Source organism: Phyllobates terribilis, unplaced genomic scaffold (assembly GCF_046119375.1).
Source record: "Phyllobates terribilis strain yellow unplaced genomic scaffold, ASM4611937v1 Scaffold_8__6_contigs__length_399053987, whole genome shotgun sequence".
In the NCBI taxonomy this organism is placed as follows: Eukaryota; Metazoa; Chordata; class Amphibia; order Anura; family Dendrobatidae; genus Phyllobates; species Phyllobates terribilis.
The window spans coordinates 189,144,571-189,216,659 of NW_027362768.1; the positions used below are offsets into that span (position 1 = coordinate 189,144,571).

Genomic DNA, 72,089 nt, shown 5'->3' on the forward strand with positions numbered 1-72,089 from the left:
TCTATATATCTATTATCTATCATCTATCTATTTTTTATCTATTATCTATCTATCTATCAGTACACAGTGGGGAAATTAAGTATTTGATACACTGCTAATTTTGCTAGTTTTCCCACCCACACAGAATGGAGAGGTCTGTAATTTTTATTTTTATCGTAGGTCACTTCACCAGTGAGAGACAGAATCTAGCAGAAAAACAGAAAATCACATTGTAGGATTTTTACATAATCAATTTGCATTTTATTGCAGGAAATAAGTATTTGCTACAATAGAAAAACAGAACTTAATATTTGGTCCAGAAACCTTTGTTACAATTACAGAGGTCAGACGTTTCCTGTAGTTCTTGATCACTGCAGCAGGGATTTTGGCCCCCTCCTCCATACAGATCTTCTCCAGATCTTTTATGTTTCGGGGTTGTCGCTGGGCAACATTGAGTTTCAGCTTCCTCCAAAGAGTTTCTATTGGGTTCAGGTCTGGAGACTGGCTAGGCCACTCCAGGACCTTGAAATGCTTCTTATGGAGCTGCTCCTTAGTTGCCCTGGCTGTGAGTTTCTGGTCATTGTCATGCTGGAAGACCCAGCCATGACCCATCATCAATGCTCTTACTGAGGGAAGGAGGTTGTGGGCCAAAATCTTAGAGGGGAGGCCACAGAGCAGGAGGTTGCAGTAGTTGAGGCGGGAGATGATGAGGGCATGCACTAGTGTTTTTGCAGAGTCTTGGCTTAGGAATGTGCGGATCCGGGAGATATTTTTGAATTTGAATTTTGAGACTATGTGCAAAGTATCAAAAATGGTGGAATTGCTGATTTTTTTTTCAATCATTCGTCCACCCAGCATACAATTTCTTTCCCTTTTCCAGTATAATTTATATGAAAGATGAAATGGTGGAATTCAAAGCTTACAACCCTTTCTGTAAAAAAACAAGTCCTCATATATATCGACGTGAACTGGAAAAACAAACGGAAAATTAACTAAAAATTTAAACTAAAAAATGCGTCATTGCAGGAAAAGTTGCAAAACTAAAATTGTAACAAGAAACATTTGTAATGGAATATGTCGCACACGGGAATCCTGCTGGAAATTCTTGTTATTTTACGAGTTGTGAACACTGGGGTCAGTAGCTGTCATCTAGGACCTAGATTTTAGATGGTCACAACCCCAACACCCACTAGGGTCAATTTCATAAGAAGTCAATAACATCTCAGAATATTTTTGGAGCATGAGAAGAAACTAAAGGACCTGGAAGCCAGAGAGATCTCATTATAGCTCCAATAGAATTTATATTGTAATTATTTGTTATTTCCCTCCACATTCACGCTGTGATGCCCCTCGGGGCTAAGTACATGTTTGCGAGAGTCAACGCTCATCTTCCTAATTGTAAAGCCGCACAGATCTCTGCTCATGCTCTGAATGTTTTCCTAACAACTTAATCCAATTCTACCTAATTTCTTGGAGTATTCTGGCTGCAGGAAGATGTATAACGAGGGATCGATTTGTATCTGGCGCCTTTTAAACAATTTTTTTGTAAATTCATTGTAAAAAAAAAAAATAGCAACAACCCTGACAAATTCAGCTGTAGATGGAATTTAGAAGCCGCATCTTAGCAGTCTGAATAAGGATGCAAGACCTGGATGAAAAGAAACCATCTTAGATCAACATTGGGGTCTATGGTCATCTAGATTCAGCTTCAATTTCTCTAGTTCAGGAAGCTAAAACGCAACATTGTGGCACACATCTGAACAGTCACAAAACACTAGTGAAAGTGTTGCAGTTTGGGCAAAATGATCACGAATTGTGTGGTTTCGATACGGCTTTTGTCAGGGAAAACATTGTGGGTTTTCAGAAATTGCAATAAAACCCGAGATAAAGCACAAAGTGTGCGGCTTCAGTCACCGATGGAAACTAAAAATTGGAGACGTGTCCTGCTCTGATCTGATTTGTGGACTGCAAAAAATAAATTCAGGAACTGGATTCTAGGAAAAGCTCCTGAAACAGTCACCAGTTGTTCTTTGCATACGAGATAGATGGATGACACTCAGTTGGTAATAACGGACACATGGCCCCGGGGCGGACATATCATTGGTGCAACTTGTGCAGCCACACAGGGGCCCAAGAGATCAGGGGTCACATACACCTGCAAGGCGGGTGTAATTCTGCACTATGATAAAACACTAATGGACTGTAAAGGGCCCATTTACTGTTCTTGCAGTAACATCTGTCGGTGTCCACCAGTGCATGGCCCAAAGATGGACAAAAATCTGATCCAAAAATGGATGAAAATTAGTTTAGAAAAAAAACAACCTGTCTTGTGAATTCAGTCTTATGGAAATATTCTGCCTCAGGCTATGCGCAGATGCAATTTTTTTTGGAGATGTTCAAAAAATGACAAGTTTGAGAGCAGAAGTTTTGGAAGTTTTTTTTTAATCTTAAATACACTGCTCAAAAAAATAAAGGGAACACTGAAATAACCCATCCTAGATCTGAATGAATGAAATCTTCTCATTGAATACTTTGTTCTGTATAAAGTTGAATCTGCCGACAACAAAATCACACAAAAATCATCAATGGAAATCACATTTATTACCCAATGGAGGCCTGGATGTGGAGTCACCCCCAAAATTAAAGTGGAAAAACAAACTACAGGCTGATCCAACTTTGATGTAATGTCCTTAAAACAAGTCACAATGAGGCTCAGTATTGTGTGTGGTCTCCACGTGCCTGTATGACCTCCCTACAACGCCTGGGCATGCTCCTGATGAGGCTGAGTATTGTGTGTGGTCTCCACGTGCCTATATGACCTCCCTACAACGCCTGGGCATGCTCCTGATGAGGCTGAGTATTGTGTGTGGCCTCCACGTGCCTGTATGACCTCCCTACAACGCCTGGGCATGCTCCTGATGAGGCTGAGTATTGTGTGTGGCCTCCACGTGCCTGTATGACCTCCCTACAACGCCTGGGCATGCTCCTGATGAGGCTGAGTATTGTGTGTGGCCTCCACGTGCCTGTATGACCTCCCTACAACGCCTGGGCATGCTCCTGATGAGGCTGAGTATTGTGTGTGGCCTCCACGTGCCTGTATGACCTCCCTACAACGCCTGGGCATGCTCCTGATGAGGCTCAGTAGTGTGTGTGGCCTCCACGTGCCTGTATGACCTCCCTACAACGCCTGGGCATGCTCCTGATGAGGCTGAGTATTGTGTGTGGCCTCCACGTGCCTGTATGACCTCCCTACAACGCCTGGGCATGCTCCTGATGAGGCTCAGTAGTGTGTGTGGCCTCCATGTGCCTGTATGACCTCCCTAAAACGCCTGGGCATGCTCTTGATGAGGCCGAGTATTGTGTGTGGCCTCCACGTGCCTGTATGACCTCCCTACAACGCCTGGGCATGCTCCTGATGAGGCTGAGAATTGTGTGTGGCCTCCACGTGCCTGTATGACCTCCCTACAACGCCTGGGCATGCTCCTGATGAGGCTCAGTAGTGTGTGTGGCCTCCATGTGCCTGTATGACCTCCCTACAACGCCTGGGCATGCTCCTGATGAGGCTGAGTATTGTGTGTGGCCTCCACGTGCCTGTATGACCTCCCTACAATGCCTGGGCATGCTCCTGATGAGGCTGAGTATTGTGTGTGGCCTCCACGTGCCTGTATGACCTCCCTACAATGCCTGGGCATGCTCCTGATGAGGTTGTGGATGGTCTCCTGTGGGATCTCCTCCCAGACCTGGACTAAAGCATCCGCCAACTCCTGGACAGTCTGTGGTGCAACGTGACGTTGGTGGATGGAGCGAGACATGATGTCCCAGATGTGCTCAATCATATTCAGGTCTGGGGAACGGGCGGGCCAGTCTATAGCTTCAATGCCTTCATCTTGCGGGAACTGCTGACACACTCCAGCCACATGAGGTCTGGCATTGTCCTGCATTAGGAGGAACCCAGGGCCAACCGCACCAGCATATGGTCTCACAAGGGGTCTGAGGATCTCATGTTGGTACCTAATGGCAGTAAGTCTACCTCTGGCGAGCACATGGAGGGCTGTGCGGCCCTCCAAAGAAATGCCCCCCCCCACACCATTACTAACCCACTGACAAACCGGTCATGCTGAAGGATGTTGCAGGCAGCAGATCGCTCTCCACGGCGTCTCCAGACTCTGTCACGTCTGTCACATGTGCTCAGTGTGAACCTGCTTTCATCTGTGAAGAGCACACGGCGCCAGTGGCGACTTTGCCAATCCTGGTGTTCTGTGGCAAATGCCAAGCGTCCTGCACGGTGTTGGGCTGTGAGCACAACCCCCATCTGTGGACGTCGGGCCCTCATACCACCCTCATGGAGTCGTTTTCTAACCGTTTGTGCAGACATGCACATTTGTGGCCTGCTGGAGGTCATTTTGCAGGGCTCTGGCAGTGCTCCTCCTGTTCCTCCTTGCACAAAGGCGGAGGTAGCGGTTCTGCTGCTGGGTTGCTGCCCTCCTACGGCTCTCTCTACATCTCCTGGTGTACTGGCCTGTCTTCTGGTAGCGCCTCCAGCCTCTGGACACTGCGCTGACAGACACAGCAAACCTTCTTGCCACAGCTCACATTGATGTGCCATCCTGGATGAGCTGCACTACCTGAGCAACTTCTGTGGGTTGTAGAGTCCACCTCATGCTACCATGAGTGTGAAAGCACAACCAACATTCAAAAGTGACCAAAACATCAGCCAGAAAGCATTGGTACTGAGATGTGGTCTGTGGTCCCCACCTGCAGAACCACTCCTTTATTGAGGGTGTCTTGATAATTGCCAATAATTTCCATCTATTGTCTACTCCATTTGCACAACAGCATGTGAAATTGATTGACAATCAGTGTTGCTTCCTAAGTGGACAGTTTGATTTCACAGAAGTTTGATTTACTTGGAGTTATATTCTGTTGTTTAAGTCTTCCCTTTATTTTTTTGAGCAGTGTATTTATTGCCTGAAGCGATTTTGAAGAGTTATTTAAGTGTTTTAAAGAGTTTTTTTTTCCTGAAGTGTTTTTTTGCAGCCATCTGATTGGACAGTGACTAGTTTGGATAGGATTCCTTCAGGATCTACTTCAAATAGGTGACATGCACTTTCTTTTTTACTGCAGACGTTTTATTCAAAATCTGAAGTGGAAAAAAAAAAACGCATGAAAAGCTCCTCATGTGAACAGCGAAGAATATTAACTTTCACATGAATAGGAAAAGTCTTTCAAGGGGTTCTTAGGTAATTTTTGTGGTGTTTTTTTAAACGGAAGTGCTAAAAAAAACTCCAAAATTCTGTCTGCACATAATAATAATAATAATATTTATTTTTATATAGCGCTAACATATTCTGTAGCGCTTTACATACGTTATTGTCGCTGTCCCCATCGGGGCTCACAATCTAGATTCCCTATCAGTATGTCTTTGGAGTGTGGGAGGAAACCGGAGAACCCGGAGGAAACCCACCCAAACACGGGGAGAACATACAAACTCCTTGCAGATGTTGTCCTTGGTGGGATTTGAACCCAGGACCCCAGTGCTAACCACTGCGCCACCGTGCCGCCCTGGATGAGCTGCACATACCCCTAGAAGCAAATTTTTCACCCCAGAACAATTCTGCCATGTGACACTTGATGAAATATGCCACGAGCGTTTGCTGAGGGCCCCAGAGGCCGCCATGATGGCCGCACTTCCCGCTTTGCGCAGCTGAGATATTGTACAGATAATGCGCGGGTGTGAACCCACAGACTAAATTTATGGGGTCTAATTATGAAAAAGAATTGGTAACATAAAAACTTCACACTAATGTAACAAATGTATCAGTTCTTGGAATCTTTGGCCAAACTGGAACGGATCCAGAAGGATCAATTGGCCATTCACAAGAGGAAGACATTCATTATTAATCAGCGCTTCCACTGTTGTTAGCAGCCATGTTTAACACGCTCTGTTCCCCTCTCTATGGTCTCCCATTCGTTACAGCAGATTTATGCACTCGGAAACAGTCGGGAGAATTGTAATTGTTTTTAACTTCTAGTCCTGAGAATTGAAATCAGCCTCTAGCCGGGGGTCCAGGCCGGCATCATTCCCCTCTGGGCCACCTCACACCACTGCAGACATCTACTCACATTGTATAAAACGTGTGTCCGTGTATCTTCCATTTATGTGATCGTCCTTCTATATTTCACAGGAACAGAATTATCCTCACTATACACAACTGATAACTTAACGAGGCGGGGAAAACTCTGTGTCCTGGCGCCGACGCTCCCTTCCCTCCATACTCACCACTGGTGCAATTTACCATAATTAATACAAAAAAAAAAATAGAAACAAAAAATGAGTAAAAGAGGTAAAAACGGGATCTAATTTGTATTACCGCCATAGCTGGTGATCCAATGTAATAGTAGGGAAGGGCATAGCCTTCCCTTGGCACTGAGATAGTTAAAGGAAGTGTTCCTGAAGTCAGACCTCTCTGAACTGTTGGTAGACCAAGCTAAGGGGTTAGCTTTAGTGGTCCAGTCAGTAGAGTAGAGGGGAAACTTAGTGCCCTGATCAAGCCTTGAGTGATATAGAGCTTGTTCCTGGCATAATTCCTTGTGGGCTGCAGTACCTGTAAACAACCACAAGATGCCACTGTCCTGGGTGCAGATGTCAGGTTGAGTCTGCTAGCAGTGTTACAGACAGTGATGAGTTAATGCTGTGTAATGACAGCTCACTGAGGGTGGGCACATTAGGAAAATCTCTGTTTAGTTTCCAGAATCAGGAAGTGATTCTTCAGTAAGAGATAGGACAGAGAACCATACAGGCCGCCTGAATATATATTGGCTGCTAGGGTAGACGGGAGCTCCATACCCTCAGACAGTGGGATCACCAGTGTGAAAGTCCCTACGCAAGAGCAAGAGTCCTGTTAGCCGGCCGGAGAAACTCATCAAAGGTAGTGAGGACCCGGGGCACTTCTAGTCTGCAGGAAGCAGAGGAAGATAAATAGGACTCCAGGCTAAGACGTGGGGGAGAGATATCGGATCCAGATCACGGTTGGTATTGCAGAAGAGTTTCTTGGGCCAGAGATTAGAGTCACAGAGATGCTTCACAGAAAGAGGGAACCAGGGCTGAAGAAGTTGCCAGCGCCTGTGAGAGAGATGATAACCTGTCGGCCCTTATCCATTATATCTGCCTGTAAATATTGTACATATTCCTCTTCCCCAAGTAAAGTTCAAGTTCTGGTTAAGAACCTCGTGTCCTCTGAATTTATTGCTGCCCTGGTACCAGAAGAGAAATGCCTGGAGACAGCCGCGATCGGATGGTTTGAAGTAAGTGGAGAGCGCCACGTACACGGCCACACATCAGAGGGAGGACACGAATTGTCTGTATGGTGCCAGAGTGAGAGGGGGCTACAGCTCGCCCACGACTACCTCGCTGGGGCACCTTACACCACAATGAGTTTACTCCTGACGCTGTGAGTAACAAGACAGAAAGTTTTACAATCAAAAAGTTGTGTTTTGTCAACACTGTGACTCATCGGTAGGCGATCACCAAAACGGAATTTACTAAGACACAGGAAAGAATCAAATCCACTGGTTTAACCTGCTTCAGTATTTAGGGTTCAAAGAGTTTTCTATTTGAAGGAGGAGAATGTTGGTTTCCAAATACATTTCCACATACAGGTGATTCTCACAAAATTAGAATGTCATCAAAAAGTAAATTTATTTCAGTTCTTCAATACAAAAAGTGAAACTCCTATACTATATAGAGTCATTACACACAGAGTGATCTATTATATAGAGTCATTACACGCAGAGGGATCTATTATATAGAGTCATTACACGCAGAGGGATCTATTATATAGAGTCATTACACACAGAGGGATCTATTATATAGAGTCATTACACACAGAGTGATCTATTATATAGAGTCATTACACACAGAGGGATCTATTATATAGTCATTACACACAGAGTGATCTATAATATAGAGTCATTACACACAGAGGGATCTATTATATAGAGTCATTACACACAGAGGGATCTATTATATAAAGTCATTACACACAGAGGGATCTATTATATAGAGTCATCACACACAGAGGGATCTATTATATAGAGTCATTACACACAGAGGGATCTATTATATAGAGTCATTACACACAGAGGGATCTATTATATAGAGTCATTACACACAGAGGGATCTATTATATAGAGTTATTACACACAGAGGGATCTATTATATAGAGTCATTACACACAGAGGGATCTATTATATAGAGTCATTACACACAGAGGGATCTATTATATAGAGTCATTACACACAGAGGGATCTATTATATAGAGTCATTACACGCAGAGGGATCTATTATATAGAGTCATTACATACAGAGGGATCTATTATATAGAGTCATTACACGCAGAGGGATCTATTATATAGAGTCATTACACACAGAGGGATCTATTATATAGAGTCATTACACACAGAGGGATCCATTATATAGAGTCATTACACACAGAGGGATCTATTATATAGAGTTATTACACACAGAGGAATCTATTATATTGAGTCATTACACACAGAGGGATCTATTATATAGAATCATTACACACAGAGGGATCTATTATATAGAGTCACTACACACAGAGCGATCTATTATATAGAGTCATTACACACAGAGGGATCTATTATATAGAGTCATTACACACAGAGGGATCTATTATATAGAGTCATTACACACAGAGGGATCTATTATATAGAGTCATTACACTCAGAGGGATCTATTATATAGAGTCATTACACACAGAGCGATCTATTATATAAAGTCATTACACACAGAGGGATCTATTATATAGAGTCATTACACACAGAGGGATCTATTATATTGAGTCACTACACACAGAGGGATCTATTATATAGAGTATAGGGGCTTCCATAACCCCTCAGCAGAGCCACAGGCTGATCCCTCCATGCCACAGGCTGATCCCTCCATGCCACAGGCTGATCCCTCCATGCCACATTGCCGCATTTATGCAGTAATTGATGCACAAGGAGCCCGACCAAGTATTGAGGCATTTACTGAACAGACATTTCAGTTGGACAACATTTTGGATTTTAAAAACATTTTTCAAGCTATTGTTATAAAGTATTCTAATTTACTGAGATAATGACTTTTGTGTTTTCATTGGCTGTAAGCCATAATCATCAACATTAACAGAAATAAACAATTGAAATAGATCCCTCTGTGTGTAATGACTCTATATAATAGATCCCTCTGTGTGTAATGACTCTATATAATAGATCGCTCTGTGTGTAATGACTCTATATAATAGATCCCTCTGAGTGTAATGACTCTATATAATAGATCCCTCTGTGTGTAATGACTCTATATAATAGATCCCTCTGTGTGTAATGACTCTATATAATAGATCCCTCTGTGTGTAATGACTCTATATAATAGATCGCTCTGTGTGTAATGACTCTATATAATAGATCCCTCTGAGTGTAATGACTCTATATAATAGATCCCTCTGTGTGTAATGACTCTATATAATATACATCACTTTTTGGATTGAAGAACTGAAATAAATGTACTTTTTGATGATATTCTAATTTTGTGAGAAGCATCTGTAAGTTCTGTCCTTGTAGATGTGTGCAGGTGCATAGCAGAGCTCAGATAACAGCTACTCATTCTGATATCCACTATATACAGTGGGTAAGGAAAGTATTGCAGCCATTTGGTAAATTCTAAAAAGTTCATTTCTTTTCTCATTAAAGTCCACTCTGCACCCCATCATGACTGAAAAAAACAGAAATGTAGAAATGTTTGCAAATTTATTAAAAAATAAAAACTGAAATATCACATAGTCATAAGTATTCAGACCCTTTGCTCAGACACTCATATTTAAGTCACATGCTGTCCATTTCCTTGTGATCCTCCTTGAGATGGTTCTACTCTTTCATTGGAGTCCAGCTGTGTTTAATTAAACTGATAGGACTTGATTTGGAAAGTGTTATGCACACGCCCGGGCTGACTGGCGTGTGCGTGATTTAGTGATTCCACTGTGCCATGAACCGGAGAGTGCCTGGAGGGGTGTAACTAAGTATCAACCAGATCCGACCAAGGTCGCACGACGGCTAACGACGCCTGTGCACCAGGGAGGAACCAAGCAGAGGGACCAGGTGCTACTCCAGGTCAGACCCCGGACACGGCTGTTGACCCACACCGGAGAATACAGGAACAGGCAGGTTAGGCTGGCACACTGACTGGAGGGTATAGGCAGGCACGGCTGGTATGCAGACAGGCGGGCACTGGTAAGCACGACTGACATGCAGGCAGGGGGTACTGGCAAGCACGGCTGGAGTGCCGACAGGGAGGCACTAGCAGGTCGGAGCACAAACTGGATAAGGTCCAGTACAGACTGGGACTCAGGAACAGAACCGCAGATGCGGTGAACAAGCAGAACAGAGCAAGACAGCCAGAGCGGTGAACAAGAGCAGAGCAGGCAGGAACCGCCGGAGCGGTGAGCAAGGCAGAGCAGGCAGGAACCGCCGGAGCGGTGAGCAAGGCAGAGCAGAGATAAACCGCCGGAGCGGTGAGCAAAGGCAGGGCAGAGCGAGACCGCCTGGAGCGGTGAGCAAAGGCAGGGCAGAGCGAGACCGCCTGGAGCGGTAAGCAAAGGCACAGCAGGCAGGAACCGCCGGAGCGGTGAGCAAGGCAGAGCAGGCAGGAACCGCCGGAGCGGTGAGCAAGGCAGAGCAGGCAGGAACCGCCGGAGCGGTGAGCAAGGCAGAGCAGGCAGGAACCGCCGGAGCGGTGAGCAAGGCAGAGCAGGCAGGAACCGCCGGAGCAGTGAGCAAGGCAGAGCAGAGATAAACCGCCGGAGCGGTGAGCAAAGGCAGGGCAGAGCGAGACCGCCTGGAGCGGTGAGCAAAGGCACAGCAGGCAGGAACCGCCGGAGCGGTGAGCAAGGCAGAGCAGGCAGGAACCGCCGGAGCGGTGAGCAAGGCAGAGCAGGCAGGAACCGCCGGAGCGGTGAGCAAGGCAGAGCAGGCAGGAACCGCCGGAGCGGTGAGCAAGGCAGAGCAGGCAGGAACCGCCGGAGCGGTGAGCAAGGCAGAGCAGGCAGGAACCGCCGGAGCGGTGAGCAAGGCAGAGCAGGCAGGAACCGCCGGAGCGGTGAGCAAGGCAGAGCAGAGATAAACCGCCGGAGCGGTGAGCAAAGGCAGGGCAGAGCGAGACCGCCTGGAGCGGTGAGCAAAGGCACAGCAGGCAGGAACCGCCGGAGCGGTGAGCAAGGCAGAGCAGGCAGGAACCGCCGGAGCGGTGAGCAAGGCAGAGCAGGCAGGAACCGCCGGAGCGGTGAGCAAGGCAGAGCAGAGATAAACCGCCGGAGCGGTGAGCAAAGGCAGGGCAGAGCGAGACCGCCTGGAGCGGTGAGCAAAGGCACAGCAGGCAGGAACCGCCGGAGCGGTGAGCAAGGCAGAGCAGGCAGGAACCGCCGGAGCGGTGAGCAAGGCAGAGCAGGCAGGAACCGCCGGAGCGGTGAGCAAGGCAGAGCAGAGATAAACTGCCGGAGCGGTGAGCAAAGGCAGGGCAGAGCGAGACCATCTGGAGCAGTGAGCAAAGGCAGGGCAGAGCGAGACCGCCTGGAGCGGTGAGCAAAGGCACAGCAGGCAGGAACCGCCGCAGCGGTGAGCAAGGCAGAGCAGGCAGGAACCGCCGGAGCGGTGAGCAAGGCAGAGCAGGCAGGAACCGCCGGAGCGGTGAGTAAGGCAGAGCAGGCAGGAACCGCCGGAGCGGTGAGTAAGGCAGAACAGGCAGGAACCGCCGCAGCGGTGAGCAAGGCAGAACAGGCAGGAACCGCCGGAGCGGTGAGCAAGGCAGAGCAGACAGGAACAGCCGGAGCGGAGAGTAAGGCAGAGCAGAGATAAACCGCCGGAGCGGTGAGCAAGGTAGAGCGGGCGGAAACTGCCGAAGCGGTGAGCAAGGCAGAGCAGAGGGGACAGGGCTCTGTTCACACGGAACAGACTGGAAGGGAAAGGCAGAACCAGGTACACACAAGATACTTGCAATGAAGTAGCGAGTGGACTCTAAACTCACAAACGAAAGTACAGCGACAACAAGTAGGAGTTAGGAGGCAGGAACCGCCAGAGAGGTGAGTAAGGCAGAGCAGAGATAAACCGCCAGAGCGGTGAGCAAGGCAGAGCGGGCGGAAACCACCGGAGCGGTGAGCAAGGCAGAGCAGAGGGGACAGGGCTCTGTTCACACGGAACAGACTGGAAGGGAAAGGCAGTACCAGATACACACAAGATACTTGCAATGAAGTAGCGAGAGGACTCTAAACTCACAAACGGAAGTACAGCGACAACAAGTAAGAGTTAGGTGCAGGTTCAGACTCTGCAGAAAAAGGAAAGGTACGGACATAGAGAAAAACAGGTAACAGGCTAGGAGAGTGTTCAGACAAGAACTGACACTGCAGCGAGATACAGGAGCGGGTCTAGGTATGCAGCCCCTAGAAGGCGGGACGAACAGGCTAGGAGCATGTTCAGACTGGCCTGGAAATACAGCCTCCAGGAAGGCGGACAGGCAGGCAAGAAAACAAAGATAACAGATCTAGGTATGCGGCCCCTAGAAGGCGGGACGAACAGGCTAGGAGCGTGTTCAGACCGGCCTGGAAATACAGCCTCCAGGAAGGCGGACAGACAACAGGCTAGGAGATAGTTCAGACAGGACCTGGCACATTCAGAGTAAAGGAGCACACTGAATGATAGAGTTGCTCAGGCACCAGCTAGTATGTGGAGCTGGTTTAAATATCCAATGACTGACAGCAATAGGCTGAGGACGCATTAGCGGTGTGCCCACAGCAGCTACAAGAAACAGGAAGTGACCAGGCCGCCGCCCTAAGCAGCCAGAACAGAGGCAAGCAGAAAGCATGGAAAGAAGCCAGGCTAGCAGACTTGCATAGTGGGAGATGGTGCCCTATGCAAGAACACCGCCAGGTATGTTACAGAATGGCACACACCTGTCTATATAAGACCTCACAGCTCACAGTGCATGTCAGACCAAATGAGAATCATGAGCTCAAAGGAACTGCACAAGGAGCTCAGAGACAGAATTGTGGCAAGGCACAGATCTGGCCAAGGTTACAAAAGAACTTCTGCATTACTCAAGGTTCTTAAGAGCACAGTGGCCTCTGTACTTTAATGAGAAAAAAAATGAACTTTTTAGAATTTACCAAATGGCTGCAATTAAACAAAGAGTGAAAAATTTGAAGGGGTCTGAATACTTTCCGTACCCACTGTATGATCAGTACTGGATTCACATATACAGTAAGTGCAGATTATCCAACTACATGTTTCTTTTATGGTTTAAAAAAATGTTTCTTCCTCTTTAGAATTATAAGGAATGATAAAATACTCTCTGCATGCAGCTGTCACCACTAGGGGGAGCTTAGAAGGAACTGAGAGACACTATGCCGGGAGCTCCCCCTGGTGGTGGCTGCAGACAGGATCTTATCATGTATCTCTGTATACAGAGAGCTTCCTCTAGTGGAGGCTGCAGACAGGATCTTATCATGTATATCTGTATACAGGGAGCTCCCCCTAGTGGTGGCTGCAGATAGTAACTTATCATGTATATCAGTATACAGGGAGCTTCCCCTAGTGGTGGCTGCAGACTGAATCTTATGTATCTCTGTACGCAGGGAGCTCCCCCTAGTGGTGGATGCAGACAGAATCTTATCATGTATCTCTGTATACAGGGAGCTCCCCCTATTGGTGGCTGCAGACAAAATCATATCATGTGTCTCTGTATACAGGGAGTTCCCCCTAGTGGTGGCTGCAGAAAGAATCTTATCATATATCTCTGTATACAGGGAGCTCCCCCTAGTGATGGCTTCAGACAGAATCGTATCATGTATCTCTGTATACAGGAAGCTCCGCCTAGTGGCGACTGCAGACAGAATCTTATCCTGTATCTCTGTATACAAGGAGCTCCCCCTAGTGGTGACTGCAGACAGAATGTTATCATGTATTTCTGTATGCAGAGAGCTCCCCCTAGTGGTGGCTGCAGGCAGTATATTATCATGTATCTCTGTATCCAGGGAGCTCCCCCTAGTGGTGGCTGCAGAGAGGAACTTATCATGTATTTCTGTATATAGGGAGCTCCCGCTAGTGGTGACTGCAGACAAGATCTTATCATGTATCTGTGCATACAGGGAGCTCCCCCTAGTGATGGCTGCAGACAGGATCTTATATGTTTCTGTATACAGGGAGCTCCCCCTAGTGGTCTTTGCAGACAGAATCTTATCATGTATCTCTGTATACAAGGAGATCTCCTTAGTGATGGCTGCAGACAGAATCTTACCATGTATCTCTGTATACAGGGAGCTCCACCTAGTGGTGGCTGCAGACAGAATCTCATCATGTATCTCTGTATACAGGGAGCTCCCCTTAGTGGTGGCTGCAGACAGGATCTTATCATGTATCTCTGTATACAGGCAGCTCCCCCTAGTGGTGGCTGCAGACAGAATCTTATTATGTATCTCTGTATACAGGGAGCTCCCCTTAGTGGCGGCTGCAGACAGGATCTTATCATGTATCTCTGTATACAGGCAGCTACCCCTATTGGTGGCTGCAGACAGAATCTTATTATGTATCTCTGTATACAGGGAGCTCCCCTTAGTGGCGGCTGCAGACAGGATCTTATCATGTATCTCTGTATACAGGCAGCTCCCCCTAGTGGTGGCTGCAGACAGAATCTTATCATGTATCTCTGTATACAGGCAGCTACCCCTATTTGTGGCTGCAGACAGAATCTTATCATGTATCTCTGTATACAGGGAGCTCCCCCTAGTGGTGGCTGCAGACAGAATCTTATCATGTATCTCTGTATACAGGCAGCTCCCCTAAGTGGTGGCTGCAGACAGAATCTTATCATGTATCTCTGTATACAGGCAGCTCCCCCTAGTGGTGGCTGCAGACAGAATCTTATCATGTATCTCTGTATACAGGCAGCTCCCCTAAGTGGTGGCTGCAGACAGGATCTTATCATGTATCTCTGTATACAGGCAGCTCCCCCTAGTGGTGGCTGCAGACAGGATCTTATCATGTATCACTGTATACAGGCAGCTCCCCCTAGTGGTGGCTGCAGACAGGATCTTATCATGTATCACTGTATACAGGCAGCTCCCCCTAGTGGTGGATGCAGACAGAATCTTATCATGTATCTCTGTATACAGGCAGCTCCCCTAAGTGGTGGCTGCAGACAGGATCTTATCATGTATCTCTGTATACAGGCAGCTCCCCCTAGTGGTGGCTGCAGACAGAATCTTATCATGTATCTCTGTATACAGGGAGCTCCCCCTAGTGGTGGCTGCAGACAGAATCTTATCATGTATCTCTGTATACAGGCAGCTCCCGTAAGTGGTGGCTGCAGACAGGATCTTATCATGTATCTCTGTATACAGGCAGCTCCCCCTAGTGGTGTCTGCAGACAGAATCTTATCCTGTATCTCTGTATACAGGCTGCTCCCCCTAGTGGTGGCTGCAGACAGAATCTTATCCTGTATCTCTGTATACAGGCGGCTCCCCCTAGTGGTGTCTGCAGACAGAATCCTATCCTGTATCTCAGTATACAGGGAGCTCCCCCTAGTGGTGACTGCAGACAGAATCTTATCATGCATCTCTGTATACAGGCAGCTCCCCCTAGTGGTGGCTGCAGACAGAATCTTATCATGTATCTCTGTATACAAGGAGATCTCCTTAGTGATGGCTGCAGACAGAATCTAACCATGTATCTCTGTATACAGGGAGCTCCACCTAGTGGTGGCTGCAGACAGAATCTCATCATGTATCTCTGTATACAGGGAGCTCCCCTTAGTGGTGGCTGCAGACAGGATCTTATCATGTATCTCTGTATACAGGCAGCTCCCCTTAGTGGTGGCTGCAGACAGAATCTTATCATGTATCTCTGTATACAGGCAGCTGCCCCTATTGGTGGCTGCAGACAGAATCTTATTATGTATCTCTGTATACAGGGAGCTCCCCTTAGTGGCGGCTGCAGACAGGATCTTATCATGTATCTCTGTATACAGGCAGCTCCCCCTAGTGGTGTCTGCAGACAGAATCTTATCATGATTCTCTGTATACAGGGAGCTCCCCCTAGTGGTGGCTGCAGACAGAATCTTATCATGTATCTCTGTATACAGGCAGCTCCCCCTAGTGGTGGCTGCAGAGAGAATCTTACCATATATCTCTGTATACAGGGAGCTCCACCTAGTAGTGGCTGCAGACAGAATCTTATCATGTATCTCTGTATACAGGGAGCTCCCCATACTGGTGGCTGCAGACAGGATCTTATCATGTATCTCTGTATACAGACAGCTCCCCCTAGTGGTGTCTGCAGACAGAATCTTATCCTGTTTCTCTGTATACAGGCAGCTCCCCCTAGTGGTGGCTGCAGACAGAATCTTATCATGTATCTCTGTATACAGGGAGCTCCCCTTCGTGGTGGCTGCAGACAGGATCTTATCATGTATCTCTGTATACAGGGAGCTCCCCCTAGTGGTGGCTGCAGACAGAATCTTATCATGTATCTCTGTATACAGGCAGCTCCCCCTAGTGGTGGCTGCAGACAGAATCTTATCATGTATCTCTGTATACAGGGAGCTCCCCCTAGTGGTGTCTGCAGACAGAATCTTATCCTGTATCTCTGTATACAGGCAGCTCCCCCTAGTGGTGGCTGCAGACAGAATCTTATCATGTATCTCTGTATACAGGCAGCTGCCCCTATTGGTGGCTGCAGACAGAATCTTATTATGTATCTCTGTATACAGGGAGCTCCCCTTAGTGGCGGCTGCAGACAGGATCTTATCATGTATCTCTGTATACAGGCAGCTCCCCCTAGTGGTGGCTGCAGACAGAATCTTATCATGTATCTCTGTATACAGGCAGCTCCCCCTAGTGGTGGCTGCAGACAGAATCTTATCATGTATCTCTGTATACAGGCAGCTCCCCCTAGTGGTGGCTGCAGAGAGAATCTTACCATGTATCTCTGTATACAGGGAGCTCCACCTAGTAGTGGCTGCAGACAGAATCTTATCATGTATCTCTGTATACAGGGAGCTCCCCCTAGTGGTGGCTGCAGACAGAATCTTATCATGTATCACTGTATAGAGGCAGCTCCCCCTAGTGATGTCTGCAGACAGAATCTTATCCTGTATCTCTGTATACAGGCAGCTCCCCCTAGTGGTGGCTGCAGACAGGATCTTATCATGTATCTCTGTATACAGGGAGCTCCCCTTCGTGGTGGCTGCAGACAGGATCTTATCATGTATCTCTGTATACAGGGAGCTCCCCCTAGTGGTGGCTGCAGACATAATCTTATCATGTATCTCTGTATACAGTCAGCTCCCCCTAGTGGTGGCTGCAGACAGAATCTTATCATGTATCTCTGTATACAGGGAGCTCCCCCTAGTGGTGTCTGCAGACAGAATCTTATCCTGTATCTCTATATACAGGCAGCTCCCCCTAGTGGTGGCTGCAGACAGAATCTTATCATTTATCTCTGTATACAGGGAGCTCCCCAGAGTGGTGGCTGCAGACAGAATCTTATCATGTATCTCTGTATACAGGCAGCTCCCCCTAGTGGTGGCTGCAGACAGAATCTTATCATGTATCTCTGTATACAGGGAGCTCCCCTTAGTGGTGTCTGCAGACAGAATCTTATCCTGTATCTCTGTATACAGGCAGCTCCCCCTAGTGGTGGCTGCAGACAGAATCTTATCCTGTATCTCTGTATACAGGCAGCTCCCCCTAGTGGTGGCTGCAGACAGAATCCTATCCTGTATCTCTGTATACAGGCAGCTCCCCCTAGTGGGGGCTGCAGACAGAATCTTATCATGTATCTCTGTATACAGGGAGCTCCCCATAGTGGTGGCTGCAGACAGGATCTTATCATGTATCTCTGTATACAGGGAGCTCCCCCTAGTGGTGGCTGCAGAGAGGAACTTATCATGTATCTTTGTATATAGGAAGCTCCCGCTAGTGGTGACTGCAGACAAGATCTTATCATGTATCTGTGCATACAGGGAGCTCCCCCTAGTGATGGCTGCAGACAGGATCTTATCATATGTTTCTGTATACAGGGAGCTCCCCCTAGTGGTCTTTGCAGACAGAATCTTATCATGTATCTCTGTATACAAGGAGATCTCCTTAGTGATGGCTGCAGACAGAATCTTACCATGTATCTCTGTATACAGGGAGCTCCACCTAGTGGTGGCTGCAGACAGAATCTCATCATGTATCTCTGTATACAGGGAGCTCCCCTTAGTGGTGGCTGCAGACAGGATCTTATCATGTATCTCTGTATACAGGCAGCTCCCCCTAGTGGTGGCTGCAGACAGAATCTTATCATGTATCTCTGTATACAGGCAGCTGCCCCTTGGTGGCTGCAGACAGAATCTTATTATGTATCTCTGTATACAGGGAGCTCCCCTTAGTGGCGGCTGCAGACAGGATCTTATCATGTATCTCTGTATACAGGCAGCTCCCCCTAGTGGTGGCTGCAGACAGAATCTTATCATGTATCTCTGTATACAGGCAGCTCCCCCTAGTGGTGGCTGCAGACAGAATCTTATGATGTATCTCTGTATACAGGAAGCTCCCCCTAGTGGTGTCTGCAGACAGAATCTTATCCTGTTTCTCTGTATACAGGCAGCTCCCCCTAGTGGTGGCAGCAGACAGAATCTTATCATGTATCTCTGTATACAGGGAGCTCCCCTTCGTGGTGGCTGCAGACAGGATCTTATCATGTATCTCTGTATACAGGGAGCTCCCCCTAGTGGTGGCTGCAGACAGAATCTTATCATGTATCTCTGTATACAGGCAGCTCCCCCTAGTGGTGGCTGCAGACAAAATCTTATCATGTATCTCTGTATACAGGGAGCTCCCCCTAGTGGTGTCTGCAGACAGAATCTTATCCTGTATCTCTGTATACAGGCAGCTCCCCCTAGTGGTGGCTGCAGACAGAAACTTATCATGTATCTCTGTATACAGGCAGCTGCCCCTATTGGTGGCTGCAGACAGAATCTTATTATGTATCTCTGTATACAGGGAGCTCCCCTTAGTGGTGGCTGCAGACAGGATCTTATCATGTATCTCTGTATACAGGCAGCTCCCCCTAGTGGTGGCTGCAGACAGAATCTTATCATGTATCTCTGTATACAGACAGCTCCCCCTAGTGGTGGCTGCAGACAGAATCTTATCATGTATCTCTGTATACAGGCAGCTCCCCCTAGTGGTGGCTGCAGAGAGAATCTTACCATGTATCTCTGTATACAGGGAGCTCCACCTAGTAGTGGCTGCAGACAGAATCTTATCATGTATCTCTGTATACAGGGAGCTCCCCCTAGTGGTGGCTGCAGACAGAATCTTATCATGTATCACTGTATACAGGCAGCTCCCCCTAGTGGTGTCTGCAGACAGAATCTTATCCTGTATCTCTGTATACAGGCAGCTCCCCCTAGTGGTGGCTGCAGACAGGATCTTATCATGTATCTCTGTATACAGGGAGCTCCCCTTCGTGGTGGCTGCAGACAGGATCTTATCATGTATCTCTGTATACAGGGAGCTCCCCCTAGTGGTGGCTGCAGACAGAATCTTATCATGTATCTCTGTATACAGGCAGCTCCCCCTAGTGGTGGCTGCAGACAGAATCTTATCATGTATCTCTGTATACAGGAAGCTCCCCCTAGTGGTGTCTGCAGACAGAATCTTATCCTGTATCTCTGTATACAGGCAGCTCCCCCTAGTGGTGGCTGCAGACTGAATCTTATCATTTATCTCTGTATACAGGGAGCTCTCCCTAGTGGTGGCTGCAGACAGAATCTTATCATTTATCTCTGCATACAGGGAGCTCCCCCTAGTGGTGGCTGCAGACAGAATCTTATCATGTATCTCTGTATACAGGGAGCTCCCCCTAGTGGTGACTGCAGATAGAATCTTATCAAGTATCTTTGTATACAGGAAGCTATCCCTAGTGGTGGCTGCAGACTGAATCTTATCATTTATCTCTGTATACAGGGAGCTCTCCCTAGTGGTGGCTGCAGACAGAATCTTATCATTTATCTCTGCATACAGGGAGCTCCCCCTAGTGGTGGCTGCTGATTCATAGAATGTTATCATGTTCCTATCTGTGCAGGGGAGTTGGAGCTCTGTATTAGAAAAATTACACAGCAATCACTATTGAAACACATGGAAAATATATAAATACGAAATTCTAGAACGATACAAGAACATAATTTTGTACATTTGTAGAAATATCAGAGCCAAGTCTGAATATTCACCTTAAAAGGACACTAAAAAGTTTTTTTCTGTATTTGTTTCACAATAAGTTTTCATGCAATATCTGTTCCAGGGATGAGTTACTAAGGGGCAAAACTGCATTTATAGGGCCACGTCATCGCTGTCATATCAGTATGTATATACGAATGTATGAGTTATGGAGCTTTTTAACCCTTTAACACAGTGCATGACTCAGTAGAGGTGAATAATCTTAGCTCTGCTACATTTGTGCTTATCACTTCCATATAGCTTTCTGCATGGGCGTGCGTATAAATTGGAATGTCGCTCTCCAATTTGCTACGTCTTCATGCCCTGAGATTATGGACCAGGGTAGTTGATGACTTGTCTGTCCTCTTTACCCCATTCTGTGGATGCCCCCTTTACTCTGGTAATGTATACCCCTTGCCTGCATGTGAGATACGCTGTATACAGACAGCCGGCTGTGCCTGGACAGTAGCTGTGGATTGTAATCGTGTGTGTCTTTTCCACGTCTTACAATGGTTAATTCGTGTGGGAGGGGTTGGACGAGCTCCTGGAGAAACACATTGATTTTATGTTCAGAGCGAGAACCTGGCTGCTGCTGGATGGTCCTGCTCTCACCCTGCTGGCTCATACCCACTGGATGCCCAGGTCCGGACCCCCAGACTCCACACATGGGGATATGAGAGAAGTCCCAGGATTTATGTCCGGACAGAGGCGGATCACTCTTCCTGAGGACTTTACCTCCTTTAGTCTAGGAGGTGCCATGCAGAATAAGCCTGGCCCAGGATGGTGGGCGCTGTGACTGGTGACGACCAGAGGGACCCCAGGACAGGTATGGTGACCCTTTTATATTCTGCATATATTGCCCCGTCCACTGTATCAATCGCTGTCATTAAACGTAAAGGGAGGAAGACATTAAAAAGAAGTGACCCCATATCATTAAATTGCTGAGTCGCTCTCTCCTCAATGATTCCTCTAAATCCAAGACCCTCGGGGCATGTGTGTACCCATCATGGTCCTTACATGTATGCCCTGGCACTTCTATTACATCGCACAAAGTCACAGGAATGGGAACCTCATACATTTACTTTAATTCTGATATGAAGTTTGTATGGCGGTTTCTTCTTCTTTTCGCATTTTAATTGGAGTTCCCCTATAATTGCACTAAAATATCTAACATTCACTAACGACTATTCTATTTAGGGTTCCCTTTTTTTTTACCCTATTTACTAGTAGGGTGTATTCGAGGTCTGTCCGAGGCTCCTTCTGCTGTTTTATGGGAGTTCTGTGCTAAGAAGAACCTATAAGGAAACAATGTATCAGACTTTATGTCCGAGTTGTACAATATTTCTGATTGCTACAATGACACATAGAGGTGAGGTCTTGTATGTAGAATTATGGGGTTAATGTTACAGCCAATTTCTGTCTCTCGTTACTGGATCATTTCTGGGGGTGACATGGGCACCACAGCAGTATGGAAGAGTAACAAACCCTTATGGCTCATGGATATGACTGTATTACTGATCTGTACAATCTCCAGGTGATAAAGGATTACAACAAGTGTATGGGGCCATCATCTGCCCTTAATGTACAGCGTGCACCGCCAGGAATAATACCGCCAGGGGAGAATATACTGCAGTGTCATAAGGCTGCAACATGTGGCAGCACACAGACTGCCTGAGGCTCTATAGTACAGAAAAGCTGCATGTGCCATTTACAGGCTGTGTGCACATGGCTCTGCCCGGCTCCAACAGAGAATATGTTAGGTAATTGTATTATAAGCAATTTTCCATATGCTCAAACATCTACTGCATCATGTACGAGCAAACATGGCATTGGCAGCAGAGGGCGCCTGCAGGGTACAACTCCCTGGAGTCCTGAGGTTTATTATAGGTCAGGTCCCTACTAAATTCTGACATTTTTCTTCGATACGTTCTGGGAAAAGTTTCTAGAACTTCCTAAAAGTTAAAATTTCAGTTGCAGACTTTTTTTTTTCCTGCTGTTTTTCCCACATTGAAGTCAATTAGAAAAAGACAGCAACAATTCAGGAGGGATCTGAGAAGTCGTAAAACTTTATGTGAAAGGAACTGCGCTACTTTTGCCCAAACTGTACATGATTTGGTTCAAAACAGCAAAATGAAACTTTGAGCTATTTTAATAATTAAATAGGACAATTGCATAAAAAACAATTGCATAAAACAACGGGCTCAGTTCATCCTTGCATTTGTGTCTTTTAGGTCTAGTTTTTGGTGTTTTTAACCAGAGTTTGAATTTCACCTTCTTCTTCTTCTTTTAATTTGCGCTTTTTTAAGGTCTATTTTGTTTTGTTTTTTTATGTTCGCCATTGTGGGGAATGTTTTTGTTTTCCAAATTTCCGGCCAATTCATCGGATGTGACTTTTGAAAAAGTCATAAAATCTTGGTGCAAATACGCCCTATCCCCTCACTCAAGTGATTTTATGTACAGTACAGACCAAAAGTTTGGACACACCTTCTCATTTAAAGATTTTTCTGTATTTTCATGACTATGAAAATTGTACATTCACACTGAAGGCATCAAAACTATGAATTATCACATGTGGAATTATATACTTAACAAAAAAGTGTGAAACAACTGAAAATATGTCTTATATTCTAGGTTCTTCAAAGTAGCCACCTTTTGCTTTGATGACTGCTTTGCACACTCTTGGCATTCTCTTGATGAGCTTCAGGAGGTAGTCACCGGAAATGGTTTTCACTTCACAGGTGTGCCCTGTCAGGTTTAATAAGTGGGATTTCTTGCCTTATAAATGGGGTTGGGACCATCAGTTGTGTTGTGCAGAAGTCTGGTGGATACACAGCTGATAGTCCTACTGAATAGACTGTTAGAATTTGTATTATGGCAAGAAAAAAGCAGCTAAGTAAAGAAAAATGAGTGGCCATCATTACTTTAAGAAATGAAGGTCAGTCAGTCCGAAAAATTGGGAAAACTTTGAAAGTGTCCCCAAGTGCAGATGCAAAAACCATCAAGCACTACAAAGAAACTGGCTCACATGAGGACCGCCCCAGGAAAGGAAGACCAAGAGTCACCTCTGCTTCTGAGGATAAGTTTACCTGAGTCACCAGCCTCAGAAATCACAGGTTAACAGCAGCTCAGATTAGAGACCAGGTCAATGCCACACAGAGTTCTAGCAGCAGACACATCTCTACAACAACTGTTAAGAGGAGACTTTGTGCAGCAGGCCTTCATGGTAAAATAGCTGCTAGGAAACCACTGCTAAGGACAGGCAACAAGCAGAAGAGACTTGTTTGGGCTAAAGAACACAAGGAATGGACATTAGACCAGTGGAAATCTGTGCTTTGGTCTGATGAGTCCAAATTTGAGGTCTTTGGTTCCAACCACCGTGTCTTTGTGCGACGCAGAAAAGGTGAACGGATGGACTCTACATGCCTGGTTCCCACCGTGAAGCATGGAGGAGGAGGTGTGATGGTGTGGGGGGGCTTTGCTGGTGACACTGTTGGGGATTTATTCAAAATTGAAGGCATACAGAACCAGCATGGCTACCACAGCATCTGGCAGCGGCATGCTATTCCATCCGGTTTGCGTTTAGTTGGACCATCATTTATTTTTCAACAGGACAATGATCCCAAACACATCTCCAGGCTGTGTAAGGGCTATTTGACCAAGAAGGAGAGTGATGTGGTGCGACGCCAGATGACCTGGCCTCCACAGTCACCAGACCTGAACCCAATCGAGATGGTTTGGGGTGAGCTGGACCGCAGAGTGAAGGCAAAAGGGCCAACAAGTGCTAAGCATTTCTGGGAACTCCTTCAAGATTGTTGGAAGACCATTTCCGGTGACTACCTCTTGAAGCTCATCAAGAGAATGCCAAGAGTGTGCAAAGCAGTCAGCAAAGCAAAAGGTGGCTACTTTGAAGAACCTAGAATATAAGACACATTTTCAGTTGTTTCACACTTTTTTGTTAAGTATATAATTCCACATGTGGTAATTCATAGTTTTGATGCCTTCAGTGTGAATGTACAATTTTCATAGTCATGAAAATACAGAAAAATCTTCAAATGAGAAGGTGTGTCCAAACTTTTGGTCTGTACTGTACGCCTGTGCAAATTTTAGGACAATCTTGCAGATCATGCAACTTTTTGCTCTAAAAAGGCTCAGGATCGGTAAAAGAGAAAAGTAAAGAGAGGTTTTGACTTTGCACAATATTCTTGAACAGCGTGCGCCATTTTGAATAATTTGTCACCAAAACTCAGGGTTTTTTTTTTTTTTTCCCTCCAGAAACAGCGCCACTTCTGTCCATAGACTATGTGCGGTATTGCAACTGTAATGGGATTGCAGGACCAGACACAAGCCATAGACAAGACTTTAATAGCTCCTTTATATTTCCTGGATACTTTCCCTTGTAATAGTATTTTAATCAAATCTGACCATTGATCAATTGCTAATTGTGCGATTTCTACTATAATTATTAATGTGGCTCCATTCCGGTGTAAATCGGCTCCACCGGTCTGGATGTTCTGTAAATACGACAGGGGCGTCAGTGTTCGGGCCGCTCTATATATATGCAGGAGGGGAGCTGACGATTTCGGATTCTCAGACCTGTTCTATTATTGGGTGAAGCTCACGGTGTTTTCTGAATCGGTTTCTTCTCGGGTTCCGACTTTCCCAGCAGTTTTTCCTTGGGTTTGGATTTCGGTGGATGATATTATTGATACTTATCCCTGTAATCAATACAATGTATCTAACGAGTGAGGAACGTGAGCGGAGACATCAATATGTGATACGCGGAGAGAAATGACAGCGAAATACAGATCAGGGCAGAACGGATCTGAATCGTCACGCTTCATCTCATTCCATTGGCTTCCTGTCAATCTCAGATGGTTGTAGCAGATGTAGCAGAGCTGAATGGGTCATTTCACTGTCAACCTCTGCTACTCATATGGATATAAACACATTCGTGATATCACAAGACAAAGTGCCGTCCGACATACTCAGCTCTGCTATGCCTGCCTTGGCATGAAGCTGCTGGCACAGGAATGGAAAGCTTATTATGAAAGTCTTTTAGGATGTTTCCCAATTGCTCCGGGATTAGGAGACGTCTCTGAGAATGGAAAGTTCTGCAGGGAGATAATTCCACAGGAAATTCCCAAATTTGGGAGGGGATTCTAGATGGGATTTGGCAATGTTTATTTAGTTTGCATTTATCTCATCAGATGATTGCGGTGAAGCTTAAAGGGTTATAAGATATTATTTCTCATTCATAGGATAGGGGACAACTTATTGATCGTTGGGGGGGTCCAATCCTGGCAACCGGGGACACAGCTCATTCTCAAACTACAATCCCATAGACACTGAATGGAGCGGAGGTCAAGTGTGCGCACGTCTCCTCCATACAGATAGGGCCCAGTTCTCAGGGTCTGTGGGGGTCCCTGCAGTCGGACCCCCAGCAAGTGATCCGCTATTCTATGGAGATAGATACAATAAAATAGTGAGAGGCAGCACTCAAATAAATTATGCAAAAAAGTGGACTTTTATTAGTCCATGCGGTGATGTTTTGGTCCCATCACAGAACCTTTCATGGGACCGCAACGTCGCTAATAAAAGTCCACTTTTTTGCATAATTTATTTGAGTGCTGCCTCTCACTATATTATTATAGTCTAGTGGACACAATTGGTTCATGTCCCGGAGGCTTTAGCACCCTTTGTTGCATATTTATTATTTTTGTACTGCTTCATTATTTTATAGATAGATAATAGATGATAGATAGATGATAGATAGATAATAGAGAGATGATAGATAGATGATAGATAATAGATAGATGATAGATAGATAATAGATGGATAATAGATAGATAATAGATAGATAATAGATAGATGATAGATAGTAGATAGATAATAGATGATAGATAGATAATAGATACATAGATAGATGATAGATGATAGATAGATAATAGATAGATAATAGATAGATAGATAATAGATAGATGATAGATAATAGATAGATAGATAGATAATAGATAGATAATAGATAGATAGATGATAGATAGCTAATAGATAGATGATAGATGGATGATAGATGATAGATAGATAATAGATAGATGATAGATAATAGATTATAGATAATAAATAGATAATAGATAGATGATAGATAGATAATAGATAGATAATAGATAGATAGATAATAGATAGATGATAGATAGATAATAGATAGATAATAGATAGATAATAGATAATAGATAATAGATAATAGATAGATAGATAATAGATAGATGATAGATAATAGATAGATGATAGATGGATGATAGATGATAGATAGATAATAGATAGATGATAGATAATAGATAGATGATAGATAGATGATAGATAATAGATAGATAATAGATAGATGATAGATAATAGATAGATAATAGATAGATAATAGATAGATAATAGATAGATGATAGATAATATATAGATAATAGATAATAGATAGATGATAGATAATAGATGATAGATAGATAATCCATAGATGATAGATAATAGATAGATGATAGATAGATAATAGATAGATAATAGATGATAGATAGATAATAGATAGATAATATATAGATAATACATAGATAATTGATATATGATAGATAATAGATAGATAATAGATAGATGATAGATAGATGATAGATAACAGATAGATGATAGATAATATATAGATAATAGATAGATGATAGATAGATGATAGATAGATAATAGATAGATGATAGATAATAGATAGATAATAGATAGATAGATAATAGATAGATGATAGATGATAGATAATAGATAGATGATGGATACATAATAGATAGATAGAAAATAGATCGATAGATAGATAATACAGATAGATAATAGATAAATAGATAATAGATAGATGATAGATAGATAATACAGATAGATAATAGATAGATAATAGATAGATAATAGATAGATGATAGATAGATGATAGATAGATAATAGATGGATAATAGATAATAGATAGATAATAGATAATGAATAGATAATAGATAGATAATAGATAGATAATAGATAATAGATAGATAATAGAAAATGAATAGATAATAGATAGATAATAGATAGATAATAGATAGATAATAGATAATGAATAGATAATAGATAGATGATAGATGATAGATAGATAATAGATAGATAATAGATAGATAGATAATAGATAGATGATAGATAGCTAATAGATGATAGATGGATGATAGATGATAGATAGATAATAGATAGATGATAGATAATAGATTATAGATAATAGATAGATAATAGATAGATGATAGATAGATAATAGATAGATAATAGATAGATAGATAATAGATAGATGATAGATAGATAATAGATAGATGATAGATGGATGATAGATGATAGATAGATAATAGATAGATAATAGATAGATAATAGATAGATGATAGATAGATAATATATAGATAATAGATAATAGATAGATGATAGATAATAGATGATAGATAGATAATCCATAGATGATAGATAATAGATAGATGATAGATAGATAATAGATAGATAATAGATAATAGATAGATAATAGATAGATAGATAATATATAGATAATACATAGATAATTGATATATGATAGATAATAGATAGATAATAGATAGATGATAGATAGATGATAGATAACAGATAGATGATAGATAATATATAGATAATAGATAGATGATAGATAGATGATAGATAGATAATAGATAGATGATAGATAATAGATAGATAATAGATAGATAGATAATAGATAGATGATAGATGATAGATAATAGATAGATGATGGATACATAATAGATAGATAGAAAATAGATCGATAGATAGATAATACAGATAGATAATAGATAAATAGATAATAGATAGATGATAGATAGATAATACAGATAGATAATAGATAGATAATAGATAGATAATAGATAGATGATAGATAGATGATAGATAGATAATAGATGGATAATAGATAATAGATAGATAATAGATAATGAATAGATAATAGATAGATGATAGATAATAGATAATAGATAGATAATAGATAATGAATAGATAATAGATAGATGATAGATAATAGATGATAGATAGATAATCCATAGATGATAGATAATAGATAGATGATAGATAGATAATAGATAGATAATAGATGATAGATAGATAATAGATAGATAGATAATATATAGATAATACATAGATAATTGATATATGATAGATAATAGATAGATAATAGATAGATGATAGATAGATGATAGATAACAGATAGATGATAGATAATATATAGATAATAGATAGATGATAGATAGATGATAGATAGATAATAGATAGATGATAGATAATAGATAGATAATAGATAGATAGATAATAGATAGATGATAGATGATAGATAATAGATAGATGATGGATACATAATAGATAGATAGAAAATAGATCGATAGATAGATAATACAGATAGATAATAGATAAATAGATAATAGATAGATGATAGATAGATAATACAGATAGATAATAGATAGATAATAGATAGATAATAGATAGATGATAGATAGATGATAGATAGATAATAGATGGATAATAGATAATAGATAGATAATAGATAATGAATAGATAATAGATAGATGATAGATAATAGATAATAGATAGATAATAGATAATGAATAGATAATAGATAGATGATAGATAATAGATGATAGATAGATAATCCATAGATGATAGATAATAGATAGATGATAGATAGATAATAGATAGATAATAGATGATAGATAGATAATAGATAGATAGATAATATATAGATAATACATAGATAATTGATATATGATAGATAATAGATAGATAATAGATAGATGATAGATAGATGATAGATAACAGATAGATGATAGATAATATATAGATAATAGATAGATGATAGATAGATGATAGATAGATAATAGATAGATGATAGATAATAGATAGATAATAGATAGATAGATAATAGATAGATGATAGATGATAGATAATAGATAGATGATGGATACATAATAGATAGATAGAAAATAGATCGATAGATAGATAATACAGATAGATAATAGATAAATAGATAATAGATAGATGATAGATAGATAATACAGATAGATAATAGATAGATAATAGATAGATAATAGATAGATGATAGATAGATGATAGATAGATAATAGATGGATAATAGATAATAGATAGATAATAGATAATGAATAGATAATAGATAGATGATAGATAATAGATAATAGATAGATAATAGATAATAGATAGATAATAGAAAATGAATAGATAATAGATAGATAATAGATAGATAATAGATAGATAATAGATAATGAATAGATAATAGATAGATGATAGATAGATAATAGATAGATGATAGATAATAGATAGGTAGATAATAGATAATGGATAGATGATATATAATAGATAGATAATAGATAGATAATAGAAAATAGAGAGATGATAGATAGATGATAGATAATAGATAGATGATAGATAGATGATAGATAATAGATAGATAGATGATAGATAATAGATGATAGATAATAGATAGATAGATGATAAATAATAGATAGATAATAGATATATAGATATATAATAGATAGATGATAGATAATTGATAGATAATAGATTGATAATAGATACATAATAGATAGATAGATAGATAATAGATACATAATAGATACATAATAGATAGATAGGTAATAGATAGATAGATAATAGATAGATAATAGATAGATAGATAATAGATAGAAAATAGATGATAGATAGATAATAGATACATAATAGATACATAATAGATACATAATAGATAGATGATAGATAATTAATAGATAATAGATGATAGATAATAGATAGATTTCCCTTAATCTCACAAAACCAATAGCCGTACAGGAATCTGACCTAGAAACATGTTTCTGTCCTTCCTCGATGCCCCTCAGCTCAGCCGGCATTTGCTCGAGGGCGGGACTTATCATCGTGGGTGGGACTTATCTTCGTGGGCGTGGCTTAGCTTATCTCGTGTCCTATAGATAATGTAGCCGCTTTACTTCCAGTCCTTTAGAAATAACACATCGTCTCCTTATTGTCTTTTCCTTCTTTACAGGTGGCATCGGTCTACGGAGATGATTTAATCCACTCATCCAACAATGAACAATAGTACGGAGCTGGGGCTCTATAGCGGGGCCGTGTCTCCGCCAAACAGTACGGACCTCAGGGACCTGAAGATATCGGTGTTCTTTTCCATAGTGTTCATGACGGTGGGGATCACATCCAACAGTCTCGCCATCGTCATCCTCTTGAAAGCCTACCAGCGGTTCAGGAAGAAGTCCAAGGCCTCCTTCCTCCTGTTTGCCAGCGGTTTGGTCTTTACTGACTTGTTCGGCCATCTCATTAATGGGACGATCGCTGTCTTCATCTACGCCTCCAATCGGGACTGGTCACAGTTCGATCACGCCGACGTGCTGTGCAGCATTTTCGGAATGTGCATGGTATTTTTCGGCCTCTGCCCGCTATTACTTGGGAGCGTGATGGCGGTGGAGAGGTGCATCGGAGTCACGGAGCCCATCTTTCACTCCACCAAAATGACTTCGAGACACGCTAAGATGATCTTGGCTTTCGTCTGGCTCTTCGCCATCTTGGTGGCTTTGTTGCCGATTGTGACGTTAAGGTCCTACCACATCCAGGCCACCAAGACGTGGTGCTTTCTAAAGACTGAGAAGATTGAGCACTGGATGGATCAGCTCCATCTGCTGTTTTTTTCCTCTCTTGGGCTCCTTTCTTTGGCCATCTCTTTCGTCTGCAACGCCATGACTGGAATTACATTACTCAGATCCAAGCTGAAGAGCCAACAACACCGACAGGGGAGGTCTCATCACCTGGAGATGATCATCCAGCTCCTGGCCATCATGTGCGTCTCGTGTATCTGCTGGACTCCGTTCCTGGTAAGTTCTAGATCACAGAAGAAAACACGTCGCACTTTGTCTTAAAGGGAATGTGTCATCAGAAAATAACCAAATATTTCAATTAAGGTTTTATGTCAAATATATTTTTAAAAAAATGTTGGCAATGATTTTTTTTCATATCACATTCACATCTGTATTAAAAATAAAAAATAGCAGGTGTTATCAGTCTTTGTACAGAAGGAGGAGGAGGCGAGCTGTGACATCACCTATTGTGATTGGTGGATCCTGTGTTATCAGCTGTATATAGAGGTGTTATCAGTCATTGTACAGGAGGAGGCGAGCTGTGACATCACCTATTGTGATTGGTGGATCCTGTGTTATCAGCTGTATATAGAGGAGTTATCAGTCATTGTACAAGAAGGGGAGGAGGTGAGCTGTGACATCACCTATTGTGAATGGTGGATCCTGTGTTGTCTACTGTATATAGAGGTGTTATCAGTCATTATACAGGAGGAGGAGGTGAGCTGTGACATCACCTATTGTGAATGGTGGATCCTGTGTTATCTACTGTATATAGAGGTGTTATCAGTCATTGTACAGGAGGAGGTGAGCTGTGACATCACCTATTGTGAATGGTGGATCCTTTGTTATCTACTGTATATAGAGGTGTTATCAGTCATTGTACAGAAGAAGGAGGAGGTGAGCTGTGACATCACCTATTGTGAACAGTGGATCCTGTGTTATCTACTGTATATAGAGGTGTTATCAGTCATTGTAGAGGAGGAGGTGAGCTGTGAAATCACATATTGTGAATGGTGGATCCTGTGTTATCTACTATATATAGAGGAGTTATCAGTCATTGTACAGGAGGAGGAGGAGGTGAGCTGTGACATCACCTATTGTGAACGGTGGATCCTGTGTTATCTACTGTATATAGAGGTGTTATCAGTCATTGTACAGGAGGAGGAGGAGGTGAGCTTTGACATCACCTATTGTGAATAGTGGATCCTGTGTTATCTACTATATATAGAGGTGTTAGCAACTATTGTGCTGGAGGAGGAGGAGGTGAGCTGTGACATCACTTATTGTGAATGGTGGATCCTATGTTATCTACTGTATGTAGAGGTGTTATCAGTCATTGTACAGGAGGAGGAGGGGGTGAGCTCTGACATCACCTATTGTGAATGGTGGAGTCTGTGTTATCTACTGTATATAGAGGTGTTATCAGTCATTGTACAGAAGGTTGGGAGTGAGCTGTGATATCACCTATTGTGATTAATGGATCCTGTGTTATCTACTGTATATAGAGGTGTTACCAGTCATTGTAAAGGAGGAGGAGGTGAGCTGTGACATCACCTATTGTGAATGGTGGGTCCTGTGTGATCTATTGTATATAGAGGTGTTATCAGTCATTGTACAGGAGGAGGAGGTGAGCTGTGACATCACCTATTGTGAATGGTGGGTCCTGTGTGATCTATTGTATATAGAGGTGTTATCAGTCATTGTACAGGAGTAGGAGGAGGTGAGCTGTAACATCACCTATTGTGAATAGTGGATCCTGTGTTATCTGCTGTATATAGAGGTGTTATCAGTCATTGTACAGGAGGAGGAGGTGAGCTGTGACATCACCTATTGTGACTGGTGGATCCTGTGTTATCAGCTGTATACAGGGGTGTAATCAGTTATTGTAATTTTACCTCTGATGATAAGGAGCCTGCTGATAACTGTAACTGAAAGGACAGGAAGCTCGAGTCGAAAATAGCCCTAGTTGTCAGAGCAAAAATCACAAGAATTCAGACACTTTGTGCTTTGCACTGATGAGGGGCAAACAGGCCAAAACACGTTTCTGTAAATGGAGTTTCTGGTTTGGCTTTTGTCCTAAGTCATTGGGCTCGTTAAAGGGTCAATATTGACTTTTAGGATTGCTACTTCCTGTAGGTGGCACTGAAGTCTTATTCCTATCTTAGGAGACAATTTGCATCGATATTTTTATACAAATTGTGGTATTGATTTTTGTTTAATAAAAAACAATAAAAAATACATTTAGCACAATTATTTTTTGAACAACAGCTTGTTTTCTGATGATACATTACCCTGTAATTATTGACCAGTCGTGTTCTCTAACCTTCCCTATTGCAGACAATAGGGAAGGTTAGATAATTTCTGTTTGTTAGAAAGAGCCATAAAATGAAGCTCCTGACGGGATGTCCTTTTGCTTAGATTCCAACCGATCAGTAGAGGAATCTAGCAGCAAGTGTTCAGTTCTGCTGCAGCGCCACCACAGGATGAAGGAAGGATTACACGGTGCCTTTTAAAATTAACGGTCTGTGTGTGTAATGCAGCATTTCAGGTCCTTCAAACCCAAAGATGCTTACTGCTGCTGATCTAAGTATTGGTTATACATAGAAGTAAAGATATATTCGCTAATTATTTACTTCTAGAGGAACCTGTAGACCTCTTTAAATATTGTATTATTGGAGTGTCCCCTTATGAAAACTTCTCTCTGTTAGAAAGCCTCCTAAAAATAAGCTCATCATGGGGTGTCCCCCTGCTTAGATCCCAAGCAATCAGCAAAGGAACCTAGAAGCAATTGCTCATTTCTGCTGCAGCACCCCCAAAGGAGAAATAAAGTATTACATGGGATCCAGTGCTAAAGACGCTCTTTTCAGCCGATCTAAGCTTTGGCTTATTAATGGAAATTAAATAAAAGGATCAATATTTATTGGCTCAGGGATTTCTAAACCAAATATCCATTGAAATTGGGAACAATTTTTTTCCAAAAGTGTCTTCAAGTCAAAACCTTCTAGGACCTTTAAGAATTTTTTTGGGGAATTTTGGAATCAGCATTTTCCTCCATGTTGATTTGATGTCGCTGTGGATAAAGGTGATTACAGATGAGCGAATCAATAAAGATTCACCCAATAAAGAATCCAGCAAAATCGCAGCCGACTGATTTCATACAAATCCAATCCTGGAAAATCAAGATTCAGGAGAATTCGTATTTTTCTAGAAATTTGTAACATGTTCAATTTGTTCAAATTTCTCCAGAATATGATTTTATGGAGATTTAATACACAAGAATCAAGGAAAATGGCGGCCAAGAAATCACAAATGTACTGGATTCTTCATTGGGTCAAGAAGGGGTTAAAATTTCATATAAACTTATACGCACCTGTCCTAGGCTCACCTGTCCTAGGCTCACCTATCCGAGGCTCACCTGTCCTAGGCTCACCTATCCGAGGCTCACCTGTCCTAGGCTCACCTGTCCTAGGCTCACCTGTCCGAGGCTCACCTGTCCTAGGCTCACCTGTCCTAGGCTCACCTGTCCGAGGCTCACCTGTCCTAGGCTCACCTGTCCGAGGCTCACCTGTCCGAGGCTCATCTGTCCGAGGCTCACCTGTCCTAGGCTCACCTGTCCGAGGCTCATCTGTCCGAGGCTCACCTGTCCTAGGCTCACCTGTCCGAGGCTCACCTGTCCTAGGCTCACCTGTCCTAGGCTCACCTGTCCGGGGCTCACCTGTCCGAGGCTCACCTGTCCGGGGCTCACCTGTCCTAGGCTCACCTGTCAGCTTTCCTAGCACTGCAATTCCTTGCCGGGTTTCCCGCTTGCTTCCTCCCTGCTTTTCGGATCTTCTCTCACTTAAGTCTTACACGGTCACAACATGCGCTGCGGCCAACATGACTGCGTGGGATGGTGTGTGTGCATTGTGCCCTACGGTCAGCATGAGGCCTAGTGACAGAAGATCCGGAGAGCAAAGAGTCACCAGAAAAAGTGAGTGGGAGACTCGGTGGGGAAGTTGCAGCGGTGGGATGGGTGAGTATAGGATTTTCTTATTTTTAAAGCCCTTCTGATTGTTTTGTTTATTATTTCAATTTTATTTGAACCAAACTGAATCTGAGTGAAATTAATATTTAGGAAATTCGCTCATCTCTAGCCTTGATTGGTCATTGTGGTCCTGTGACATCTCTGAGAGTCAAGAAATCAGGGCTATTTCTAGAGAGCTGACTTAGAACCTGCATTCACAATTATAAGCACCTCCTGCCACAGCGTGGTCTTCTCTTGCTGCCATATGGTCATCTCCTGCTGCCTGTAGGTCTCTTTCTGCTGGCACTGGTCTGCTCTTTCTGTCATACAGTCTTCTCTTGCTGCTGCTGGTCTCCTCCTATTGCCGCATGGTGCATGTTTTCCTCCTGCTGTCTCTTGATCTCCTCCTGCATCTACTTGGTCTCCTCATGCTGCAACATGGTCTCCTCCTGCTGTCTCTTTGTCTCCTCCTTGATCTGCTTGGTCTCTTCCTGCAGCTACAGTACAGACTGAAAGTTTGGACACACCTTCTCATTTAAAGATTTTTCTGTATTTTCATGACTATGAAAATTGTACATTCACACTGAAGGCATCAAAACTATGAATTAACACATGTGGAATTATATACTTAACAAAAAAGTGTGAAACAACTGAAAATATGTCTTATATTCTAGGTTCTTCACAGTAGCCACCTTTTGCTTTGATGACTGCTTTGCACACTCTTGGCATTCTCTTGATGAGCTTCAAGAGGTAGTCATCGGAAATGGTTTTCACTTCACAGGTGTGCCCTGTCAGGTTTAATAAGTGGGATTTCTTGCCTTATAAATGGGGTTGGGACCATCAGTTGTGTTGTGCAGAAGTCTGGTGGATACACAGCTGATAGTCCTACTGAATAGACTGTTAGAATTTGTATTACTGCAAGAAAAAAGCAGCTAAGTAAAGAAAAACCAGTGGCCATCATTACTTTAAGAAATGAAGGTCAGTCAGTCCGAAAAATTGGGCAAACTTTGAATTTGCCCCCAAGTGCAGTTGCAAAAACCATCAGGCACTACAAAGAAACCGGCTCACATGAGGACCGCCCCAGGAAAGGAAGACCAAGAGTCACCTCTGCTTCTGAGGATAAGTTTATCCGAGTCACCAGCCTCAGAAATCGCAGGTTAACAGCAGCTCAGATTAGAGACCAGGTCAATGCCACACAGAGTTCTAGCAGCAGACACATCTCTACAACAACTGTTAAGAGGAGACTTTGTGCAGCAGGCCTTCATGGTAAAATAGCTGCTAGGAAACCACTGCTAAGGACAGGCAACAAGCAGAAGAGACTTGTTTGGGCTAAAGAACACAAGGAATGGACATTAGACCGGTGGAAATCTGTGCTTTGGTCTGATGAGTCCAAATTTGAGATCTTTGGTTCCAACCACCGTGTCTTTGTGCGACGCAGAAAAGGTGAACGGATGGACTCTACATGCCTGGTTCCCACCGTGAAGCATGGAGGAGCAGGTGTGATGGTGTGGGGGTGCTTAGCTGGTGACACTGTTGGGGATTTATTCAAAATTGAAGGCATACTGAACCAGCATGGCTACCACAGCATCTTGCAGCGGCATGTTATTCCATGCGGTTTGCATTTAGTTGGACCATCATTTATTTTTCAACAGGACAATGACCCCTAACACACCTCCAGGCTCTCTAAGGGCTATTTGACCAAGAAGGAGAGTGATGGGGTGCTACGCCAGATGACCTGGCCTCCACAGTCACCAGACCTGAACCCAATCGAGATGGTTTGGGGTGAGCTGGACCGCAGAGTGAAGGCAAAAGGGCCAACAAGTGCTAAGCATCTCTGGGAACTCCTTCAAGATTGTTGGAAGACCATTTCCGGTGACTACCTCTTGAATCTCATCAAGAGAATGCCAAGAGTGTGCAAAGCAGTCATCAAAGCAAAAGGTGGCTACTTTGAAGAACCTAGAATATAAGACATATTTTCAGTTGTTTCACACTTTTTTGTTAAGTATATAATTCCACATGTGTTAATTCATAGTTTTGATGCCTTCAGAGTGAATGTACAATTTTCATAGTCATGAAAATACAGAAAAATCTTTAAATGAGAAGGTGTGTCCAAACTTTTGGTCTGTACTGTACATGGTCTCCTCCTGCTCCCATATGGTCTCCTACTGCTCTCATATGGTCTCCTACTGCTGCCACATGGTCTCCCCCTGTTGTGCATTATTTCCTCCTGCATCTGCTTGGTCTCCTCCTGCAGCTACATGGTCTCCTCCTGCAGCTACATGGTCTCCTCCTGCTGTGCATGGTTTCCTCCTGTATCTACTTGGTCTCCTCCTGCTTCAACATGGTCTCCTCCTGCTGTCACATGATCTCCTCCTGCTGTCTCTTTGTCTTCTCCTTGATCTGCTTGGTCTCCTCCTGTATCTACATGGTTTCCTACTGCTGTCTCTTAGTCTCTTCATCCTGTCTTTGGTCTCCTCCTCCTGTCTCTTCATCGCCTCCTTCTGCCACATGGTCTCCTCCTGCTGGTGCATGGTCTCTTCCTGCAGATTCATGGTCTCCTCCTGCTGGTGCATGGTCTCTTCCTGCAGATTCATGGTCTCCTGCTTCTGCTGCATGATCTCCTCCTGCAAGTGCTTGGTCTCCTCCTGCTGCCACATAGTCTCCTCCTGCTGGTGCATGGTCTCCTCCTGCAGATTAATGGTCTCCAACTTCTGCTGCACGATCTCCTCCTGCTTCCCATGGTCTCCTGCAGCTGGCTTTCCTTTCTCTACAGCTGTCTGGTCCACACATTGCTGCCCTGGAGAATGAGGAAGCCCAGCACAGTAAATAGCCTATAATATCTGGCAGCCCAGCTATAGACTTTGCACTGTGGCCCGGGGGCTTCAAGTGGCCCCTGTGCGGTTATTTCCCTTGTAGCATTAGCAGGATTTGTGCCAGATTATTGGAATCGACATAAGTCTTATGCACTTTCTCCCACTTCAGAAAGTGCTTAGAGAATGTTATTTTTACTTCTTCACGCAGGAAATCACCTTGTTTTGGTGACACATCATGTTCTGCGCTCGCCCACATGACACACGGGGACCGGGAAGTGTTTACGATTGATACACAGTTAAGTGAGAGGATATGAAAGTGTAAATACCAAGAACACAAACATTTCTTAATATTGACTTGTTTTTCTCCCAAACGTGTTCCTAACTTCAAGATGAAGAGAAAATCTCAGCATCGAAACGTGTAGCCGGAATAAATCACCAATAAAGGAGCCTTGTCTGCTTCCTCTCTTCTTTGGACGGTCATTATGCAGCGTCCGGCCGTCTCCTGCATTTTTTTTCTAAATTGCTAAAGAAGGAACATGTCAGAAGGAACTTAAAGAATAAGGTTTTGGTGCATTTTTTTTTGGCGCACTACTTCAAGCGTTTCAAAAGACAAATTTCCATTGTTTTATCCAGCAGAAATGCTTAAAAAATATTGAAATTTCTCATTTGAAACATTTGAAGTAATGCGCCAAAAAATGCTGAAAAACCTTAAAAAAGTTCTTTCATGATTTGGATTTTTTTAGCCTAAAAATCCACATAAAATAACTCTGACTTTAGCTGTTGCTTCTTTTTTTCCATGTGGAAATAATCAGCACCGTTTGCACAATAGACGCGGTTTCCTATTGAAATCAATAAGTAGTGAATTTAAAAGAGTGTTAGAAATTGGTTTTCAAGTGGATTTTGAAGCAAATTTTTTCCCGAGCTTTCACAGGTAACAAACACTATCTGTTTGTGTCATTTGAGGAAACTTCAGTGTTTTATGCCTTTTTCTCCTGATCTCTGTACGTGAGCTGTGACGTCCTCTCACAATCCAGATTCATCACAGTTTTACTGCTGCTTTCCCTGCCTCAGCTTTTATAGTGGCTATGATTGTCCTTCCTGATAACCTGCACTGAACATGTGATGTGTTAGTGGAAAAGAATTACAAGGGCGGGATTCTTCACTGGATGATGCAATGTTCTGTGATGCGCCTCATTCACACATCCGATTTTTCTACGTATCAGAAAAATAGACCAATTTTCTCGTAAGTGGAGAGATAAAAAAAAAAACTTTCTCCACTTTCTCCATTCTGACAGTTCGTGAAAATCGCCCATTGACTTGCATTGCCAATTTTGATCCAACCCTCGGATCAAAATCGGTCACGTCGCTGCGCTTTTCCACGGACCTCTCGGTCTGCGAAAAATCACGAACATGTACACGGCGTCATACTTTATCACAGGTACAGTTATATGAAAAAGTTTGGGCACCCCTATTAATCTTAAGCTTATTGTTTTATAAAAATTGGTGTTTTTGCAACAGCTATTTCGGTTTCATATATGTAATAACTGTTGGACACAGTAATGTTTCTGCCTTGAAATGAGGTTTATTGTACTAACAGAAAATGTGGAATCCGCATTCAAACAAAATGTGACAGGTGCATAAGTATGGGCACCTCACCAGAAAAGTGACATTAATATTTAGTAGATCCTCCTTTTGCAAAAATAACAGCCTCTAGTCGCTTCCTGTAGCTTTTAATGAGTTCCTGGATCCTGGATGAAGGTATTTTTGACCATTCCTCTTTACAAAACAATTCCAGTTCAGTTAAGTTTGATGGTCGCCGAGCATGGACAGCCCTCTTCAAATGATCCCACAGATGTTCAATGATATTCAGGTCTGGGGACTGGGATGGCCATTCCAGAACATTGTAATTGTTCCTCGGCATGAATGCCTGAGTGGATCTGGAGCGGTGTTTTGGATCATTGTCTTGCTGAAAGATCCATCCCCTGCGTAACTTCAACTTTATCACTGATTCTTGAACATTATTGTCAAGAATCTGCTGATACTGAGTGGAATCCATGCGTCCCTCAACTTTAACAAGATTCCCGGTGCCGGCATTGGCCACACAGCCCCAAAGCATGATGAAACCTCCACCAAATTTTACTGTGGGTAGCAAGTGTTTTTCTTGGAATGCTGTTTTTTTGCCGCCATGCATAACGCTTTTTGTATGACCAAATAACTCAATCTTGGTTTCATCAGTCCACAGGACCTTCTTCCAAAAAGAAATTCTCTTCTCCAAATGTGCTTTTGCATACCTCAGCCGACTCTGTTTGTGGCGTGCTTGTAGAAATGGCTTCTTTCGCATCACTCTCCCATACAGCTTCTCCTTGTGCAAAGTGCATTGTATAGTTGACCGATGCACAGTGACACCATCTGCAGCAAGTTGATGCTGCAGCTCTCTGGAGGTGGTCTGAGGATTGTCCTTGACTGATCACACCATTCTTCTTCTCTGCCTTTCTGATGTTTTTCTTGGCCTGCCACTTCTGGCCTTAACAAGAACTGTCCCTGTGTTCTTCCATTTCCTTACTATGTTCCTCACAGTGGAAACTGACAGGTGAAATCTCTGAGACAGCTTTTTGTATTCTTCCCCTGAAAAACTATGTTGAATAATCTTTGTTTTCAGATCATTTGACAGTTGTTTTGAGGAGCTCATGATGCCACTCTTCAGAGGAGATTCAAACAGGAGAACAACTTGCAAGTGGCCACTTTAAGTAGCTTTTCTCATGATTGCATACACCTGGCTATGAAGTTCAAAGCTCAATGAGGTTACAAAACCAAAAAAAGTGCTTTAGTAAGTCAGTAAAAAGTAGGTAGGAGTATTTAAAACAAGAAAATGATAAGGGTGCCCATACTTATGCACCTGTCAAATTTTGTTTGAATGCAGATTGCACATTTTCTGTTAGTACAATAAACCTCATTTCAAGGCAGAAACATTACTGTGTCCAACAGTTATTACATAGATCAAACTGAAATAGCTGTTGCAAAAACACCAATTTTTATAAAACATTAAGCTTAAGATTAATAGGGGTGCCCAAACTTTTTCATATAACTGTACAAGTGCTATCTGTGAAAAACAGCAATAGCACTTGCACGTGAAAACTGGACGTGTGAATGAGACCTAGAATTGCGTTGACCCTTTTAGGAAATTCGGATTAAGAAAATTGTAAATTGTTCAAATCTGAGGGATCTAGAGAATTCCTACAAATCCGACACAAATTCCATTCTCATTGACTCACTGTGTTCATCTTTTTCTCAGAATTAATATTATTGTAAATTTTGTGTAATTTGTAATTTTTTTTAGAAAGGACAAAATTAGACTTAAAATGTGTCAGATTTATTACAATAGTTCAGACGGCTTGATAAATTTGTCCATATTGAAGACTGTCTACTCTAAGTTTCCACCACCTATTAGGTAACTGGCTTTGTGCCAGTAAATCTGTGACATTTTTGTGTGTTTTGTTTTTTCGCACCATAAGCTTCTCCCGTTTTCTAGTAAACTATTTCCTCTTCAGAGGAGAAAAATGGCGCCAATTTGTCATTTGCATTAATTTTATAATCACTTTTCTTTTTTTGTCTTATGATATTTGTTGGCATTTCTTCGGGGGATGTTACTGAGAGCAGTCATGTTCATACTGTCCATGTGGTGGGAAACGTGCCGGAGAGCCCACAGAATAGTGGGGGTCATACTTAGATGTGCGGCCGATCAGTGCAATGTGTCAGACGGGACCATAGTGTAGAGCATACAGCATCCAGGACTGGTACATCGGCATCCAGGACTGGTACATCGGCATCCAGGACTGATACATCGGTATCCAGGACTGGTACATTAGCATCCAGGACTGGTACATACAGCATCCAGGACTGGTACATCGGCATCCAGGACTGGTACATCAGCATCCAGGACTGGTACATCGGCATCCAGGACTGGTACATCAGCATCCAGGACTGGTACATCGGCATCCAGGACTGGTACATCAGCATTCAGGACTGGTACATACAGCATCCAGGACTGGTACATCAGCATCCAGGACTGGTATATCGGCATCCAGGACTGGTACATTAGCATCCAGGACTGGTACATACAGCATCCAGGACTGGTACATCGGCATCCAGGACTGGTACATCAGCATCCAGGACTGGTACATCGGCATCCAGGACTGGAACATCAGCATCCAGGACTGGTACATCGGCATCCAGGACTGGTACATCAGTATTCAGGACTGGTACATACAGCATCCAGGACTGGTACATCAGCATCCAGGATTGGTACATCAGCATTCAGGACAGGTACATCGGCATCCAGGACTGGTACATCAGCATCCAGGACTGGTACATCAGCATTCAGGACTGGTACATCGGCATCCAGGACTGGTACATCAGCATCCAGGACTGGTACATCAGCATTCAGGACAGGTACATCGGCATCCAGGACTGGTACATCAGCATCCAGGACTGGTACATCAGCATTCAGGACTGGCACATCGGCATCCAGAACTGGTACATCAGCATCCAGGACTGGTACATCAGCATTCAGGACTGGTACATCGGCATCCAGGACTGGTACATCAGCATCCAGGACTGGTACATCAGCATTCAGGACTGGTACATCGGCATCCAGGACTGGTATATCAGCATCCAGAACTGGTACATCAGCATCCAGGACTGGTACATCGGCATCCAGGACTGGTACATCAGCATCCAGGACTGGTACATCGGCATCCAGGACTGGTACATCAGCATTCAGGACTGGTACAGAACAGCATCCAGGACTGGTACATCAGCATCCAGGACTGGTACATCAGCATTCAAGACAGGTACATCGGTATCCAGGACTGGTACATCGGCATCCAGGACTGGTGCATCGGCATCCAGGACTGGTGCATCGGCATCCAGGACTGGTACATCTGACGCGCCCCCTGGACCGTGGGGTACTCGGCAGCCGGGCCTCTGGTTGCCGGGGGATATCACGGTAGCTGGCCCGGTCCGTGACCCAGGGCGGTTAGTAAAAGGGGGAATAGTTTATAGGGGATTTGGGAAAGTGTTTGTGACGCCACCTGTGGATTGCGGCTAGAGGGAGCCGCCACTGCGGAGCAGTCCTCTGGAGCTGGTGTTACGGCAGCAGGGATGGTGTGGCTCTCCACAGGTAGAGCAAGCTCCAGGGCAGCGTGGGGTGTAATGGATGGTGGTGCAGGGGAGAAAATATGCAAGAAAAGAATATGAAGGAGATGGGGGCATAGACACATTATCTTGAATCCCACTATTTTGTGGGGCCGAACTTAGATCACGGTTGAATTCTAACATAATGCAGTGAAATGAGCAATACTTACATGTTGTGCCACTTGTGGCTTTCCAGAGGAAAACTTTGTTTTTTTATGTGCTAAAAAAAATCGAAACCACCAAAATCACAAATGTGCAACAAGTAATACATAAATACAGACAAGGAAAAATAGATGCAATATAAAAAAACATATATGTAGCAATAAATAAATAAGGAAGAAAATAATAAATATTTTAAAAATAGGCCTTGTATAGATGCAAAAAAAACACATGTATGTCACAATAATCTTTCCCCCATCTGACCTATCCATCAACGTCAATGGCTGTTCACTCTCCCCAGTCCCTCAAGCTCTCTGCTTTGGGGTAACCCTGGACTGTTACCTCTCATTCAAACCACATATCCAAGCCCTTTCCACTTCCTGCCGACTCCAACTCAAAAATATCTCCCAGATCTGCACATTCCTCAGCAAAGACTCTTCAAAAACAATAGTGCACGCCCTCATCATCTCCCGCCTCAACTTCTGCAACCTCCTGCTCTGTGGCCTCCCCTCTAACACTCTCGCACCCCTCCAATCTATCCTAAACTCTGATGCTCGACTAATCCACCTGTCCACCCGCTATTCCCCGACCTCTCCCCTCTGTCAATCCCTTCACTGGCTCCCCATTGCCCAGAGACTCCAGTTGAACCCTAACCATGACATACAAAGCCATCCACAACCTGTCTCCTCCATACATCTGTGACCTAGTCTCCTGGTACATACCTGCACGCAACCTCCGATCCTCACAGGATCTCCTTCTCTACTCCCCTCTTATCTCCTCTTCCCACAATCGGATACAAGATTTCTCCCGTGCTTCCCCCCTACTCTGGAATGCTCTACCCCAACACATCAGACTCTCGTCCACCGTGGAAACCTTCAAAAGGAACCTGAAGACCCACCTCTTCCGACAAGCCTACAACCTGCAGTAACCACTGATCCACGACCAGCTCTACCCTCACCTACTGTATCCTCACCCATCCCTTGTAGACGGTGAGCCCTCGCGGGCAGGGTCCTCGCTCCTCCTGTACCAGTCGCTGACTCATTTTTGTTCAAGATTATTGTACTTGTCTTTTATTATGTCTACCTCTTTTCACATGTAAAGCGCCATGGAATAAATGGCGTTATAATGATAAATAATAATAATAAATACATAAATAAATGAGAAAAAAATGCTAAAATAGGCCATAAATAGATATAAAAAACACATTTATATAGCAATAAATAAGAAAAAAAATAAAAATAAATTGAAAAAAATAGGCATAACATAGATATAAAACAATATATAATAAATGAAATAAGAAACAAATAGAATTAAAAGGAAAAATAGACATTAAATAGACACAAAGGTGAAAAAAATTACAAATAGATAAAAATACAGAAGCAACAAATAAATAAGCAAAAAAGATTTTTAAAAAAGCAAAAAGTGGGCACAAAATCAATATCTAGCCTTATTATCTCTGCATTAACGCGTTATGTGATCAATAATGTCCCGCAGATATAATAAGTCTACATCACGCTGCGTATTTGATGGTGAATATACCATTTGGTTTTTAGGAATGAATCTTTATATGTTGGTTCAGCCAAGAGATATTTTATCTTGTTTTTAATGAATAGTTGGGGGAGGGGAGAGTCTGTGAAATGCAGGAATCAGGGGAAGACGTCACCTCCCAGTATATATGTATATATAATACCTGCACTGGAATGTTTCCTTCCACGTCTTCAGACAATCTCTCATCAATCTTATCCGCTAATGGCAGCCGGTGGAGGTTGCATTATTATTTTTTTGCTTTATCTCAGCCATTAAGTATTTCCAGACCTAAGTGCTGAATAAATAAAGGGTCAAACGCATTATTTAACCCCTTCCCACAAATGGGTTTCACTTTACATCCAGATGTGCCGTAGTGTGTAATTCAGGGTCCGGACGCACATTTCACTCCATATTATTAGTGGGCGCCGAGCTCATGGCAGCATCGTACAGTCGTCATGTTTCACCATAATAATAGCTTCCCTGTCTGACATTTCATGTGGACACAGACCTTCAAATATAAGACAGGATAATCATTAAAAATATAAAAAAATTATTATGATGACAATCTGAGCAGCCCCACATATACTATATATACAGTATACAGTGGGTACGGAAAGTATTCAGACCCCTTTACATTTTTCACTCCTTGTTTCATTGCAGCCGTTTGGTAAATTCTAAAAAGTTCATTTTTTTTCTCATTAAAGTCCACTCTGCACCCCATCTGGACAGAAAAAAACAGAAATGTAGAAATTTTTGCAAATTTATTAAAAAAGAAAAACTGAAATATCACATGGTCATAAGTATTCAGACCCTTTGCTCAGTATTGAGTAGAAGCCCCCTTTTGAGCTAGTACAGCCATGAGTCTTCTTGGGAATGATACAAGTTTTTCACCCCTGGATTTGGGGATCCTCCGCCATTCTTCCTTGCTGATCCTCTCCAGTTCCGGCAGGTTGGATGGTGAACGTTGGTGGACAGCCATTTTCAGGTCTCTCCAGAGATGCTCAATTGGGTTTAGGTCAGGGCTCTGGCTGGGCCAGTCAAGAATGGTCACAGAGTTGTTCTGAAGCCACTCCTTTGTTATTTTAGCCCTGTTCCCACAATGGGAAATCTTGGATATGTGCTCTGCGTGTCCATTTGTGGACTGAGTGGGTCTAAGTCCACATACAATACAGGTCATGGGCCGCTAACCACCCACTATAGAAACAGAACTGGAAGCAAGGGGTTAATCTGCGCTGCCGTGGAGAAAGAATAAAGGGATGCAGATCCAAGTTTAAGCAGTTTAATTGTCAACGCATTTCAAAGTTTTACAACTCCTTCATCAGGACAAACGTCGTTGTAAAGTTCTAAAACTTTGCAACACATTGACTATTAAACCGATTAAACTTGGATCTGCATCCCTTTATTCTTTCTCCACAGCAGCGCAGATTAACCCATTGCTTTCAGTTCTGTTTCTTCCGTTTTTCACCGTATTTCTGCAGCAGTCTTTAACTCTATCAGCGGTTGTTGTGTGCATCACTGTGCATGTTCTTCTATTACTGTTTAACTCAGATAAGACCCTATTTGCACTTTTTATCCTTTCCAGCATCATTATTAACCACCCCCTATAGTCAATATGCCCCCAATGAGTTTGTTCCAAAATGGACATCTCTTACCTATTGTAGGTGATGGATGTGAGATCACTTGGGACCTTCTGCTGGGATGCTCATTGAGCGTGGGTGTTCTCAGGGAGTGTTGATTTCCCCATGATCACAGGAGAGAATGGCGCAGAGGTCCCACGTGCGTTCTGCTTCTCCACGGCCATCTGATATTTGACCAGTATGTTGTATCTGAGCAGGGTTCTGTAGACCCCCTAACTGCATTAGACTTTAGGTCCTTCTCGGGCCGTAGTCCACTGAGCACTGCCATGAATTGCACCCCATGGTCAGCTGTCTCTACTTATGGTACTATTTGGGTGTTTTGTCTTAGACAGAAGGTCAACCTTTCTAAAATGAGAGGTTCACGTTTCAGTGAGAGTTTCGTGATATAAGAATGTTTTGTATCTAGAAATGTTTTTTTTAAAAATTTTTGTTTTCATTTTTTGCTTTGCACTGAAAATAGAAACTTAATTGAGTTTTTTTTTCTTCATTTTTTCAGGTTACAATGGCAAATATTGGACTAAACATGTACGGATCCCAGGATCCTCACAAGACAATACTTTTTTCTCTCCGAATGGCCACTTGGAATCAAATATTGGACCCATGGGTTTATATTCTTCTGCGGAAAACTGTCCTCAGAAAACTGTTCAGAATCGCCCGGCGCTGCTGTGGTGTAGAAATGATTGGTTTACACGCATGGGAATTTAGCTCCATCAAAAACTCCCTGAAGGTCGCTACTGTCTCCGAATCTCCTGCCAGCTCGCGAACAAACACCTTCAGCATCTCTCCAAAAATAGATATGGAACAAAAATGTGAACTCATCGAAAGTAAATGAGTGTTTCCAGATGTGTACGAGACGATGCTATGGAATGGCGATGGGAGACCGGTCAGTGAACTTATTAAAAAGGTGAATTAATCTCATGGACCATCAAAAAACAGTCAAGACTGATATATTTCATGGCGCGGCGGGCAACACAAACCTGATTTTATGCCAAATAGAAGACTGTAAATCATAGAAACGTCATTGACAGTCAAAAAAATAATTTAATGTAGCGTTTATTGTATGGCCGGGAAAACTTTTTGGCTACTTCTGCTCATTAAGTATTTGTTGAATTTCCCATTGCAATGGGAAGGAAATCCCGTGAAGCTTATCTATAAGTTATGTTCAAAAGAAATCTCTGAGGATAACTTGATATTTAAACCAAATTTACCTAAAAATTAAGGAGAATATTTTCAAAAATTTCAGTAAAAAATTTATTGTGAATCAAAAAAGTGCACAAAAAAAGAAAAATTGTAAGGAATTTTACAATTTCGATATTTATTAGAAACGAACAAATCTTTTTAAATTCATATTTGTCAACATCTTCCGAAATTTCCCAGGAAATTTTTATCGCGGCAAATCAAAAATATTCCATTGCCCTGAAAAAATGTGTAACACTTTGAGGTCATCTAGGACTGTATCCAATTACATTTTAATAATAAGGTCAAGGTGACCTCTACATGTCTATCAGTAAACAGTTGTTAGCTGTTCTTCACTGCTGTGCTGTCACACACTATCTGTACAGTTTATTTGGTATTTTATGACTTTCTCTCTATCTCTATGGCTGAGCTGTCACGTACTCTCACTATCCAGATTCATCACAGAACGTCTGCTGCATTCCATGCCTCTGCTTTTATACAGGCTGCGACAGTTCCTCCTGATTGGCTGTGCCAAACCATGTGATGTGACAGCTGTAAGGCATTATGTGGAGGTTTGCACATCTGTACTTGATCCTTCTCTTGATGATATAATCTTCTACAATATATAAATTGAGGGACAACCATTTTAGGCAATTTGTGTGAAGCAAATAGTTTTAATTTGACGAGTTCAGCGAATTCCTAAAAATTCAACACAAATTCGATTTAAATCTGTAATAATTACTCATTTCAGTTCCATGGAGCCTGGAGCATTGTCAACGATTTGATCGCATTGGATCTGATCGGCTGATGACTTTTTATATCCCACTAACATGTGCAGCCATAACCAGTGGGTTAGACGTGCTTGCACTTCAAGTTATGGGACTCCATGACAAGAGGGGGTTAAATCTAAAATTGCCAAGACTTACCACATGCTTTACTATTGGGTAGAAAAAAATTGCTAAGACTTACCACATGCTTTACTATTGGGTAGAAAAAAATTGCTAAGACTTACCACATGCTTTACTATTGGGTAGAAAAAAATTGCTAAGACTTACCACATGCTTTACTATTGGGAAAAAAAAAATTGCTAAGACTTACCACATGCTTTACTATTGGGTAGAAAAAAATTGCCAAGACTTACCACATGCTTTACTATTGGGCAGAAAAGTTGAGATTGGTTGGAATTTCTACAATATTTGCAAGTCAACTTTTTTCCCTTATAGAGGTTGCACATGAGTTAGGTAACAGCGCACATTTATTGTTCCTCACAGGAGACCAAACTCCTCCAGAGAGCTCTAACCTAAAAATGAATAAAGTGGTAAATACATTTTACTCCATTTGTGAACTATTTTGTTGAGAGCAACAGCAGGAGATCCATGGCCCAAGAGGCAACATTTTCTCAAATGTTGAAATATCCCACTAAACTTAAGAAGCTGATCAAGTATTTAACCAAAACTTTGTCAGACGAGATAACGAGTAACAGTTTACATAACCGATGAGAGAATGAAACAACGAGTCTTTTCTCACTACTACAACTTTTTTTCTCTTCTTCTTTTTCATGCTATGAATTGTTTTTAACACATTATCCAGGAGATGATCTGAAGTATCCTATTCCCTACTAAATATTCTTGATTGCTAAAAAAAAATTTGGCCAATTTTTTTTTTTTTTAGGGGGCTCTCTTTTAAGCTAGTTTTGTGAAAGTTTTGATAATATTCTCCAAAACCACCTTGCCACATACAGTGAGTATTGCCTTGCAAAATAGACTTTTAACACATAAACGAAATCTATATTTTTTGGAGAAAACAAAAAGGAATGTAAATGTTTCCGTTTCATGTGCTTTTTTTTTTTTTTTGTAGCATTGTTGTTTTAAAATAGTGCAATATTACTGTATATATAAAAGTATTTATGTCCAGGGTCAAGTTCTGTCTGTTTTGTGTTTGTTTGTTTGTTTGTTTGTGGAGTTTTCATTGTACATTTGTCGGAGTAATTTACATTTTATGAAGTGAACAAAATATAGAATTTTGAATATTTAGGAAGGGAAACAAATATTTTATGAGAAATGTTACTGTTTGCCGTTGATTTTAGAATGTTTTGTCATTTTTTTTTAATCTGCCCAAAATGTTTATATATTTAGCTAATTCAACAGAGAATATTTTCTAAATTATTATTATTTTTTTTTTAGAATAAATTTAAAGAGAACCTGTCATTAATATGTCACTTTTATATCTGGTGTAAATGTTGTTTTTCTTCTGAATCCAACAATGTTTTTCTTTCGTTCCTGCTACTTTCCTTTGCTGAGATACGGCCTCCTCTACCATGTATATAAATCTAATATTATTAGTCAACTGGGCGTGATCATCAAGAGCTTCTCTTTAGTAAAAAATATTGCTACTTTCAGTATATTTTATTGAAATGCGGCTCACATAACTCGGGAATGATGATGATGAAATTGCCATAATATGACAGGTGAAAGATTCAGGATTATCAAAAAAATCATTTAAAAGTATAAAAAATAACTTGCAAGGATAGAAAACTTTCTGGGAAGTAATATTCTATCGATCTGTTGTCTAATTGGATTTCTCTACTCAGTTTGTGATATTGCAAAATTCTCCAATATAATTTCACTATGTGCCGGATTATCAGATTTTGTGGATTATCAGATCCAGGATTAGAGTAATGATGCATGTTATTATCATCCTGAGCTCGGTGCACACGTTTGCCTGTCTGTTATTGGCAGATCTCATTATCAGATATGTACAGCATTGCTTATTGTCCTTGGAAAGAAAACAACAATGTAGAAAGTCTCTTCCTGGCTGCAATCAGGGAAGTTTTTTGTTACCCAGTGTAAAGCCCAGAATGAGATATTGCACTAAAAAGCCTTAAAGTGATTGGGAAATTTTTAACCTCGTGTCATTTTGTATTTTTAAAATTCTCGGCTAATTCATTTCCTAATATATTTTTAAAGTATTTGGAGCTCTATTTTTTATGCAGCTACAAATCCATGTCATGGTGATAGAGTCAAATTCTATTATCTCCTGCCTGCTAGCAGCCACCACTAGGGGGAGCTCACTGCATACACTTTTATTACTGAGTTCACTTGTAGATACAAAATGCAATGAGCTCCTTATCTCCCCCTGGTGGCAGCTGCAGGTAGACAGAATTTTATAATTTCACATTAATTCTTTGCAGTCTGTAACCAAGGAGTCACATGGATTTCATGGGAGCTGTATACACAAAATGATATATATATTTTTTAAGGCTAGAAATTAGCAAATCGTTTCGAGGTGATTCACTTTGAATTTCACAAAAAAATTGGTTTTGCAGAATCTAATTTTTTGTGATTCGATGAGTTGCAATTAAGAAAAACAGTGTCCTACTCGCTGCCACCTTAAGTTTTTTTAAGGCTGGGAAGAGGATTAGCCTATTAAAATAAAATAAAAACATTATACTCACCTCATTCCTCACCTGTATTGGCATCGGAGCTCCCTGCCCGTTCCCCTGTTGGCTCACTTCATCCAGTTTTCTCCTCCATCTTTACTGTTGTGACTTAGTGAATGCCAGAGTCATTGAATATTGAAGGAGACTTTAGACAGAAAAGAGGATCGAAGCTGGAGGGAGGAAGCGAGCCAACGGAGGCCTGGGCAGGGAGCTACCAGGACAGGTGAGTGTAATATGTTTTTAGTTTTTAACCCCTCAATTTATTATGCATTGGGGTCTAAATAGACCCTAAAGGATAATAAATAGATTTTACCAGCAATTCGACTCTCTTTGAATACATTGTATGCAAATAAAATTTACTGCTGAATTTGCACAAATCTGGAGAATCTAATTTTGGCAGATTCGCTTTTTTTTATTTAAGGGTATTTGTAAGTTTTTTAGATTTGTAAAATTACAATCCCCTTGTTAATATCGCACTTTAAACTGAAATTGTAATCATCTATTAAACGTAAATCTTAGTCTTTGGATAGTCAGATCTTGAGAACTCACGAGGTAATTGCCATTTTAATATTTTGTCAAGATCAGTTATTTTTTTTTAGGTAATAATTAACTGAATGATCCAATTTTGTGAAAAACTTTCTGACCCGAACTCTAGAGGTTTTCTAATCTCTTCATTCTGCTTAGAGGCTGAGACTCTTCTCATCCCGTACAGAACGGGATATTGTTCAAAATGCCAAAAAATTGCATCTTGATTTGTTTAATGTTGTTACAATGTTGTTACTCGTCTTCTGTCTTGGAGTTTTGGGTACAGATTGTTTAAGATTTGTTCAATGTCTGAGCATTAAATTGTTTTCCTTTGCAAGTAAAAGATTTATTGTGTGCGTTTTATTCTTTTGCCGTAGTCGTCGGTCAGTGTGAATATCTCACGTCAGGTATAATGTCTGAGCCTATAGCTGATGATACTGTATAACCGACGGGAGAGAATAAGAGTCATCGTTGAGATGTTTGTAGTCAGTCGATGACAACAATTGTGTCAATGGTCCCAGTTTCCATTAACAGAATCAACTTCTAATGGTTCTTTTAACTTTTAATGGGACTTTCTTTCTTCGATCCTCTCTCTGGACATTACCATTAACTTTCTGGCAATGCAATACTGTCATTGAAAGAAAATCTTTCCTTAAAGGGGTTGCTGGGACTGACATATTGATGACTCCATGGCTTACATGCTGCTGTATCCTGCCCCCTACATTGCCAATTAGGAAAGTTTTCACCATTTCCATGAGGCACAACAGGTCGGGAAGACCTTTTAGAGACATTGTCCCATCCTCATGATGGATGCAGACATTAATAAAAATTGGGAGAGTAGCCCCAAATTACGTCTATAAAGAGATAGGTCGGTGCGCAGACATCTGCCTAAATCTGCATCGCGGCTGCCATCTATCGCAAAGGGCTGATCTGAGTGTGGTATTTGCGTGTCATGCCCCCATCTAATGGAAGGTGACACTTTTAGGGGGAATGTCACAAAAAAGTTTATAAAAATCAATAATTCATTTGCACAATTGATGTGTGGGAGATTCAATTAGCAATGGATACATTTGGTGGAAATTGAAGATGTTAAATAAAATATTACATTCTTATATTTACTATGACTGAGGACGCAGTACTTGTGCCAGAAACGCGTCAGACTGTTTTTTAAACTTTTTAAGATGATCCAATAAAGCTTTTTGATTTTATCCGTTGGAGTGACGACCATCTCTCCTTTCCAATTTTTTTGCTATTTGCTGCGCTCACCGGCGGGACCGGCACCCTCCGTTGAAGCATGTCTCCCTCGGTGTTGGATTCAGCGTGAAGCTCCCTGACTCTCCCCCTCGTCTCATTCTTATATTTACTTCTCCTCGGAGCTCCCGATAGTTGTCCCCCTGCAGCCGCTCAGTCCTTCAGTTGTCTCCTTTGCCTTCTTCTTCTCCCTCTGGGCTTCCAGGGGGCCGTGCCGCTGTTGATCGGGACCCACGCTATCACATAGGGTATGACATCGCAAACTAAGTCGCCCAATATTTGGATTTGCCTAAATCTACAAATTTTGGTAAATTCTAAATTAATTTGATTTGTTTAGAACCTATTTGCTCATCTCTAATAACAATCATTGAGGAGCACAAGGTCTTACTGTACCTCTGATCTCATATTTCCAACCGGCTAAAACAGTAGAAAAGTAGTGTCGTCCATCAGATGCAATTTCACAGGGATATCCTCCCAGAAGCATTGAAGTTATAGCAGAATATCTCCAATATATTGAATATGATGCAGGTATACAGGCTCCGCGTACCGAGCTACAGGGGACCTTGTGTCCGTCCATGAGCCTCCTACTTGATTATCACCTGGTTTGGCAAAAAATCATAAAAATTCAAACTAGATATAACTAGGCGAGAAAAGCCCTAGGAGGAGACGGTGACACGATGTGAATGCTACCCGTTATTGTGCAGAATTGATGAATTGTTTTATTGCATGAAATAATTTGATAATATCATAAAACACAGAATAATCCCCGTAATTCAGACAGATTATTATGACATAACATTTTCTGCCTGTTACTTTCCCAACCTCTTTCCCTGTACACACTGCAGTCAGATGATGTGAAGCAAACAGAGCAGAAACAACAGAAGGACAGAGATAAGGGATAATTTACTCTGCATCCGCTCCATATCTCTCCGGGACCTTTATGTGGATCAATAGTGGATGAGATACCGCTAATGACTTCCCCAACGTCTCGGCGGCGCTAGCTCTCAGGATCCACGTTCTGTTTGTTTTCCAGCAACTTGTAAACAACAAGAAGATTTCTGCTGTTTGTAAACAATGTAATAACAAATGTAACAAATGTAAGAATGTAACAAAGCGCTAAGTAATAACACTCTGCGGAGAGGATTGTGCCAAGTGAGACGGAGCGAAGCCTTCCTCCCGGGAAAAGCAAATTTCAATTTTTGCATTTTCATTTTTTCCTCCTCATTTTCCGAGAGCTATAACTTATTTTTCCATCGACATCTCCGTATGAGGATTTGTTTTTTTTTGGGAAAGAGCTGCAGTTTTGAATTTCATCATTCACGTTACTATATAATGTACCGAAAAACAGGAGAAAAAAAATCCAACTTTGGTGAAATTGCGAATAAAAAGGAATTCAGGGAGAACAGAGTTGCAGAGGTTTTTTTTTTAAATTATTTTAGTGGTTTAAAAAAATTCAGAAATTAACAAAAAAAATCTGAATTTTTTTTGACCATTTTCCGAAACCCAAAACTTTAATCAATGCAGTCTTTGTGTGTAGTGAGTTATATGATGTTTTGAGTGCTTTTTATTGCATTTTTTGGAAAGTGTAGCAGAAAATGACAATTCAGGCGGATCAATTTTCTTTTTTTACATTATTGTTTCAGTCAGTTTTATATGTTGATAGATAAACATGTTTGGTATTACCACATTCTATTTTTCATATTTTAGAATTTATTTATTTTAACCAGAGGATAAGGGTGGGGCGTGGGAGTAGTTTAAATGTGTTTTTATTATTTTTTTTAATTATTTTTCAAACTTTTTTTTACTTTTTGTTTGTTGAGCTTGTGATCGTTCGATATTGCAATGCCTCGACATTATAGCATATAGGTGAAATATAGGTCTCCTATGGCTGGACTTCATGGGTGCATAAAGATGGCAGCCACCTTCAGTAATTGAGTAGTAGAGGGCGCCGTTTCAGGATGAAGTCAAAAACTTTGTTAATCAGACTTTACAAAGTAATCAGCGTATGTAATAAGGGGATTGTGTGGTTTAGAGAAACATATTACCGGGAAATTCTGGGATATGTTCGTGCTCCATTAAGGGTGCGTAATAAGTTTTTAAGGTGAATGCAGAATTTTAGGGTGTAATGTCCTGGACTGAACTATTGATGACCAATCCTTAGGATAGCTCATCAATATGTGAATAGTTAGAGATAATGTGTAGTACTCAACAGTGGCCACAAGGCAATGTGCGGTGCTGTATTATGTCCCACACATTGCTTAGCTCCGCACTTTAACAGAGCAGTTTTCAGCTTATCGGTGGGGTGCCGGTTCACTTACTTTCCTTGCAATGTACATTGAGAATACTCCATGGAAAATTTTGAACTCTTTTCTATTTTTTTTCTTTGGTTTTATTTCTAAATTACAGCAATGATTGGTTCCTGGGGGAAGAAGTTAATTGGGGTTAATTTTTATCATGATAAATTATGTATTTTAGTAATTACTTCATATTAAACAAAGTAGTCAAGACCTGAAGATGCACAAGACAATATTTCAAGATAATAATCTTAATTACCCATCTTCAGGGCACAATTTTTTATTCTTAAGATTCTTCCTTATCTTTCCCCTCTTACACCATGATACTATCCTTGTCACATATAGTCCTGCCCTCCGGTCACTTTCTCCAACAAGGTCAACACACTCATCTCCTGCTGCTTTACTCTAATTGGTTACTACTACTGTGTTCTAGCCCCGCCCCACACAGGAAACACATTACTGAAGAAAAAGAATGAACTTCATAAGACATACAGTCACTGTATCATTCAAGGGTCAGAACGTTGTGGCAGCTGTGGTAAAAATACAGTTCCCATAATGCCCTCACAGCCGCACGTTGCTGACCACTGCCATGCTCCATAAATTGCAATCATACCCCTCATATCCTTATAGGTGGTTTTGTGACGCCCTCCCTGAGCAAATAGGGGAATACTCGGAGCCGGGCCTTGCAGATGTTGCGGGGATGCAGTCGTGGCCTAGACCCGTTCCGTGCCCAGGGCTGTCACATGAAAAATGGGCTTCTGGATGAGTGGTTGTTCGACTACGCCACCTGTGGTGTCTGGTGAGGGGCCACCAGCGCTGCCACAGTCCTCTGAGGCTGGTGTTCTGGCAGCACAGTTGGTACTACTCCCCACAGGCGGAGTAGGCCTCAGGGCAGTGATTGATGAACTGTGTGGAGAAATGGTGGGTGCAGTGCAGCGCAGGAATAAACAAGCGGAGGCGGTGAATGAAGTCATCCGGGTCTTTACTCACTTTAGATGCACTTTCAGCCGCAAAGCTTCTCTCTGCTACACACAGCATACTGCGGCCACCGGGTAGGGGGTTCAGCACTTCCCAGGTAGATCAAGAGCACCTGTCAAGACCCCGCTAGTGTGTTCCTCTCCTTAGTAAGTTCTCCCACTGAGTCTTCTCCTGACCGTGTGTGGTATGAACGTGATGTAAGGCCGGGTCCCACTGGATAAACGCAGGTTTGAGAGATAGAGGTGGCGCCTCCGCTCCGTCCGTATCCCCCTGGGATCCACTAAGCCTCCGGGCTTTTCTGACTGAGACGTGAAGTGACAAAAGTCAGATATCGGGGGCCGGTTACCCCTTTTGCAGCAGGAATCCCTCTGACTAGGCCAGAGTGAAGAATACAGGTGGCAACTCCGCTCCGTCTGTATCCTCCTGGGATCCTTTTGCCTGTGGAGCCTAACTCCTCTGCTCCCCTCCAAGGCCTTCTTAGAACAGGACCCTGACTGGGCAGAGACACTTGTTAACTCTGTCCCGCTCCTCGTCTCAAGGCCAGAGAACGAGGACCGTGAATCTTCAGCCAGCTATAGACTCTTGCTGGGCCCTGACAGAAGACCACAATCAAAAGACCTTGAACTCAAGATGGCCATATATTATATATGATTCTATGAGTGGTTCCTGTAAATGTTTCCTCCACCCTCACCCACTACTTGGTTCCCCCTATCTTTGGTTCCCCCCATCTCCTCTATCCCGGGCCGGGGCAGCACCCTGGTGCATTTAGACCCCCTACAGGACAGAAGTGGTGTAGTGTTGAGTGTGAAGTGGGGTCCTGTGAGATGCTCCATCCTTACCTGGAAGAGGAGATACCACACCTCAATCTGAGGTGCAGTACCCCTGTGGCGACTGAACCCTCAGGGGCACCACATTCCCCCCTGGTAAAACACAGCACGTCCGCGGGCTGCAATAGAGTAAGGTACAGGTACTGACATTCAAAATTTTTAAATGCTTTTGTAAACAAGAAACAATCTTCCCTTTATGGGAGGTTCAGATACTTTTAACGTTGCAGGATATATATAGTATAAATATACAAGACATTAAAGAGACATTATTCCGGTAGAAAATATTGTAGAAAATACGGTAGAAAGTGCTAGTTCAGCAGCATGAGGGACCAGCCCAAAACCCTCAACGTAGGCCCTGGGGTGGCTGCAGGGCATGAAGATCCCGAGTTGGACCTCCAGTAGAGCCACGACCAGACAGGTTTTGCTTCTGAGGTCAGAGGTAGAGGTGGTTTTGCATAAAACCAATAGGGGGCACCTAGATAGGTGCAAACTATATACAACGTTAGTCTGTCTCTTGCTCAGCGTCCGCAGGGACAAATGTTTGTTTCAAATGAAGCGGGTGCAAAAAAAACAGATAACAGTTCAAACAACTGGGAAGTGCATCTCCCGGGGCTGCTCACCAGTGGTATCCCCCCCGGGGAAATGGCTCATCCTTTCCAACGGAGCCTGACCGGTCCTCTGTAGCCAGGTGAGTGGGGGCATCTTCCTTGAATACCCTGTGGACATCCAGGGCATACCACCCACGCTCTCCGTGGTGGCGGGTGTAGGACACCAGATCGCCCGGGTAGAGGTTCCGGCCAGGGTGGCCCTGCTCCAGCCGTGGCTCGACCTCCCGCCTGTTGACAAAGACGTCCCGGTTGAACTGTGGGCTATGGATGAAGCCCCATCCTGCCTCCTGGTGGAAGCGCACGATAAGGCCTTCTTCCCGGGGGCTTGGACGGGTGGCCTCCGCCTGACGGGCCTGTGATTTCGCAACCTTGGCACGCACCTCCAGGCGCTCACAGCGGACCATCCTCTCTCGCCGCTCCCTCTCGAGCTGGAGGAGCACCTTTCGGCAAATCTCCTCCCGCCTCCGCGCCTCGGACCGGGTCTCCTGGGGGAAGCTCATCAGGTCGCCCCCCTGGTTGTCCCAGGCAAACTCTTCAGCCGCCGGGCAGGTGACCGGAGGTGCGGGCAGCGGCAATAACAGGGGTTGCTGCGGGCCCTCTGTTGGTGCGGACCAGTCCTCGTTGGGGCAGGTGTACACCCCGGAGAGTGCAGGCTTTTCTGGATCGGGAGTCGGGAGGCATAGCAGGCTTCCGGGAGTGGTGGTGGCTTGGGCCTCGACCTCCGGAGCCAGGAGTTGCTCCCAAACGATGGCGCCCGGGGACAGGGGTGACGGCAGGAGATCTAGGAGGGCTTCGGTGCATCCCGCGCCCTGGATAGGGGTTTCATCCTTACCCACACTTGGGCTGCATAGGGCCTCCTGGGCTTCCTCCGCCTGGGCTGAGGCCACAATGGTCAGGCGCGATGAGCTCTGGCGGCGGGCCTTGATTTTCCGCAGCACCTCTTCCCTCCATTCAGCGGCGGCCAGTCGTTGGGCCTCTTCGACCCTCCAGGTCAGATCCTGCGTTTCACCGCGGAGGAAGTCGGCCTCCTCCGCGGTCAGGTGGATTCCCTCCATAGTGAGGGAGGTGGCAGCTGGTGGGCCAGCGATGGAGGACATCTCCTTGGCTGCGTCCATCTCTGCTGCAGGGTGCGGTCTTCTTCTCCTCCTTCTTTTGGGGCGGCTCCAGGGAGGCTGGCTGACGGGCACTCCTTGGGACGTCCCATCCGTCTTGACGGACACTACTATGCGGACAGTCTCTGCTGGAGGGGGTGGTCGGCACTTTTGGCGCCATTGGGGAGCCAGGCCCACGATGGGAGGTCTTAGGTTGCTGTTGTTTTTGCACATAATGGCATCCATTCTTCTTGGGCGGGTGCCACCTTGAGTGGGTAACGACAGTCTTTTGTGAAAGGCGCACAGTACCCGGCGGCAATGGGGATTAACTTCTTCTGTTGCTGCCGACTATGCCAGTTTGTGACGCCCTCCCTGAGCAAATGGGGGAATACTCGGAGCCGGGCCTTGCAGATGTTGCGGGGATGCAGTCGTAGCCTAGACCCGTTCCGTGCCCAGGACTGTCACATGAAAAATGGGCTTCTGGATGAGTGGTTGTTCGACTACTCCACCTGTGGTTTCTGGTGAAGGCCACCAGCGCTGCGACAGTCCTCTGAGGCTGATGTTCTGGCAGCTTGGTTGGTACTACTCCCCACAGGCGGAGTAGGCCTCAGGGCAGTGATTGATGAACTGAGTGGAGAAATGGTGGGTGCAGTGCAGCGCAGGAATAAACAAGCGGAGGCGGTGAATGAAGTCATCCGGGTCTTTACTCACTTTAGATGAACTTTCAGCCGCAAAGCTTCTCTCTGCTACATACGGCGTATTGTGGCCACCAGGAAGGGGGTTCAGCACTTCCCAGGTAGATCAGGAGCACCTGTCAAGACCCCGCTGGTGTGTTCCTCTCCTTAGTAAGTTCTCCCACTGAGTCTTCTCCTGACCGTGTGTGGTATGAACGTGATGTAAGGCCGGGTCCCACTGGATAAACGCAGGATTGAGAGATACAGGTGGCGTCTCCGCACCGTCCGTATCCCCCTGGGATCCACTAAGCCTCCGGGCTTTTCTGACTGAGACGTGAAGTGACAAAGTCAGATATCGGGGACGGGTTACCCCTTTTGCAGCAGGAATCCCTCTGGCTGGGCCAGAGTGAAGAATACAGGTGGCGACTCCGCTCCGTCCGTATCCCCCTGGGATCCTTTTGCCTGTGGAGCCTAAATCCTCTGCTCCCCTCCAAGGCCTTCTTAGAACAGGACCCTGACTGGGCAGAGACACTTGTTAACTCTGTCCCGCTCCTCGTCTCAAGGCCAGAGAACGAGGACCGTGAATCTTCAGCCAGCTATAGACTCTTGCTGGACCCTGACAGAAGACCACAATCAAAAGACCTTGAACTCAAGATGGCCATATATTATATATGATTCTATGAGTGGTTCCTGTAAGTGTTTCCTCCACCCTCACCCACTACTTGGTTCCCCCTATCTTTGGTTCCCCCCATCTCCTCTATCCCGGGCCGGGGCAGCACCCTGGTGCATTTAGACCCCCTACAGGACAGAAGTGGTGTAGTTTTGAGTGTGAAGTGGGGTCCTGTGAGATGCTCCATCCTTACCTGGAAGAGGAGATACCACACCTCAATCTGAGGTGCAGTACCCCTGTGGCGACTGAACCCTCAGGGGCGCCACAGTTTCTTCTCCAATTATCTCCCAGGTCTAGAAATCTCTCCTGAAATTACATAGATTTGGAAAGGATTAGCTTGTAAATGCATGATCGGGCTACACACGGTCTCTTGTAATTTGTAACCATGAGGACACATCGCTCTCCATATGAGCTGTATATACAAAACGGTAGAAACGGTAGGAGTTTTTTTATTCAACGGAATTTGCAAAGTTGTTAATTTATTATTTAATTCATTAAAGATGCAGTAGAGCAATAAAACTGTTAGAAAGTTACTCATAAAATCAATAACCTGTAATGAACAGGCAGATGTTGCAACTCGGCAATCGCTTATTGGCAGTTGCTTCATGTAAAAATGCTTTAGTTATTTTTATGACCTCCAAATTGTCCCATGGTAAGCCATGGATTTGATGTTGGCGGTTGTACAACGGTCACTTGGCATCGTTTCCGAAATCTGAAGTACTGGCAGCAACTGTATTGGAGGATTGTCATTCTCTGACAAATGTTCTTCACACAGGATTAGCAGCATGGCGGCACAGGAAGCGCAGAAATCAAAGTGTCCGATCTGGAAACATAAAAGTTCTAGCTTCAATAAAGAAACTTCTAGTCTATTAATTGTTTTAGTTTCTCATGACTTTCTCTTTCGGACATCCGCTACCGCAGATGGAGCAGAGCTGAGTTTACCTGTATTTAAAGGCAGCCGCTAAATTCACCGCATTTACTGCAGAGCACATAAGTGACAAAGTCAGCTCTGCTACAAGTGCAAATTATTATCCTGAGACAACGTCAGTCACAGTGCCCATGAGTGTCAGTCACAGTGCCCATGAGTGTCAGTCACAGTGCCCATGAGTGTCAGTCACAGTGCCCATGAGTGTCAGTCACAGTGCCCATGAGTGTCAGACACAGTGCCCCATGAGTGTCAGTCACAGTGCCCCATGAGTGTCAGTCACAGTGCCCATGAGTGTCAGTCACAGTGCCCATGAGTGTCAGTCACAGTGCCCATGAGTGTCAGACACAGTGCCCCATGAGTGTCAGTCACAGTGCCCCATGAGTGTCAGTCACAGTGCCCATGAGTGTCAGTCACAGTGCCCATGAGTGTCAGTCACAGTGCCCATGAGTGTCAGTCACAGTGCCCATGAGTGTCAGTCACAGTGCCCATGAGTGTCAGTCACAGTGCCCCATGAGTGTCAGTCACAGTGCCCATGAGTGTCAGACACAGTGCACCATGAGTGTCAGTCACAGTGCCCCATGAGTGTCAGTCACAGTGCCCATGAGTGTCAGACACAGTGCCCCATGACTGTCAGTCACAGTGCCCATGAGTGTCAGTCACAGTGCCCCATGAGTGTCAGTCACAGTGCCCATGAGTGTCAGTCACAGTGCCCATGAGTGTCAGTCACAGTGCCCATGAGGGTCAGTCACAGTGCCCATGAGTGTCAGTCACAGTGACCCATGAGTGTCAGTCACAGTGCCCATGAGGGTCAGTCACAGTGCCCCATGAGTGTCAGTCACAGTGCCCCATGAGTGTCAGTCACAGTGCCCATGAGTGTCAGTCACAGTGCCCATGAGTGTCAGTCACAGTGCCCCATGAGTGTCAGTCACAGTGCCCCATGAGTGTCAGTCACAATGCCCCATGACTGTCAGTCACAGTGCCCATGAGTGTCAGTCACAGTGCCCATGAGTGTCAGTCACAGTGCCCCTTGAGAGTCAGTCACAGTGCCCCATGAGAGTCAGTCACAGTGCCCATGAGTGTCAGTCACAGTGCGCCATGAGTGTCAGTCACAGTGCCCATAAGTGTCAGTCACAGTGCCCCATGAGTGTCAGTCACAGTGCCCATGAGTGTCAGTCACAGTGCCCCATGAGTGTCAGTCACAGTGCCCATGAGTGTCAGTCACAGTGCGCCATGAGTGTCAGTCACAGTGCCCCATGAGTGTCAGTCACAGTGTCCATGAGTGTCAGTCACAGTGCCCCATGAGTGTCAGTCACAGTGCCCCATGAGTGTCAGTCACAGTGTCCATGAGTGTCAGTCACAGTGCCCATGAGGGTCAGTCACAGTGCCCCATGAGGGTCAGTCACAGTGCCCCATGAGGGTCAGTCACAGTGCCCCATGAGTGTCAGTCACAGTGTCCCATGAGTGTCAGTCACAGTGCCCATGAGTGTCAGTCACAGTGCCCCATGAGTGTTAGTCACAGTGCCCGATGAGTGTCAGTCACAGTGCCCATGAGTGTCAGTCACAGTTCCCCATGAGTGTCAGTCACAGTGCCCCATGAGTGTCAGACACAGTGCCCATGAGGGTCAGTCACAGTGCCCCATGAGTGTCAGTCACAGTGCCCCATGAGTGTCAGTCACAGTGCCCATGAGTGTCAGTCACAGTGCCCATGAGTGTCAGTCACAGTGCCCCATGAGTGTCAGTCACAGTGCCCCATGAGTGTCAGTCACAATGCCCCATGACTGTCAGTCACAGTGCCCATGAGTGTCAGTCACAGTGCCCATGAGTGTCAGTCACAGTGCCCCTTGAGAGTCAGTCACAGTGCCCCATGAGAGTCAGTCACAGTGCCCATGAGTGTCAGTCACAGTGCGCCATGAGTGTCAGTCACAGTGCCCATAAGTGTCAGTCACAGTGCCCCATGAGTGTCAGTCACAGTGCCCATGAGTGTCAGTCACAGTGCCCCATGAGTGTCAGTCACAGTGCCCATGAGTGTCAGTCACAGTGCGCCATGAGTGTCAGTCACAGTGCCCCATGAGTGTCAGTCACAGTGTCCATGAGTGTCAGTCACAGTGCCCCATGAGTGTCAGTCACAGTGCCCCATGAGTGTCAGTCACAGTGTCCATGAGTGTCAGTCACAGTGCCCATGAGGGTCAGTCACAGTGCCCCATGAGGGTCAGTCACAGTGCCCCATGAGGGTCAGTCACAGTGCCCCATGAGTGTCAGTCACAGTGTCCCATGAGTGTCAGTCACAGTGCCCATGAGTGTCAGTCACAGTGCCCCATGAGTGTTAGTCACAGTGCCCATGAGTGTCAGTCACAGTGCCCATGAGGGTCAGTCACATTGCCCGATGAGTGTCAGTCACAGTGCCCATGAGTGTCAGTCACAGTTCCCCATGAGTGTCAGACACAGTGCACCATGAGTGTCAGTCACAGTGCCCATGAGTGTCAGTCACAGTGCCTATGAGTGTCAGTCACAGTTCCCTTGAGTGTCAGTCACAGTGCCCATGAGTGTCAGACACAGTGCACCAAGAGTGTCAGTCACAGTGCCCATGAGTGTCAGTCACAGTGCCCATGAGTGTCAGTCACGTTGGCCAATGAGTGTCAGTCACAGTGCCCCATGAGTGTCAGTCACAGTGCTCCATGAGTGTCAGTCACAGTGCCCATGAGTGTCAGTCACAGTGCCCATGAGTGTCACTCACAGTGCCCCATGAGTGTCAGTCACAGTTCCCCATGAGTGTCAGTCACAGTGCCCATGAGTGTAAGTCACAGTGCGCCATGAGTGTCATTTACAGTGCCCATGAGTGTCATTCACAGTGCCCATGAGTGTCAGTCACAGTGCCCATGAGTGTCAGACACAGTGCACCATGAGTGTCAGACACAGTGCCCCATGAGTGTCAGTCACAGTGCCCATGAGTGTCAGTCACGTTGCCCCATGAGTGTCAGTTACGTTGCCCCATGAGTGTCAGCCACAGTGCCCATGAGTGTCAGTCACAGTGCCCATGAGTGTCAGACACAGTGCACCATGAGTGTCAGTCACAGTGCCCATGAGTGTCAGTCACAGTGCCCCATGAATGTCAGTCACAGTGCCCATGAGTGTCAGTCACAGTGCCCCATGAGGGTCAGTCACAGTGCCCCATGAGTGTCAGTCACAATGCCCCATGAGTGTCAGTCACAGTGCCCATGAGTGTCAGTCACAGTGCCCCATGAGTGTCAGTCACAGTGCCCATGAGTGTCAGTCATAGTTCCCCATGAGTGTCAGTCACAGTGCCCCATGAGTGTCAGTCATAGTTCCCCATGAGTGTCAGTCACAGTGCCCATGAGTGTCAGTCACAGTGCCCCATGAGTGTCAGTCACAGTGCCCATGAGTGTCAGTCACAGTGCCCATGAGTGTCAGTCACAGTGCCCATGAGTGTCAGTCACAGTGCCCATGAGGGTCAGTCACATTGCCCGATGAGTGTCAGTCACAGTGCCCCATGAGTGTCAGTCACAGTTCCCATGAGTGTCAGTCACAGTGCCCATGAGTGTCAGTCACAGTTCCCATGAGTGTCAGTCACAGTGCCCATGAGTGTCAGTCACAGTGCCCCATGAGTGTCAGTCACAGTGCCCATGAGTGTCAGTGACAGTGCCCATGAGGGTCAGTCACATTGCCCGATGAGTGTCAGTCACAGTGCCCCATGAGTGTCAGTCACAGTTCCCATGAGTGTCAGTCACAGTGCCCATGAGTGTTAGTCACAGTGCCCATGAGGGTCAGTCACATTGCCCCATGAGTGTCAGTCACAGTGCCCATGAGTGTCAGTCACAGTGCCCATGAGTGTCAGTCACAGTGCCCATGAGGGTCAGTCACATTGCCCGATGAGTGTCAGTCACAGTGCCCCATGAGTGTCAGTCACAGTTCCCATGAGTGTCAGTCACAGTGCCCATGAGTGTCAGTCACAGTTCCCATGAGTGTCAGTCACAGTGCCCATGAGTGTCAGTCACAGTGCCCATGAGTGTCAGTCATAGTGCCCCCTGAGGGTCAGTCACAGTGCCCATGAGTGTCTGTCACAGTGCCCATGAGTGTCAGTCACAGTGCCTATGAGTGTCAGTCACAGTGCTCCATGAGTGTCAGTCACGTTGCCCCATGAGTGTCAGTTACGTTGCCCCATGAGTGTCAGTCACAGTGCCCATGAGTGTCAGCCACAGTGCCCATGAGTGTCAGTCACAGTGCCCATGAGTGTCAGACACAGTGCACCATGAGTGTCAGTCACAGTGCCCATGAGTGTCAGTCACAGTGCCCATGAGTGTCAGTCACAGTGCCCCATGAGTGTCTGTCACAGTGCCCCATGAGTGTCTGTCACAGTGCCCAGGAGTGTTAGTCACAGTGCCCATGAGTGTAAGTCACAGTGCGCCATGAGTGTCAGTCACAGTGCCCCATGAGTGTCTGTCACAGTGCCCAGGAGTGTTAGTCACAGTGCCCATGAGTGTAAGTCACAGTGCCCATGAGTGTCAGTCACAGTGCCCATGAGTGTCAGTCACAGTGCCCCATGAATGTCAGTCACAGTGCCCATGAGTGTCAGTCACAGTGCCCCATGAGGGTCAGTCACAGTGCCCCATGAGTGTCAGTCACAGTGCCCCATGAGTGTCAGTCACAGTGCCCATGAGTGTCAGTCACAGTGCCCCATGAGTGTCAGTCACAGTGCCCATGAGTGTCAGTCATAGTTCCCCATGAGTGTCAGTCACAGTGCCCCATGAGTGTCAATCATAGTTCCCCATGAGTGTCAGTCACAGTGCCCATGAGTGTCAGTCACAGTGCCCCATGAGTGTCAGTCACAGTGCCCATGAGTGTCAGTCATAGTTCCCCATGAGTGTCAGTCACAGTGCTCCATGAGTGTCAGTCATAGTTCCCCATGAGTGTCAGTCACAGTGCCCCATGAGTGTCAGTCACAGTGCTCCATGAGTGTCAGTCATTGTTCCCCATGAGTGTCAGTCACAGTGCCCCATGAGTGTCAGTCATAGTTCCCCATGAGTGTCAGTCACAGTGCCCATGAGTGTCAGTCATAGTTCCCCATGAGTGTCAGTCACAGTGCTCATGAGTGTCAGTCATAGTTCCCCATGAGTGTCAGTCACAGTGTCCATGAGTGTCAGTCACAGTGCCCATGAGTGTCAGTCATAGTTCCCCATGAGTGTCAGTCACAGTGCCCCATGAGTGTCAGTCATAGTTCCCCATGAGTGTCAGTCACAGTGCCCATGAGTGTCAGTCACAGTGCCCCATGAGTGTCAGTCACAGTGCCCATGAGTGTCAGTCATAGTTCCCCATGAGTGTCAGTCACAGTGCTCCATGAGTGTCAGTCATAGTTCCCCATGAGTGTCAGTCACAGTGTCCATGAGTGTCAGTCACAGTGCCCCATGAGTGTCAGTCACAGTGCTCCATGAGTGTCAGTCATTGTTCCCCATGAGTGTCAGTCACAGTGCTCCATGAGTGTCAGTCACAGTGCCCATGAGTGTCAGTCACAGTGCCCCATGAGGGTCAGTCACAGTGCCCCATGAGTGTCAGTCAAAGTGCCCCATGAGTGTCAGTCAAAGTGCCCCATGAGTGTCAGTCACAGTGCCCATGAGTGTCAGTCACAGTGCCCCATGAGGGTCAGTCATAGTTCCCCATGAGTGTCAGTCACAGTGCCCATGAGTGTCAGTCACAGTGCCCCATGAGTGTCAGTCATAGGTCCCCATGAGTGTCAGTCACAGTGCCCATGAGTGTCATCTAATATGCCAGAGACTCATTCCCGGACCCCCACCTTTGGAGATCCGAGCTCACAGACCCCCTCCAGATAATATCCTCAGATCTGTCTCTGTGACCCATCAGAAGATGATTTGAGGGTGGAATCGGCCTCCCGCTCTCGTGTTTTCGGCCGTCTTGTTTACCGGAACGGATTGATGAGATCATACATCGCAATCTGTCAAGATTTACTGGAGACAAGAGATTCCTCCTGAGCCAAACACCTGCAGCCGGAGCCTGGAGATCACGGCTGGAACTGGTCCATGCTGCGCTGAAGCTGGATACAAGTAATGGCTGCAGTAATCCCCGGGGATAACGCGCAGACACGGAGAGCTCTACCTGACATTTTGTATTTGACTTCATGTAAATTCATCTTTAATCAAAAGTGCAATAATGTGTGTCCTATAAAAAGTTGGTCTGAGGCCAGAACTTCTCTTCTGACTCATTCTCTGATGTTCTGCATCTGCTGCGCTTCAGCATTTATTGCTCTTTGTATATTACATCTGTGGGTCTGCTGCAAAAAATGTTTGAAAAATCACTTCAAAAAGCTTGAAAAACTCTTCCTATTAATTTCTATTGTAAAACCACTTTGCTGTTCACATGCTCTGTGTTATATTTCTACTTCAGGTGGGAAAAAAAGATAGTGCAGTCAATTCTTTTAAGTGGATCCTGATGGAATCTGCTCCAAAATAGTCAAGTCACTGTCCAATTAGAAGGCAGCAAAAAGCTGTTCCAAAACTCTTAAACTCTTCTTCTGTAAATGAAAAACTCCCCCAAAAAGGAGGAACATTACCTGAAGTGGTTTCCACTAGAAAAATCATATTTTTGACCACCTCAAAAAATGTATGTTCCCCAGCCCTTAAAGAAGTTGTAGGGGGCGGATGTGTAGTAATCTGATGAGGCCACTACAAGTAGATGGAGCCGCTCGGCAAGGAAGTACTTCCGGCCAGTGGCTGCCGCTGCCGATAACACTTGATCGTCAGGGGTGCCGGGTGTCGGACCTAGGCCAATCAGACATTGATGACCTATCCTAAGGATAGGCCATCCATGTAAAAGTAGTGGACAACCTCTTTAAGTCTACACATCCTTCCTTGATATGTGACTTTTGATCTGAATATATTCTGCTTTAATTCATTGTGTTACGCACACGCCCGGGCAGACTAGCGTGAGCGTGATTAGTGATCCCACTGTACCATGAACCGAGGAGTGCCTGGAGGGGTGTAACTAAGTATCAACCCGATCCGACCAAGGTCACACGGCGGCTCAGTCGACTCCGTGAACCAAGGAGGAACCGAGCAGAGGGACCAGGTGCTACTCCAGGTCAGACCCCGGACACAGCTGTTGACCCACACAGGGGAATGCAGGAACAGGCAGGTTAAACTGGCATATTGACTGGTGGGTACTGGCAGGCACGGCTGGTATGCAGACAGGTGGATATTGACAGGCACAGCTGGTATGCAGACAGGTGGTCACTGGCAGGCATGGCTGGCATGCAGACAGGTGGGCACAGGGAGGCACGGCTGACATGCAGACAGGCGGGTACTGGCAAGTAGGAATGTAGGCAGGATAGGGACCAGTACAGACTGCGATACAGGAACAGAGCCGCAGGTGCGGTAGACAAGTAAAGCAGAGCACAACCCGCAGATGCGGTGAACAAGCAAAGTAGAGCAAAACCCGCAGATGCGGTGAACAAGCAAAGCAGAGCAAAACCGCAGATGCAGTGAACAAGCAAAGCAGAGCAAAACCGCAGATGCGGTGAACAAGCAAAGCAGAGCAAAACCCGCAGATGCGGTGAACAAGCAAAGCAGAGCAAAACCGCAGATGCGGTGAACAAACAAAGCAGAGCAAAACCCGCAGATGCGGTGAACAAGCAAAGCAGAGCAAAACCGCAGGTGCGGTGAGCAAGCAGAGCAAAGCAAAACCCGCAGATGCGATAGACAGGGCTCTGTTCACATGGAACAGACTGGAAAACACAAGAAGATAGCTGGAACACAGGAGTTAGATACAGTGGGAGGGAAACAGAACGAGCAGAACCAGATACACACAAGGTACTTACAATGAAGTAGCGAGTGGACACAAAACTCACAAACAGAAGTACAGAGACAACGAGTTGGAGTTAGGTGCAGGTTCAGATACTGCAGGAAAGAGGGAAGATACAGACATAGAGACAAACAAGTAACGGACTAGGACACTGTTCAGACAGGACCTGAACCAAGAACAAGATACAGGAACGAGCCTGGGACTCAGCCCCCAGGGTGGCAGAAACTGACTAGAAGTCACAGTTACAGGTAGAGTCCCTGGGTACTCAGCCCCCAGGGTGGCAGACAGACTAGAGTCAGGACAGGACCTGGCAACTCACAGTTGCAGAGAACAGACTGTAAGAAAGTGTTGCTCAGGCACCTCCTACTGGGTGGAGGGGGTTTAAGTATCCAGTGACTCACAGCAATAGGCTGGGGGCGCAATAGGACTGCGCACACTGTAGCTTTAAGAATCAGAAAGCAACAGCGCCGAAACCCTAAGCCAGCAGACAAGAGACATACAAACAGCAGGAACTGGAGCAAAAGTGTGCAGCCTGGCCTGAAAGGTAAGATTGCAGTCTTGCATGGTGGGAGATGGTAAGCCATGCAAGCATGCCGCCAGGGATGTTACACATTTTAACACTTGTTGCTATTGATGTTCTCTATTGAGCCATGTAAATATTTAGTAACCAGGGCCGGCGTCAGCACCCGGCGTACCCGGGCAAGTGCCGGGGCCCTGGAAAATCAGAGGGGCCCACCGCCCACTCACTGTCGGGGCCCACAGCCCACTCACTGTCGGGGCCCACCGCCCACTCACTGTCGGGGACCACCGCCCACTCACTGTCGGGGCCCTGGCCGCTTCCTCGGCACCTGTTCAGTGACGCAGGCGCTGCTTGATTGCCAGCACTTCAGACATGGTCGCGCACAGTGTGCTGTGTCTGCTAGTAATGACACGGCAGGATCGATGGCACTGCACCTTTAATTGTGCTTGTGCGTCGCCCCTGCCGCGTCATTACTAGCAGACACAGCCGCACAGCGCGCGGCCATGTCTGGGGGAGTGCCGGCAATCAAACACCGTCGGAGGTCCTGCACAGATGGGGGGGAGCGGCCCGGACCCGACCGCAAGTGGGCCCCTCTGATGTTCCAGGGCCATGAAGTCTGTGACACGCCGGGGGCCCTGCACTGCCCCATACCTGAGGAGCTGATGGACAGGACACTGGACCGGGGACAGGTGAGTGAGGCTTCCTCAATCCCCATATTAAAAATATTTGTAATGGGTCTGTGTGAGTGCATGTATGTGAATGTCAGTGTGTATGACTGTGTATATATATTTGTCTGTTTTATATATGTTTTTAAGAATTTGTGTATGTAACATACCTGGCGGCGTCCTTGCATGGTGGTCCATCTCCCACTGTGCAAGAGCGCGCACTTGATCTCCAATCCAGAATGTCTCTCTGGCTTCCCTCCATGCTGTCTGTTTGTGTCTGTTTCTGCTGCTTAAGGGCGGCGCCCGATCACTTCCTGCTTTTTGTACCTGCTGTGGGTCACACCCCTTGTGCGTCCTCAGCCTATTGCTGTCTGTCACCTGGTATATAGCTCAGCTGCTCCCATCTATCCCTGCCTGAGCATAGTGTTTCTTTCAGTGTGTGCTTGCACTCTGAAGGTGCCAGGTCCCGTTCTTTGTCTCCTGCTTTGCGGTATCAGTTCCCGTGTCTGAACTGAGTCCTATCTATGTCTCCTGCCTTGCGGTATCAGTTCCTGTGTCTGAGCTGAGTCCTGTCTATGTCTCCTGCCTTGCGGTATCAGTTCCCGTGTCTGAACTGAGTCCTGTCTATGTCTCCTGCCTTGCGGTTTCAGTTCCCGTGTCTGAACTGAGTCCTGTCTATGTCTCCTGCCTTGCGGTATCAGTTCCCGTGTCTGAGCTGAGTCCTGTCTTTGTCTCCTGCCTTGCGGTATCAGTTCCCGTGTCTGAACTGAAGTCCTGTCTGTGTACTCTTGCCTGCTGCCTTTCCTGGAGGCTGTATTTCCAGGCCTGTCTGAACACGCTCCTAGCCTGTTCCTCCCGCCTTCTAGGGGCCGATTACCTAGATCCGTTCCTGTATCTTGTCTGTCCTGTCTGTACACGCTCCTTGCCTGTTCGTCCCGCCTCTCTGGGGGCCGATTACCCAGACCTGCTCCTGTATCTTGTCTGTCCTGTCTGAACACGCTCCTTGCCTGTTCGTCCAGCCTCTCTGGGGGCCGTATTCCCAGACCCGCTCCTGTGTCCCGCTGCAGTGTGGGTCTCGTCCGTACACTCAGTTCCAGTCTGTACTCTCTCCTATCTTTCATCTGTCTTTTCTCTATGTCCGTTCCCTTCCTTTTTCTGCAGAGTCTGAACACGTACCTAACTCCTGCCTGTTGTCTCTGTACTCCCGTTTGTGAGTTTGTGGTCCCCTCGCTACTTCACTGCAAGTACCCTGTGGGTGTCTGGCTCTGCCTTTCCCTTCCTGTCTGTTCCGTGTGAACAGAGCCCTGTCCCCCCTACTCAGCCTTGCCTGCTCTGACTCCTTTGCTCACCGCTCCGGCGGTTCTAGCCTGCTCTGACTCCTTTGCTCACCGCTCCGGCGGTTCTACTCTGCTCTGACTCCTTTGCTCACCGCTCCGGCGGTTCTAGTCTGCTCTGACTCCTTTGCTTACCGCTCCGGCGGTTCTAGCCTGCTCTGACTCCTTTGCTCGCTGCTCCGGCAGCCTTACTCCGCTCTGACCCTTTTGCTCGCTGCTCCGGCAGTCTCGCTCCACTCTTGCTCACCGCTCCAGGCGGCCTCGTCCTGCTTTACTCTTGCTCACTGCTCCGGCAGTCTCGCTCAGCTCTGACCCTTTGTTCACCGTTCCAGGCGGCCTTGTCCTGCCCTGTTCTCGCTCACCTCTCTGGGCGGCCTCACTCTGCTGTGTTTGTCCGCCACATCTGTGGTTCTGTTCCTGAGTCCCAGTGTGTACTGGGTCCTATCCCGCCAGTGTCCCTACCTGCTAGTGCCTCCCTGTCTGCACTCTAGCTGTGCTTGCCTGTCCCCCTCTGCCTGTATTGTTCCTGAGTCCCAGTGTGTACTGGGTCCTATCCCACCTGTGTTCCTACCTGCTAGTGCCTCCCTGTCTGCACTCTAGCTGTGCTTGCCTGTACCCCCCTGCCTGCATACCCGCCTGCCTGCATACCAGTCGTGCCTGCCTATACCCACCAGTCTGTGTGCCAGCCTACCAGTCTGTTCCTGTATTCCCCTGTGTGGGTCAACAGCCGTGTCCGGGGTCTGTCCTGGAGTAGCACCTGGTCCCTCTGCTCGGTTCCTCCTTGGTGCACTGGCGTCGTATGCCGTCGTGCGACCCTGGTCGGATCGGGTGAATACCTAGTTAAGCCCCTCCAGGCATTCACTCTCTGGCACGGTCCAGTGGAATCACTACAATCACACGCACACGCCGCTCAGCCCGGGCGTGTGCATTACAGCATGCTCAGGCCATGGTTCCCGTTGAGCCCCAC

The 72,089-nt window shown here is 44.7% G+C and overlaps 1 protein-coding gene across 1 annotated transcript; it reads left to right on the forward strand.

The window, feature by feature from the left end:
* Positions 1-20,683: 20,683 nt before the first annotated feature.
* Positions 20,684-50,654, forward strand: PTGFR (prostaglandin F receptor). The gene is made up of 3 exons (XM_073643951.1): positions 20,684-21,115; positions 30,383-31,220; positions 46,812-50,654. Exons 2-3 carry the CDS (start codon positions 30,426-30,428, stop codon positions 47,145-47,147), a joined length of 1,131 nt encoding a protein of 376 aa, XP_073500052.1. The 5' UTR covers positions 20,684-21,115; positions 30,383-30,425; the 3' UTR covers positions 47,148-50,654.
* The last annotated feature ends 21,435 nt before the right edge of the window (positions 50,655-72,089 follow it).

Excerpts from the sequence above, each read along its gene's own strand:
- PTGFR (XM_073643951.1), top strand. The coding sequence starts at position 30,426 with ATGAACAATAGTACGGAGCTGGGGCTCTATAGCGGGGCCGTGTCTCCG. Across the intron at positions 31,221-46,811 it reads TCTGCTGGACTCCGTTCCTG|GTTACAATGGCAAATATTGG; the intron begins GTAAGTTCTAGA and ends TCATTTTTTCAG.